At 54.3% G+C, this 55805-nt stretch overlaps 3 protein-coding genes across 5 annotated transcripts; all 3 read right to left on the reverse strand.

The window, feature by feature from the left end:
- Window positions 1-9180: 9180 nt before the first annotated feature.
- Window positions 9181-16119, reverse strand: LOC136329424 (cytochrome P450 11B1, mitochondrial-like). Of its 3 annotated transcripts, none has more exons than XR_010730185.1 (10): window positions 15863-16119; window positions 15306-15461; window positions 13622-13821; window positions 13305-13508; window positions 12658-12812; window positions 10981-11147; window positions 10576-10654; window positions 10286-10480; window positions 9758-10020; window positions 9181-9553 (listed from the first exon to the last, which is right to left on the reverse strand). XR_010730185.1 is itself a non-coding variant. In XM_066265544.1 (9 exons), exons 1-9 carry the CDS (start codon window positions 16096-16098, stop codon window positions 9907-9909), a joined length of 1506 nt encoding a protein of 501 aa, XP_066121641.1. In that variant the 5' UTR covers window positions 16099-16119; the 3' UTR covers window positions 9181-9906. The 3 variants fall into 3 exon arrangements, 1 of the variants encoding a protein (XP_066121641.1); XR_010730184.1 differs by having other exon boundaries at window positions 9730-10020; XM_066265544.1 differs by having other exon boundaries at window positions 9181-10020.
- A 5076-nt stretch (window positions 16120-21195) lies between these two features.
- Window positions 21196-27878, reverse strand: GML (glycosylphosphatidylinositol anchored molecule like). Its single transcript, XM_066264606.1, has 4 exons — window positions 27789-27878; window positions 27004-27104; window positions 26323-26430; window positions 21196-21761 (listed from the first exon to the last, which is right to left on the reverse strand). Exons 1-4 carry the CDS (start codon window positions 27872-27874, stop codon window positions 21469-21471), a joined length of 588 nt encoding a protein of 195 aa, XP_066120703.1. The 5' UTR covers window positions 27875-27878; the 3' UTR covers window positions 21196-21468.
- Window positions 27879-36848: 8970 nt separating this feature from the next.
- Window positions 36849-39642, reverse strand: LOC136328933 (lymphocyte antigen 6K-like). The gene is made up of 4 exons (XM_066264916.1): window positions 39564-39642; window positions 39232-39430; window positions 37416-37504; window positions 36849-37132 (listed from the first exon to the last, which is right to left on the reverse strand). Exons 1-4 carry the CDS (start codon window positions 39640-39642, stop codon window positions 36849-36851), a joined length of 651 nt encoding a protein of 216 aa, XP_066121013.1.
- Between the last annotated feature and the right edge of the window lie 16163 nt (window positions 39643-55805).

The raw sequence follows: 55805 nt of genomic DNA on the forward strand, positions 1-55805 counted from the left end.
TATTTTATTTTTTTGGTTGCAATAGTGAAGGGGATTGCTTCCGTAATTTCTCTTTCTGACAGTTTATTGTTGGTGTATAAAAATGCCTCTGATTTCTGAGTATTAATTTTATATCCTGCCACCTTGATGAATTCATTTATCAGGTCCAGTAGTTTTTTTGACTGAGACTAGGGTTTTCTATATACAAGATCATATCATCTGCAAATAATGATAGTTTTACTTCTTCTTTTCCAACTTGAATGCCTTTTATTTCTTTTTCTTGTCTGATTGCTGTGGCTAGCACTTCCAGGACTATGTTGAATAAGAGTGGTGAAAGGGGGCACTCCTTCCTTGTTTCTGATCTTAAGGGGATTGCTTTTAATTTTTGCCCATTGAGTATGATGCTGGCTGTGAGTTTGTCATAGATGGTCTTTATCATGTTGAGGTATGTTTCCTGTATTCCCACTTTGCTGAGAGTTTTGAACATGAATGGGTGCTGGATTTTTATCAAGTGCTTTTTCTGCATTTATTGAAATTATCATGTGGTTTTTCTTCTTCCTTTTATGTGATGAATCACATTGATTAATTTGCAAATATTGTACCAGCCTTGCTTCCCCAGAATAAATCCCACCTGATCATGGTGTATGATTTTTTTCATATATTGCTGGATCCGGTTTGATAATATTTTGTTGAAAATTTTAGCATCTATATTCATCAGGGATATTGCCTATAATTTTCTTTCTTTGTGTTGTCTTTGCCTGGTTTTGGAATCAGAATTGTGCTCGCCTCATAAAAGGAACTTGGAAGTGTTCCTTCTTTTTGAATTTCTAAAAATAGCTTTTGAACAATAGGAGTTAGTTCTTCTTTGAATATTTGGTAGAATTCACTTGTGAAGTCATCAGGCCCAGGACTTTTCCGTGTTGGGAGTTTTTTGATAACTGTTTTAATCTCATTTGTTGTAATCAGTCTGTTTAGATTTTCTGATTCTTCCAGATTAATTTTTGGAAGATTGTATGTTTCAAGGAATTTGTTCATTTTATCTAGGTTGTCTAGTTTTTTGGCATACAGTTCTTCATAGTATTTTCTTACAATATTTTGTATTTCTGTTATGTCAGTTGTTATTTCTCCACTCTCATTTCTAATTTTATTTATCTGAGTCCTCTTTCTCTTTTTCTTGGTGAGTCTAGTTAAAGGTTTATCGATCTTGTTTACCTTTTCAAAGAACCAGCTCCTGATTTCATTGATCCTCTGTATTGTTTCTTTAGCCTCTATGTCATTTATTTCCACTCTGATCTTTATTATTTCCTTCCTTCTACTACCCCTGGGCTTTACTTACTGTTCTTTTTCTAGTTCTTTTAGATGCAGGGTCAAGGTGTTTATTTGAGCTTTTTCTAACTTCTTAAGGTATGCCTGTAATGCTATGAACTTCCCTTTCAGACTGCTTTTGCTGTGTTCCATAACTTTTGAGTTGATGTATGCTCATTATCGTTTGTTTCTAGGAATTTTTTTTATTTCTTCTTTGATCTCATTGTTAACCCATTCATTATTTAATAACATGCTATTTAGTTTCCAAGTGTTTGAGTATTTTTTCAGTTTTTCTGTTGTGGTTGATTTCTAGTTTTATGCCATTGTAATCAGAGAAAATGCTTGATATAATTTCAATCTTTTTAAATTTGTTGAGACCACTTCGTGCCCTAACGTGCAGTCTATCCTAGAGAATGTAATATGGGCACTTGAAAAGAATGTATATTCTGCTGCTTTAGGGTGAAAGGTTCTGAAGATATCTATTAAATCAAGTTGATCTAGTGTGTCCTTTAAGTCTGTTTCTTTGTTAATTTTCTTTCTTGAGGATCTATCTAGTGATGTTAGTGAGTATTGAAATCTTCTACTATTATAGTATTGCTGTTGATCTCGCTCTTTATATCCATCAAAGTCTACTTTATATATTTAGGTGCTCCTATATTAGGTGCGTAGATATTTATAATGGTTATATCTTCCTGTTGGATTGCTCCCTTTATCATTATGTAGTGTCCTTCTTTATCTCTAACTATAGCCTTTGTTTTAAAGTCCATTTAGTCTGATATAAATATTGCTACCCCAGCTTTTTTTTCATTTCCATTTGCATGAAATATTTTTTTCCATCCTTTTACCTTCGGTCTATGTGCATCTTTTCTTTTAAGGTGTGTTTCTTGTAGACAGCATATGTAAAGGTCCTGTTTTCTTTTCTTTTCTTTTCTTTTTTTTTTTTTTTGTATTTTTCTGAAGTTGGAAATGGGGAGGCAGTCAGACAGACTCCCGCATGCGTCTGACCGGGATCCACCCGGGATGCCCACCAGCGGCGATGCTCTGCCCATCTGGGACATTGCTCCATTGCAACCAGAGCCATTCTAGTACCTGAGGCAGAGGCCATAGAGCCATCCTCAGCACCCGGGCCAACTTTGCTCCAATGGAGCCTTGGCTGTGGGAGGGGAAGAGAGAGACAGAGAGCAAGGAGAGGGGAAGGGGTGGAGAAGCAGATGGGCGCTTCTCCTGTGTGCATTGGCCGGGAAAAGAACCCAGACTACTGCACGCCAGGCCAATGCTCTACCACTGAGCCAACCAGCCATGGCAGTGTCCTGTTTTCTTATCCATGCAGCTACCCTATGTCTTTTGATTGGATCATTTAATCCATTTACATTTAAGGTTATTATTGATATACAGTTGTTTATTGCCATTTTATTCTTTAAAGCTGTATTTCTCTTTTGCTATATTCTTTTCCCCCTTTCATCTGTTTACAACAGGCCCCTTAGCATTTCTTGAAGCATTGGTTTGGTTGTAGTGAATTCCTTGAGTTTTTTTGTCTGGGAAGCTTTTTATTTCTCCTTCAATTTTAAATGATAGCCTTGCTGGATAAAGTAGTCTTGGTTGTAGGTTCTTGTTCTGTATTACTTTGAATATTTCTTGCCATTCCCTTCTGGCCTCAAGTGTTTCTGTTGAGAAGTCAGATGTCATCCTTATAGGGGATCCTTTGTAGGTGTTAGCTTTTTTTCTCTAGCAGCTTTTAATATTTTCTCTTTATCACTTAGTTTTGATATTTTAATTATGATGTGTCTTGGCGTAGATTTCTTTGGGTTTCTCTTTAATGGAGTTCTCTGTGCTCTTTTAATGTGTGAAAATTTTTCTTGCCTCAATTTAAGGAAGTGTTTAGCCATGAGTTGATCGAACAAATCCCTTGTTCATTCTCTTCCTCTTCAGGAAGCCCTATGATGCAGATGTTATTTCTCTTTATGTTGTCACAGAGCTGTCTTAGCATTTCATCAGACTTGGGTCTCTTTTCTTTTCTCTGCTCTGCTTCCATGCCTTCATTTATCTTGTCCTCTAACTCGCTGATTCGATCCTCAGCTTCATCCATCCTGCTTTTAATTCCTTCCACTGTGGTCTTCAATTCTGATATTGTATTTGTCATTTCTGACTGATTCTTTTTTATTATTTCAATTTCCTTTTTATATTTGCTATCTCTTTAGGTGTTCGTAATGACCATCTATTGTTGTTCTAAGCTCTTTGAGCATCCTAACAATAATTATTTTAAACTCTGCCTCCAGTAATTTGGTTATACCTGGCTCATTCAGGTCCTTCTCTGGGGATTTCTCTTGATTCATTTGGGTTGCATTTCTCTTCCTGCCCATTTTGTCTGTGTATAAGAAGGGTTTGGCCACTGTAGTCCAATGGGTGTGGCCTCTGTGTTCCCTAGATGTGGTCTGTCTGCAGGCCCTCTACCCCCTCTGCCACTGCTTAGGGCTTTTGGGTATGGGTGTTGCTGGTGCCAGCCTGCGGCCTGCTGCAGCTGTGGCTGTGGTTTCTGTCTCTCCTCCATGGGAGGGGCTGTGTTCATGTGCCTGGGTCTACAAGCCTCAGCCAATCTCAGCCTTTGCCCCACCCCTGTGGGAGGGGTTGCATTCCACCCATGGGCCACAAGCCTCATCACCAAGGGCTGGGATGAGCACCTTTGCTCAGTCGCAGGTCTCTGCCTTTTCCAGGACTTTTGCCCCGCCCCCATGGGTGGAGCCGGCTCCTGTGTAGGGCTGCAAGCCTGGCTCCACAGGTCACAGGTTGAGTGAACCTGTGCCTGCACGTGCCCTTGCTCAGCAGTGGGTCTCTGCCCCTTTCGGGACTCCCGCCTTACCCCCGCTGGTGGGATTGCAGGCGGCCCAGACCACTTTCACTAATCCCCTCTGCCCCCACTGGGCGAGAGTGAGCCTATGCCTGGGCCTCAGTCATGGCTGGCTGGCTTCCACCCCCACCGCCGGAACCACGCTTCCGGATCCCGCCACCTCCTCCCCTCCAGCAGTGTGAGTGGGGGCACTGCAGCTCAGACTCTAAGACTCCATACTGTAGTCCTGAAAGCTCCCTCCTTCTAAGCGGCTCTGCTCTGAGTGCCGCAGGAGAGCTTGTTTGACTGGTGTCCTGCTTCCCTTTGCTGGTATTGCTGTTTCCAGGAGAAATATTCTCTTCAGATTTGGCGAGTGACTCAGCCCAGGGGTTAGGGTGGCTGTCCCTCAAAGTGTTTCTCCCTGTGCCTCCTAGATTACACTTTCTTCCCACTGCTCCGGTCCTCTCCTCTCTCCCTGTCCCCTGGAGCCCCGGGTGAGTGGTTGTGAGAGAGGTTTACTGCATGGTCCCTTTAAGAAGAATCCTGGGTCTGAGAAAACTGTTTCTTTCTTACAAACAGTATCCTGACTTGTTTCACAGCTAAATATTGTCCATACGCGTCTTCTAGGCTCTGGAGCTGCAGGCTGGGGCTTTGTTCCTGGGACTCAGGACTCTCCCCTCTCTGCTAAACTCACTTCCCACCACGCAAGTCTCTCCTGGCTGCCATTCGCTCCGGGGAGCTGGGCAGCCCTCTCCGCATTTCCACTTTTCCTACCAGTCTAGTGTGCCTTCTTCAGTGTTCCTTGGTTGAAGAGTCCTCTTAGTTTAGTTCAAAGTTGGTTTTTCCAGATGATGGTTCTTAAAATTAAGTTGTAATCCACTTTGGTTCTGGGAGTTGGAAGCCCATTGTATTCTGACATCTATGTTGTCATGACAACTTTATTGGGTATTTGTCTTTGATTTCTAGAGGCTTTAACATTTTTTCTCTTTAATATTAATGTTCTGCTTAAAATACAGTAGAATATATATTTACATTATGGTTGTGTGTATGTATGTGAGGTGTGGCTGTATTTTCAAGAGTGTGTGAACCCAGCTGACCAGTTGGTGGTGCAGTGGAGAGCGGTGGCTTGGGAAACTGAGGATCAGGTTAAAAACCCTGAGGTCACTGGCTTGAGCATGAGCTCACCAGCTCAAAAGTGCAAGGTTGCTGGCTTGAGCGTGGGATCACAGACATGACCCCATGGTCACTGGCTTAAGCCCAAGGGTCACTGGCTTGAAGCCCCAGGTCACTGGCTTGAGCTCAAGGTTGCTAGCCTGAGCAAGGGGTAACCGGCCCCCAGTCAAGGCACATATGAGAAAGCAATCAATGAATAACTAAGGTTCCGCAACTATGAATTGATGTTTCTCATCCCTCTCCCTTCTTGTCTGTCTATACCTGTCTATTACCCATCTTCTATCACTAAAAAAAAGGGGGGGAAAAGCCTGACCAGGCAGTGGCGCAGTGAATAAAGCATCGGACTGAGACATGGAAGACACAGGTTCAAAACCCTGAGGTTGCCAGCTTGAGCGTGGGCTTATCTGGTTTGGGCAAGGCTCACCAACTTGAGTCTAAGGTCACAAGGAGTCACTCGCTCTGCTGTAGCCCCCCAGTCAAGGCATGTATGATAAAGCAAGCAGTGAACAACTAAGTTGCTGCAAGAAAGAATTGATGCTTCTCATCTCTCTCCCTTCCTGTCTGTCTGTCCCTATCTGTCTCTCTGTCACACACACAAAAGAAAAAGAATGTGTGAGCCCATATAAATACTGGCATAACTCAGTGACTTGCCGTTTTAGTTACTGTGGGGTGAACATCATTCTGTATGAATACTTACAGATGTACCTCATTGTTTTTTGCTAATGCCTATTGATCCCCAAATTAAGGATCCTTTGACTGAAAGAAAATTATGTTGTGATTGTTTTTGACATTACCCAAATTATCAAAATAAATATGTTAGCACTTTTATTTCTTTTATTCTTTTTCAAGTGAGAGTAAGGGAGGCAGAGAGACAGATTCTCGCATGCGCCTTGACCAAGATCCACCGGCAACCGCTGTCTGGGGTCAATGCTTTGCCCATCTGGGGCCATGCTTACAACCAAGCTTTTTTTTTTTCAGTGCCTGAGGTGGAGGCTCCATGGAGCCATCCTTAGCGTCTGGGGTCGATGTACTTGAACCAAATGAGCCATGATAGTGGGAGAGAGAGAGAGAAAGAGAGAGAGAGAAGGGGGAGGGGTGGAGAAGCAGATGGTGTGCCCTGATCAAGAATCAAACCCGGGACATCCACAAATGGGGAGATGCTCTACCACTGAGCCAAACAGCCAGGGGCAACACTTTATTTCAATAGTTTGAATTTACAAAATAGAGTCCCACTGAGGGCGAGGACCTGTCTTTATTAGTACCATGCAGCATACTGCTTGACATGAAGAAAGTTCCAATAAATGTGTGTTTAACAATGAATGAAAGGGTATACTTGGCCATGTAAAATTTTGGTAGGCACTTCCAGCATTCTACCAGGTGCAGAAGACAAACAGCCAATCATTTTAGGACCTCTATTGCAAGGTAGGCAAATATATATATATATATATTTTGTAAGAAAGCTGAAAAAATTGCAAACAGAGTGAGACTTCGCGCTGACAATGATGAGGATGCCCCACACATGCAGTCATCCCTGCCCCCTCCACAGCCTTCGGACACTTCTAGCCACCAACTCCTCTTAAATGCTACAGTGAACGCCTTCAGGCTCTGGCAAAATTATGGAGCGGACACTCGGAAAAATCCTTCCACTTCTAGCAACTCTAACTAAAACAAAGCATGTACAAAATGTACTTCTGGGCTGGCAAAGAGGACAGGCCATCTTCGAGAGCCTGATACAGGTAGGACTCCGCCCAGGGAGCTGGCCAGTACAACAGCTGCCAGAGGAGGGGTGGGTACAAGTTGCCATGTTGTTTAATCTGCTGGTCAGAGTTCCACAGTGGAAAGGATTCAAGGCATAGGACATGTGGGAGTTTAGAAATGGTGATTACAACCCCACAGAAAGCAGTACTTTAAAAAGACGACGTCACTGAAGACACGGTACAGAAGTATTCTGTGCAGCGCAACTGGGATGAGCAGACAGGTTGGCTTCCTAAGACAGGGCTAGAGCGGGAGCCACATTCCTTTCTAAGAATCAGGGTAAAACCCCACATCAGTTCAGGATTAATATTCCACCTGGGGGAAGCCTCAGGCTAAGTAATTACTACCCACGTGGCCCTGAGAAGGTGATTACCCTTCGACAATCATAAAAAAACAACAGAAACGCCCAGGAGTACCACAGGCTCATAGCGGACCCCCCCCCCCCCCCGCACATGTCATCACAGATATTCTAGGTCTTGACGTATCATAAAGGCCATACTATTGCTACATTGAAAGACAGGAAGAGCCTGACCAGGCGGTGGCGCAGTGGATAGAGCGTCGGACTGGGATGCAGAGGACCCGGGTTCGAGACCCCGAGGTCGCCAGCTTGAGTGTGGGCTCATCTAATTTAAGGAAAAGCCCACCAGCTTGAACCCACGGTTGCTGGCTCCAGCAAGGGGTTACTCGGTCTGCTGAAGGCCCACGGTCAAGGCACATATGAGAAAGCAATCAATGAACAACTAAGGTGTTGCAACGCGCAATGAAAAACTAATGATTGATGCTTCTCATCTCCCTCTGTTCCTGTCTGTCTCTGACTCACTCTCTGTCTCTGTAAAAATAAATAAATAAATAAATAAATAAATAAATAAAAAGAAAGACAGGAAGAGTTATGACTATTGAATGAATAAGACTATTGGAATAAATGGTGGATTTTAAAACAGAGCCAAATGGATGCTCACAGTCAAAAGGCACAAAGGGAATTCTAAACAGAATAAAGACAGAGGGACTCCTCTGTGGAGTGCATACAGTGAAAGTAAAGGATCATGAAGAACCAAGAGAATGCCTTTAAAAGTATCCAGAGATGCTTTAAATTGGATGTTGTTTCTGAAGTGTGCACGCTCACTCCCAACGCTACATCCTTCAATGGGGAGGAGAGGTGGTGAGGGCCCTAGGGACGGGAGTGGCATCTGGGCTCAGTGGTGCAGTGCATGAGCTGTGAGGCTCTGAGCAGCTACCTGAACTCCCTGCGCCTCGATTTCCTCATCTGTAAAGTGCTTCCGATTTAGGGCTGCCACGAACGTCAACTGCACACGTGTGCCAAGCTTTGCAGAACGACACATTTTAATTGCACTCCTGCCACCACACATCACCTGGTCACCACAGAGCAAGGCCACAAGTCATGAAGTGGCTTTTGAGAGGCGGGAGAAGAAATTCCCGTTATTGAGTGCCCGCAGAAGTAGCGAGCTGGGAGCTTTCCAATTAACCATCTTGTGGTGTGTGTCTCCGCTGGTGAAATGGGAGTTATTCCACAGAATTCCCCTGTGAAGAGCTGGGGCTCGGAGGGACTAAGGGCTGGCCCATGTGGTGAGCTGAGGCTCCAGCGTGTGTGTGTGTGTGTGTGTGTGTGTGTGTGTGTGTGTGTGTGGAGAGTCCAGAACTTCTCCTCCCTTGGATTTCCCAAGTCCTCTGCAACAGAGCCTGACCAGGGCAGGGTAGAGACTATGGCCCTGGCAGCAAGCCTCTTTGCTGTGGTGGGAGTACTGTGGTGAAGTGTGTGCAGACTCTTGTGCATAAGGGGATCTGGAGACCACCCAGGTTGTCATCAGGGTGGCTTGGCGCTGGCTAGGCTGTGTAGCCAGAGGTGTGAGCCCTCCTCCCTTACTGTCTCGGTGTGATTCAAGTGCCTGGTTCTCACTGGATGAGATGGGGGTGGGAAGGGAGAGGGGAGCAACCCCTCTCCCAGCCTCGCTTCCAAGACCCCTTTCTATGTGGAGGGTGTCACCTGGCCCAAATGGCATGGGGCAGACTGCTCGCTCCTGCCATTTCAGAGATCCCAGCTGGCTCCCAGCTATTTAAAGCCTCTTCCACCCAGTGGGTCAGGGTGACCTCTATCCCGGGGGTCAGTGTGAAGGAGCAGGCAGCACTTCAAACAGAGGGCTTTATTAGAGGGAACACATGGTTACACTTGGCTGGGATGGGTCCACCTCCTTCTTCCAGAGGCTTCTCTGTAGCCACCCTGATGCCCACCAGTGGGGTTCACCACTTTCCTGATTGCTCAGGGGTCCAAGTCAGCTCCTTGGTAACCATTCTTCTAGCTACTGGTGACCTGTCTATCCAGGCCCTTGGCCAGGGGAACCAGCCACACGGCAGAGGACTGGGCTGAGCAGAACAGACTGTGGACAAATACCAAGCCCGCTTGAAGGTTTGCTGTAGGCAGGATCATTGCAGACGGGAAGCATGGCATCTGAAATGGCGACGCTGTCAGCTCTTGCAGGGAGGAACACTGCGTACGTGAGACTGGAGAGAGAGGCAAAGGACAGGGTCAGAGACCCCCTGGATGAATCTATGAGGAACCTGGAGCCAGTGCTGGGGTGATGGGGTTGGGGAGTCAACGATCAGAGGGTGTTCCTTGTAGGAGAAGGCGCTGGTGAGACGGGGCATATAACCAGGACTTGTCCCAGCTCTGCCCTGACCTTACTGCACCGCCTGGCAGGGCCTGACCTCAGAGGGCCTGGGTTGTTCCATTTGTGCGAGGTGCTGGCTGGACAGTGGTGTGGCTCCGGAAGCAAGGCCCAGGGGAGAAACAGGGATGGCCGGGGTCAGACGGAGGGGCACTGGTGGCGTGGCCGGCGGGCGGTGCACGGCTGTGACTAGTTGATGGCTCGGAAGGTAAGGAGCGGCAGGGTGGAGGGCATCAGGACGAACCGGTAGACCATATTTATATCCTCTTGTGTTAGCGTGTCCACCTGGAAGTGTTTGAGCACCTAGGACAGAGGCGCGGTCCAACGGGCCAACCGGTCGTCAGATCCATGGTCCTAGCCCCGCCTGCTCCGCCCTCCGGGCCGCCCACCGCCCTGCCCGCTCCAGCCCCGCCTGCTCCGCCCTCCGGGCCGCCCACCGCCCTGCCCACGCCAGCCCCGCCCGCTCCGCCCTCCGGGCCGCCCACCGCCCTGCCCGCTCCAGCCCCGCCCGCTCCGCCCTCCGGGCCGCCCACCGCCCTGCCCACGCCAGCCCCGCCCCGCAGCTCACGTGGTGCAGCAGAAACAACATCTCGGTCTCCGCCACGCGCCTCCCCAGGCACTGGCGCGGTCCGAAGCCGAAGGCCAGGTGGGGGAGCCTGGTGGTGGAGGTGCTGTTCAACCAGCGCTGGGGCTGATAGAGCTCGGGCCTCGGGAACACGGATGGGTTTCGACCCAGGGAGTAGAGTTGCACGATGACCAGGGTCTGCAGGCAGGTGGGGAGGGGCGGGGTCAGCTGGCCTGTGGGCGCATGTCCCCTGGGTTTGGTGTCTGCTGGACGGGCCGTGGGGCCTCACTCACCCCGGCCGGGATGTGGTAGTTCTGCAGGACCAAGTCCGAGCTCACCTGTCGCTCCACAGTTATACCCACCGGGTACAGCCTGCGGACAGGGGCCAAGGATCCTCAGCTGGGACAGGGCCCGTCACCTCTCTAGTCCAGGTCAAGGGCCCTCTGGCACTGGGGAGCTGTGTCCACGCCCCTCCTAAGCTCAGCCAAAGCGTCCCCAGCCTGAGCTGCCTCCCAGCTCAGGTGGACATGGTGGAGGACGGTGTCCAGGACATTGAAGGGACAGGAAGAGGAGGTGCAGGGAGCGTGTCCTTGCGCCAAGCTGTGGTTAGCCCTCGGTCCTGTGTGTGGACCCCGGTGAGCACCGCTTTCTAGACTGTAGTGCAGGGTGGCTGGGACAGCCTGGTGAGCCACACCTACCTCAGGGTCTCCTTCAGGGCGGCCCGCAGCAGGGGCAGCTCCGTGTTTGCTCTCTGGGGGTTTTCAGAGATCTTGGCCTCGGCCTGCAGGCTCTCCTGACGCAGGGCCTGCTGCACTTCAGGGTTCCGCGCCAGCTCGAAAAGGGTCATCAGCAACGGGAAAGCTGTCTGCAGGAGCCACGGGGCAGGGCTCAGACCTTCCCTAGCACAGCTGTGCACCTCAGCCCCGGGGCCCCACTCCCTGGGCAGGTACTCTCAGACCCTTGGTGATGGCATGCCCAGAGCTGGACAGAGCCCAGGGAGCTGACACCTCGAGATCCTAAACCCCCCTCTTCTACTTTTCCTGAGTCCCTCGGAGAAGGTGTCCCCAATCTCAGGGAAGACCCAGGCCCTGCCACTGCAGGCCTGGTTCTCACCTTCCTCGGGGCTCCAGGAGGGGCACACCCTAGCCTTCTACTTGGGGTGGGGTCTGGAACCCTGGGTCCATCTTCTCCCAATCTGTTATATCCCCTAGACATTTACAGCCACTCAGACCTCAACCAGTTCCTCCTCCTGGGCCATTTCCATGTGCAGGAAGAGACATCCCCCAGCCCAGCCTCAGACCTGGGAAACGGATCATCTCCTAAGTCCCGTTCCCATGACAACGTGCCCCTGGTATCTCGAGACACGGGGCAATGACCTGCCTACTGACCCCTTTGCTTCAGCCCTTGCTGCACCCTGTGGCACATGAGGGACCCTTAGGGAGCAGAAGCATGACCCAGACGCTCCCCTCACTGGCTTCCTCTAGCCTTGGGTACAGGCCTGGTGCCTGAGGCCCTGCCTTCCAGGGGTCTTGACCTCTCTGCCCTCACTTGCCCTCCACTCAGCCTCACTGCCTTCCTCTGCTGTCCGCTATTGTCCCCCTGGACTGCTGCCTTCTGTGCCAACTCTTCATGGCCTCTCTAACTTCTCTGTGGTTCTTCCACATTTGGCTAGAAGTCTCTGCCTCCAGGAAGCCTGCCTAGAACTGCCCCCTGAGGCATATGCCCTCCCGTGGACCCTCTTGCCTCATGACAGCTTCTTAGCCTCTGCTCGGGGAGCTTGTTGCCACTAGTCTGAGCCTTAGCATCCTGGGTGCCAGGCCCAAGGCAGCCCTGAGATGTTGGCAGGTGAGAAGGTTGGGTCTAGAGGCAGGCAGCTTGAGCGGCACTCCTCACACACCAGGACCTGCCCTCCCCATCACGCTGGGTTGCCGTCTGCTCTCTCCTCCACGAGCTGGAGCCCTGTGCTACCCTTCCTGTCACCAGCCTGTTACTTCCTGTTACAGGATCTTTAAAAAAAGCTAAATGTAATCTGTCCTCAGGCAAGGTCCCCTGTGCCGCTGGGGTGCCAGAGGTCCCCCCACCTCCAGGGACCCTGCTGGTCCAGATGGGGCCTGTGTTGTGTGTCCCAGGTCGCGTCATTCTGCAGGTTGCCTGGAGCATGGGTTCTCACCACTAATGCCAAACTGTCCTCTTTCAGGTGGTCCCGTGTGCCCTCCCCCCAGAGCCATCTGTCAGTTCAGAGGCTGATGTCCAAGACGGGAAGTCTTGGTGGCAGAGACTGGCAGGGGATATGCAGGAGACACTTGGCTCGGAAGGACGCTGCCTGGTGTCCCTTGGGTTACATATTCTACGGCAGGGCTGGTGGGTGGCCTGACCGTGTCCACGCTCCCGGCCGTGAGGTCGATGGAGCTGGCCTTGATGGCATCCAGGGTCATGTCTGCATGTATGAGCAGCTCCGACACAATGCCGCTGTAGTGCTGTGGGCGGCCCAGGGCCAGCTCCTGGTAGATTTTCTGGATGGAATTGTTGGCTGTGGGCACAGAGACAGAGCCTCTGCCTCCTGTCGTCCTGTGCGTTAGCCCTTAGCGCCCGTCTCCCTCTCCTGCCCAAGTCTTTGGGTCAGCCCGGGCCAACCCCATCTCATCGCCGACTCTCGGGGACTGAGAAGAAGCCACGGCCCTCTGTGTGGCTTCAGTTCTCCCCCTGACAGTGGACCCCGGTGTCCCTGTCACAGCACCATCCGGCCCCTGGCCGTGGACCCCGGTGTCCCTGTCACAGCACCATCCGGCCCCTGGCCGTGGACCCCGGTGTCCCTGTCACAGCACCATCCGGCCCCCGACCGTGGACCCCGGTGTCCCTGTCACAGCACCATCCGGCCCCTGGCCGTGGACCCCGGTGTCCCTGTCACAGCACCATCCGGCCCCTGGCCGTGGACCCCGGTGTCCCTGTCACAGCACCATCCGGCCCCCGACCGTGGACCCCGGTGTCCCTGTCACAGCACCATCCGGTCCCCGGCCCTCACCATACTGGAAGATGTAGTCCCAGGCCTCAAAGTGCTGCTTCCACACCCGGGGGCTTGTCCAGCGAGACAGGCTCCTAGGCATGAACATGAGCTGCATGGTGGACTTGAGCATGGTCTGCAGAGCGTGGATGAAATTCAGGCTGGCTGGACTCGGGCTCTGGCTAAGAAGGCCCAGCCGCTCTCCAAACAGGACCAAGTTGCTGGCTGTGGGAGGATGGGGCAGCTGAGCGCACGGCAGCCCAGGGCCTCACCGCCGCCTCCTGCCAGCCCTCTCTGCGCCTGGTCCTTGGCCGGCGCCAGCCCCGGGGACCCCACACCTTCCAGGGTGTAGTAGAAGATGCTGGGCTGGATGTCCACGGTCAGACTCCCCCGGGCGTTCTGCATCACCCTTGCCATCAGGGCCTTGGAGAAGTCCCTGGCCACCCTGTCCACCATGGGGACGAACTTCTGCACAGCCTGTGGTGACATCACGTCTGGGTTCAGCCGGAGTCGGTCCGAGCGCCATGTGGGCCCGTTTCTGTAGGTCAGAGCGTGAACTTCAGGGCACCCCGAGTCAGCCACAGGTCCCCAGCCCTGCATGCGATCTTTCTCACCCCCAAAGGGACATGGGACGGCAGGGAGCTGCCTGCTGGTTCTGGGGGCAGGCTGCTCCTGTTTTTACCCCTGCCTCACGCCTCCTTTTCGGGAGGCTCCGTGGGCTATGGCCAGGGTGCTCAGGTCTACAGCGGAGCTGAGACCGTGCTCCTGTGGTCTCACTGTTCACTGAGTCTGTTTGTGTCAACTTGTCATCCCATGGTTGGCACTCACATCACCTATCTGGACCCTTTGTGGGTATGGAGTCCTTTTCTGTGAGGAGGAGGCTGGCCTCCTGTCAATCTATGCCCAGCCTTCTCACACCATAGCCCAGAGGGCGTCAAGCTCCAAGCCCGGGCGACTCACCCCTCCACCCTCCCTGTGCCCGACAGTGCTGCCTCTGTGCAGCCATATCTACTCAGGTCCCTGTGGGGTCTCTACCTCCTCTATGTGCAAACCGGGACACGTCTCTCATGATATCCTCCAAGAGGAACCCAGGTTCCCCGGGGGTCCCGTGGGTGCCCCAGGGAACGAGGGGAGATTTGCATTCTTAGCCACGTTGCGTGTAAACACCTTGTTTCCTAAGGTCAGCCATCCACAGGGGTTGAGAACGATCACGCGCACATAGGATGTGGGTGAACACATGCGCACAGAAGGATGCACACAGCACACGTAGGCAGGCACATGTGTGTAGGCTCACACAGAGAACACATGTGGGAAGCACACAAAGACACAATACACTCAAAATCATGCACACACAAGCAGACAGACACACACACACATGCACACTCTATGATCAGAAATATGTACCTTTGCAAATAGGTGGCGACCCGTGCACAAACACAGTGGCATGAACCCACGCAGCACAAACAGGAGCACACACGCTAGCACACCAGCACCCAGTCACACACGCAGACAGGCACTCAGACGTCCGTCCAGCAGACGTCTGTCCCTCCCCCGTGCTCACACAGTCCCCTGTGGTAGTATTCGAGCTCAGAGGTGCCACCCACCTCTGAGCTGCTGCCCGCTCTCCGAAGCCCAGTACCCCCGTCTAAGTGAAGCTCGCCTCTCTCAAGACCCACAGGGGCCCACACGGAGGCTGCAGCCTGCTGCGCTCTCGGGCGCCGGCGTCTGCTGACACGGCCCTCTGGCCAGTGAATGCCCTTCTCCGGGCCGGCGGGAGGACAGACGTCCCAGCTGCCCGAGTGCCCCACGTGGCCTGCTCGGACTGGGCGCTCCTTACCGGCCCTGCTCTTCCTCGCGCGTGGACAGACGGCCGTGCCCGGTCCCAGCACAGCCCTGCAGTCCCAGCCTCTCCACTCACCCAGCTGGGCCCCGGGGGAGGCCCGCTCTGGGTCTTCCCCGTCCTGTGTCTTCTCCGCGCCCAGGCTGCCCCGGCCCGCCCTCTTCCTCCAGACTCCCCCTCACAGCAAGAACACGCCACACTTCTGCCCACGGTGCTGTCGGTGGGCCAGCCAGGGCTCCAGGACCATCCGATGGGGTTGAGAGCCCTCCGCCTGCTTCAGCTTCTCCACGTCCTCGGGCAGCATCACGTGGACCATGTACCTCCCTCCCACGTCATACCTGTGGGACACAGGCAGAGCCCTGCGGTGGGGCCGTGTCCTCTCTGGGCCCCACTTGCGGATGCGACCCTGGCTGTCTCCTATTGGCCTCTCCCTTCTCCCGGCCGGGCTCTGAGCAGGCGGTTCTTCCCGTGGTCTAACTGGAGCCTCTCCTGCTCCTGTGTCTGTGTTCTGTCCGTCAGCAGTGAGCCGTGGAGCGCTCCGACCTCGTGACCGGCTGCGGTGCCCGTCGTCTCAGGGCCACCGGCACTCCCCCGCGGAGCGCCCACCCCCACCTCCCTCAGGGTGCAGAGCACTGACACCCGGCTGGGGCGTGGCGGTGCAGGGCACCCAGCAAGGGCTCAGAGGCGAGTGGGGACCGAGGGTCAGGGTGAGTGAGCGAGGCGGGCAGGGAGGCTTCACCTGAAAATGGGCCCCAGCTCCTGGAAGGTCCGCTGCATCTGCAGGTGCAGGTCCTCCGCGCCCTCCCTCCAGATCTTCAGCACCCTCAGCCACTTGTTGCCGGGACACTGGGGGATGGCTTCAAAGGGCAGCACTGCCTTGGGGGCCAAACCGGCACTGGCGGCCAGGGCGTGCGCCCGGCGCAGGGACCCCCGGGGCCCCGCCATCCACATGTCTGCCCTGGCCCGGAATGCCATGCCGGGGCTCTCTCCACCCCCTCGGCCGGATCCTTTTATCTTGCCCGAGTGATCACGTCATGGGAGAAAGCGTCCCTGGACCCGACCAGGATGCCCAGGGAAGGGGTCAAGGCTGGAGGGATGAGGGCCGGAAGGGTCTAGCCGGAAGGAGAGGAAAGAGCTGGCTGGGTGCCTCACTCCGCAATTCCACGGTCCCTCTGCAGGCTGGGCGGAATGTCCCGGGCAGGTGCGAGTTCAGGACCGGGGGCTGAGTCTGGCTGGGATGGACAGAAAGCCTGTCTGTCCTCCCCCATGGGTGAGGGAGCAAGATAGATGAGCCCCTTATCTTGTAAAGAGATGAGAGGGAGCCCTGGGTATTTTTACCTCCTTGTCACAAGGCCCAGAGCAGGAAGAGGGGGAGGGCTGCGTATTCGTCATGCTCATGCACGTGTATCTTGTTGACGGCGTCCCAGACCTCACGCTGGCTGCAGGGAGTGGAGGCTGCAGCCACCGAGGGTCCCCTCCCAGGGAGAACTTCCAGTCCCTTGGGGACAGGGGAATCCAAAGACAGAACTGGGGGGTGGCCCTGAGGTGGCCACAGACCTATCTGTCTGTCTGATCCAGCTAAGGGGCAGTGAGTGCCCAGGAGGTGAGGGTCACTCCACAGGCTGAAAGGTGAGAGATGGAGCTCGCTTTGGTCCGTGCTGGCCGCGGGCCTGTGCCCACGACCCTCACCCTCTGTGCTCGGCTTGAAGCGGGGTCTCAGGGGCCCGTCCAAGGGGGAGGATGAAGCCTCTGACTGGGGCTGTGGTCGTGGGCTCCCCACTCTTCTGGGACTCTTCCCAGCAGGCACACAGCAGAGCTGTCCCTGGGAGGGTGGACTCGTGATCGGGGTCCCCTGTTTCACCAACACCTGGCAACATTCCCATGAGGTGGATCTCGCTGTCATTGCTCTCATTTTCGGACAAGGAGAATGAGGCCCCAGGGCTCTGTGACCTCCCACGGTGCCTGGTGTGTCGCAGGGTGCGGGTCACCCCTGAGGATGAGGGGATGGGGGTCCATGGCTCAGGCTCTAGTCAGCACACGGGGTGTGTGTGAGCTTTAGCATGTGGGGCCTTGATCTGTTGCTTCTTATTTTACCATATTTCCCCACGTATAAGATGCACCTGTTTATCCCGAAAAATTTTGTGTCTAAAAACTGGGTGCATCTTGTACAGTGGTTGTAGATTTTTTTACTTGCATTTCCCACTTTTTTCACGCAGATGAGAAGTTGTATGGCTTTTATGACGAATAAAACTTGAGTTCAACAACTTTATGTAATTTATTATTTTTTTCAAATTTTGGGCCCCCAAATTAAGGTGCATCTTGTACGTGGGAGCGTCCTATACATGGGAGCATCTTCTATATGGGGAAATACAGTATTTTAATCCGTCCCCTGCTCCTGAGCCTGCCTTGGCGACAACCCAGCTGGGGCAATGAGTCAGACCCCGCCAAGGACCCTTCAGACAGTTGAGATGTATGATGTGCCTCAACGCCAAATGGTGTCACAGCTGTCCTTGGCCAGGGACACAAGCCGAGTGCAGCCTGACCTTGGTCTGCAGGTGGAACAGCCCAGCCCTTGCTGGGTGACTCTCCTGTGGTCCGCCCTGCTGTGTACCCGTTACCCCACCTTCCTGGTCTCCTGGTCTGCTTGGAGTTCTTGGGGATGTAGACAGGTGCCAGCTTTCAGTGTTCCCACACAGCGAGCCCCAGTGAAGTTAGGGTCTGACGCTGGTCTCTCCTGCCCAGAGGAGCTGTGGTGACAGCTGTGACACGAAGGTGGCAGCCCCGAAGCCCAACCCCAGCCTTGTAAGCTAGGGCTAGGTCCTAGAGCAGCTTCCTTGCAATGCCTCATCACTGATGAACGTAGGTGAGGGCTCAGTGCTCTTGGAGCTGGGATGTCCCCTAACCCAGAGCTGCGGCCAGGGTCCTACCCATTCTCTGAATGTGCAGAGAGGGGCGTCCCCAGCCCTGATGTGGCCAGGGTCCTACCCGTTCTCTGAATGTGCAGAGAGGGGCGTCCCCAGCCCTGATGTGGCCAGGGTCCTACCCATTCTCTGAATGTGCAGAGAGGGGCATCCCAGCCCTGATGTGGCCAGGGTCCTACCCGTTCTCTGAATGTGCAGAGAGGGGCGTCCCCAGCCCTGATGTGGCCAGGGTCCTACCCGTTCTCTGGATGTGCAGAGAGGGGCGTCCCCAGCCCTGATGTGGCCAGGGTCCTACCCGTTCTCTGAATGTGCAGAGAGGGGCGTCCCCAGCCCTGATGTGGCCAGGGCCCTACCCGTTCTCTGAATGTGCAGAGAGGGGCGTCCCCAGCCCTGATGTGGCCAGGGCCCTACCCGTTCTCTGAATGTGCAGAGAGGGGCCAGAGAGGGGCGTCCCCAGCCCTGATGTTCTTGGAGTGTGTGTAGGCATGTGTGCTCACGCCTGCTCATGTGCCTGTGAGTACATGTGTGTGTGCGTATGTGCTTGTGGGGGGGGCATGTCATTGCCTCCTACTACTCTCCTGCCACCTCGTTCGCTAGCCAATGTGAGATGGGCGGAGCGTAGAAGGATAAACACCTGTCAGTCAATGCTACTGTCATAAGCGGAATTCACACTCTCTAAGCCAGGCAGGGGTTGAGAGCCGACACTTTCTCTGGAGGTGCTTCTTCTGTGGAGGTCTCTCTAGCAGTATCCTTGACCTTGCCCCACTTGTCATTGCAAGTGGTCACTTGAGAAGCCTCTGACGGCCCAAGGACTTGTGAGCTGCATTCACCTGCCTGTGGCTGTCTGCTTCCTCCACCCCTCTAAGCAGCCATATTGAACAGGTGACAGGAGGAACCCAGGCTGGCTCTCTGTCCCAGGGGCCTAATCTTTTCCACTGAAAACCCCTGTAGGTCCCTACCCAACATCATGGTGCAGCTCTTTCTTTTTGGTCAGTATATACCTGGGACCTGTTTTTCAATCCAGTGACTTTCAACCTCTGCATAACTTGTACTTCAGCTGTGTTAACCTAAAAATAAAAGGATGTGGAGAAAAGGGAACCCTCATGCACTGTTGACGGTGACGCAACTTGGGGAAGCCGCTATGGAAACCAGTATGGAGTTTCTTCAAAAATTTTAAACAGAGCTACCATGTGATCTAGAAATCCCACATCTGGGCATTTACCCAAGGAAATAAAAAAGGAGATTTAAAAAAGTGCGGGCACCCCCAGGTTCATGGTAATATTATTCACAAGAGCCAAGACATAGAAGCCACCTAAGGGTCCGTCAGTGAATGAATGGATGATGACGATAACGACGTGTGTATGTAACAGTGGAATATTACTCAGCCAGGAGACGGAAATCCTGCCATCTGTGACAACAGGGAGGTCCTTGAGGGCACTGTGCTATCAGAAACAAGTCAGACAAGAAAGACAAACAGTGCATTTTATCACTGACATGTGGAGTCCAAAAAAAGCTCAACTCAGAGGAACAGAACAGACTGAAGGTTAGCAGGGTATGAAGTCCTGGTTGTAAGAAGAAAAGCTTTGCAGATCATAAGATTGTGAGTACAGTTAACAATATTGAACTATATATACACTTGCAAGTTGCTAAAACAGTAGATATTAAATGTTCTCACCACAAAAAGGAAATAGTAATTATGTCATGGGTTCGAGGCATCAGCCAGTGCTATGGTGTTGTACACTTTTACATGTTTATGATAATTATATCTCAGGAAAGCTGGAAAAAGTTTCCTGCAGCAGTGAGAAAAGAAAAAGAATTCTTATTTCAGATGTTATGTGAGAAAAACATTTCATCGTGTTGGAGTCTGCACTTTCGGGGGTTGAGTCACAGCCGGAAGCAGGAACTGACAATGTCACTGTCACCTGGCCTGCATGGACCCTGGAAGGGTGGCCATGAGTGTCACTGCCCACCCCCTTCACTCAGTGTGGTGCTTACAGACCCGTCTTGACTCTTCGGTCCTTCAGGGTTCTTCTGTGACGTCTACATGGGCGTCCTTTTTTGTTAGTCCTGCTTGGAATTATGTTTCCTCTCCCCTTTCTCTCCTCACCCCGCCCTCTCACTACAGATATTTATAGCTCCTGAGAACCCTGCAGAGAGCCCTGGCACAGGCAGCCCCACTAACCAAGGGCACATCTGTGGTGTCCAGGTGGGGGCCCCAGTGCAGGGTGACTGTTTGGGGTGAAAATGTCTGGCGTTAGATACTGGTGGTGGCTGCACTCCGTTGTGAACACACTAAAACACACTGAAGTACAGCCTTCTAAATGATACATTTTATGTTACGCCAATTTTATCATAGTAACTTAAGCTCAGGTATTGATTTAAGGAAAATGGAGGAAGACAGAAGAGGGCTGATCCTGTCCCCTCAGTGCCTTCTTCCTGACATGCCCACGAGCAGCAGCCCCTGGACTCTCCCTGCCACTCTGGGGCCATCCCAGCCAGCTTCGGGGTCCCGCACCCTGCTTGGATGTCAGTTCTGGGGACACATGCTGTCACTGCGTGAAGACACCGCGTTCTGGCAGAGCCTGTCTGCCCCACACAGGGACGGGGACAGTCGCCAATGGCAGAGCCTCCTCATCACCAAGCACAGGTTCTGCTTGTGGTGCACCAGCCGGAGCTGCTGGGATGGTCTGGGGGCTCAGGGCCCTGTGGCCTGGGTACCTTTTTGCAGCTGACATGTAAACTGCCCCTTGTAATTTACATTAAAAATATATTATTTTATTCATTGATTTTAAAGAGAGGGGAGGAAGAGAAAGAGAAAAGGGGGGAAGAGCAGGACACATCCACATAAGTTGCTTGTCATATATGCCTTGACCAGGCAAGCCCAGCGTTTCGAACCGGCGACCTCAGCATTTCCAGGTTGACGCTTTATCCACTGCACCACCACAGGTCAGGCTGGTTTGCTTTTGATGGAGTACATCTCTGATGCTGAAGTAGCCAGAAGTTTTTGGACTATGTGTGAGATGACGTTAGAAAAAAATCATCAAATACAAAATCCACAAAATCTGAGTACACAGCACCCAAATAATGTTATTTCTCATTTTAAATTATTTTAAAAATTTTAAGAAGTTTTTATTGGTTTGAAAGACAGAAATACTGATTTGTTCAGTTTATTTGTACATTTATTGGTTAACTCTCGTACGTGCCCTCACCCAGGTTCAAACCTACAACCTTGGTGTATCTGGACAACGCTCTAACCAACTGGCTCTTCGGCCAGGGCTCGTTTGCTCTTGAGATACGCTGTAAACGGGTTAACTCACCAACAGGGGCTTGGGGGTCAGTGTCGGGTTCACAAGACAGCAAAGGGGAGTGAGCTTGCCCTGAGGAGTGGGGGTAGGTGGGACCCCGTCACTGGGCTGAGGGCCTCTCACGTCAGTGTCCTGCTGACCAAGACGGAGGCCGAGCTCAGGAAGAAGGCCGAGCCCGGCAGGCGCACAGCCCGTGCTTCTAAGTTCTCCTCGAATGTCTGGTCGCCTGGGATGTCCTTCTCTAGATTGGTGGGTCCTCCCTCATTGCAGTTCATGCCACCACAACAAAGAACCCAGTAGAAACTGTTTGTCCTCAGGGTTTTGGGGGCTGGTGGAGACATTAGGGCCTCATAGACAAACGTGCAGTTGTTTGTACAATTCTTGTAAACCAGTAGTTCACGAGAGTTCAGACCTAAAACAGAGTAGAGATGAGAATCACCAATTTCACGATTTCTGCTTCCAAATACCAGAGCACATACATGACAAGGTAACTAGTTCCATCGCACATCCTACATACCAAAATGTTGCTGCGTTGCTAGAGTTTTCTTTTTATTTTAAAATGTATTATGTTGACATGGTTTCGAGTGTTCAGCTCAGTATGACACCTTCTACATACTGCATCCTGCCTCCCACTTCCCTTCTTCCCCTCTGGCTACTGCTCCTCTGCTGTCTTCTGTGTGTTATGTATGCATGCTTTTGTTTGTTGTTCTTGTTTTTTCTGTTTGTTTTTTGCTAGTCCCTTGACCCTATGCTGCTAGAATCCTTGACTGAGGAAGAATATCCAAGTCTACCACAGGGTCGGGTTACTCCATGGGCAACGTGTCCTGGAGATGTTCTCTGCACCGCCACCTCGTCTCTGCTCTGCCCTCCCCCGGTAGTGGTAGTGTACGGGACCTTGTCACATAGCTACACTAATGAAATTTCCTGTTCACCATTTGTCAACAATCTCAGGATTCTAGAGAAGAGATGGAAACCAGTAATCAGGCGTTGCTTCTGTCCCAAAGGTCACACAAACCCCCGAGGAATGCCCATCTCAGTGTGCCTTCAGCTGACTTTCTGCAGTTGGCGTGGCCCTTCCAGGGTGAGCTCTGGCCAGCGCCCCTCTGCCTGGAGTCCCAGCCACTGGCCCTTCATGTCAACCTGCTCCCCAGTGCAGACTTGAGGCATCCCAAAAAGGGTGCTACAACTACTGTCATGACCTTCCGTGGTGAGACAGCTCCGTGACCGTGGCCAACCAATGCGACCTGACCAAGGGTTCCTCTCAGGCCTCCTTCAAGGGTTAATTCATGAGTTACGTTCCCCTTGAAGCCGCACGGTGTTCACAAAAACTGTCTCCTGGAACTCAGCACCGGTCCCCACTCCTGGCTCTGGGGTTGCCTCCTCAACACTAGAAGGAACTTCTGACTAACCACCAGTTCCTTATTTTCCTTTTGTTTGCACGTCGAGTTTCTGAAGTTGACAGCTTGGTGGATTTGCACAAAGCACACCCAACCATGTACCAGTGTCCTGTTCAGCACAGGCCCAGACGAGCCTCGGAAGGCATGATGGGCAGCCGAGGCCAGAGACAGGTGTTCCTCCCTTCAGGCATGATGGGCAGCCGAGGCCAGAGACAGGTGTTCCTCCCTTCAGGCATGACGGGCAGCCGAGGCCAGAGACAGGTGTCTGCCTTTCCAGCCGATACAGTAGTTTTGCCTGTTTTTGAACTTTATGAAAAAGAAACCCTACACTGTGTCTGAGTCAGGCTTCTCTTCTCCACCTCACGGGGTGAAATCCGTCCGGCTGCTGCATGGCATTGTGTGCTGTTCCCTCTCAGAGCTGTGTGCTTTTCTGTTGATGAATAGTTGTCCCTCGCCATTTCGCGGTTCCCTTTTCGCGATCTCTCTGCATTGCGGGATTTTGTGGTATATAGGCATTTTTATATATTTATTATTTTAATTATTTTTGCAGTAAAATAAGCATTTTCAAGCCTAAAAAATTGAAAACATAAAAACTGAAAATATAAAAAAAAGTACCCATATAGAACTTTGTATGTTGTTAAATTATGTTGGTCTAAGAGTGTAGAAAGTGTTTAAGAGCATAGGAAGGGCCCTGACCGGTTGGCTCAGTGGTAGAGCACTGGCCCGACATATGGAAGTCCTGGGTTTGATTCCGGCCAGGGCACATAGGAGAAGCACCCATCTGCTTCTCCACACTTCCTCCTTTCCTTCCTCTCTCTCTCTTACCCTCCCGCAGCCAAGGCTCCATTGGAGCAATGTTGGCCCAGGCGCTGAGGACGGCTCCATGGCCTCTGCCTCAGGCACTAGAATGGCTCCGGCCACATCGGAGCAGCTGCCCAGATGGGTAGAGCATCACCCCCTGGTGGGCATGCCGGGTGGATCCCGGATGGGCACATGCGTGAGTCTGTCTGACTGCCTCCCCATTTCTAACTTCGGAGGGGAGGGTGGAGGAAAAAAGCACAGGGAGTATTTATAAGAGTGTGGGAAAGGTTAATAATAGTGTGGGAAAGGTTTATAAGAGTGTGGGGAGGGTTTATAAAGCCTTAAGATATATATAAATAATAAGTTAAATATAAGGTTGCTACTTTGCAGGTTTTCGTCTATCACGGGGGTTCTGGAACCCAACTCCCGCGACAGATGAGGGACCTCTGTGCAGCTGTTTATGGTTGGTGGACATGCAGGTTGTTTCTCATTTCTGTAGCGGATACCCTCGTCCTGTCCTGGGAAAGCCTGCGTGAGTTCCTCTGAGGAGCCTCCCAGGGAAGGTCATGGAGTCCTGAAGACGCACACACGGCCTCAGCACACACCGCCAGGCACTCTCAGGCTGGCTGACTGTCCTCCAAAGGGTCCTGTGCAACCTTACCTGTGCTGTGGTTATTCTGAACACTGGCCATCCTTCTGGGGTCACTGTATTATGGTTTTAAGTTGCATTTCCACCAAGAAGACCGATGTTGAATAGGTTTTCCTATATTTATTAGCCATTTGGATATCAATATAAATTGCCTTTGACCCCTTTGCTCAAATTTCTATTGGCTGGCCTGCTTCTTCATTATTGATCTATAGGAAGTTCACTCTGTCTTCTGAAGGGAAGCCCTTTAGCAGGGATGTGTTTAGAAGAGGTTCTTCCTCATCTGTGGCTGGCAGCTGTCGGTCAATGTCTTCTCAGGATAGAAGTCATGAATTTTTATGTAATCCCATCTATCCTAATCTTTACGTATCCAGCACTATTTTGTTAGCTTTTAAAAATTCTTATTCTCTAAAGGACAAAGATATTCTTCTACACTTTCTTTGAAAAATGTTTTTTTCTTTTTGAAAGAGAGACAGACAAAAGGGAGAGAGCTGAGAAAGACTGGCTCACAGTCACATCACTTTAGTTATTCATTGATTGCTTCTCATGTGTGTCCGCTTTCAGAGGAAACGCTCTGCAGAGATGATGGGATGGAGTGAAGCAGGATAAGAGGGAGAACAGGATGGGTCCCCTGGTGTCCGACACTGTGTAAGACTAGCACGACTGTGTCAAATCAGTGTAAACCTCAAGATGAATGGTTTCTGCTTCACCTCTGCCTTGCAAAACTCACACAGGTTCTCTCTTAGCTGCGTAGACTCTAGAGCCCCGCAAGGATCAGACTCTGGGAAACACAGTTCCCAGCTCTCTTCAGAAGCACTGATCCCAGAGTGGCAACAAACGACTCACCCATGGCTCCCACAGGCACCACACCGTGGCCTTGACAGCTGATCTTCTTCAAGGATCCACTTCAAAGAAGCAACCACTTCAAAGGGGATGATCACGAACAAACACGATGCCAGCCAGAGACCAGGTTGAAAGGCCCTATGCCAGGCTCCTTTGTTTTACAGATCTTGCTTGGTATCCAATACTGACCTATTGGGTCTCCTGCTTTTTCTCTCCCTTTCCTTTAAATTCTGGTGTTATATTTTAAATTTACCAATAAACAATGAGTCCTAGAAACCTTAGGTGCCCACCCTCAACCCCAATAAAAGCAGAACCCCGGGCCTGTATCTTGCAAAGTCTCTAACCGTGACCTCAACCTCACTGTGTGCCCCCAGACCTGCCCTAGAAGTTCCAGGACTTGGGACTTGTAAGTAATAAGCCCCCCTGTTTGAGTCTTCTCGTGGTTACGTGAAGCGAGTCCTGCTGTCATGAGAACCATGGGGCTGGTCCAGCCACACAGGCTGTTGCTAGGCTGAAACTTGCACAGAAAAAGGTGTCTACGCGGGAACAAAGCACATGCCCTCCACTCCTGCCTGCGTCCCAAATAGGCAGATGGCCAACAGGGTGGCGCGGTTAGTATAAGGACGAGGTGGCAATCAGACGATTGTTCTACAGGGTCTTTGAACACAGACTGGCATGTGGAGGAACAAAGAACTCCTAGACAATGGGGAGAATGGGCTCACAGAGAAGCTGGGCGCATGCGCTAGACCAGGCTCCCTGGCAGCTTAATGAGATACTTAGCAGCCTCTGACTGCATGTGCTTTAGGTTAGGGCCCTGGGGAAAGGACTCCTTTCTCAGAGTACGAGAGCCTCCAGTAAAAGCAAAAGCACCTTGTAAAATTAGGTTCTGCGCTGACCCCACACTTGGCCCTGCCACTTGTGTGGCAGACATTGCCCCAAATGTCCAAGGTGTGTGCACTTCTTGGGCTGGAAGCCCTTCCAGAGACCAGAATCAACGGGCCATGAGGCACCACCTGGTGAGGAGGTGAGGAGGTGAGGAGGCCTTGAGGCTGGGCCACGCTCCCAGCCCCTGGAGACCCTGCTGAGCCCTGTCCACAGTACACCTCGCAAGCACATGGCTCTGCAAGGAAGCCCACTGCTCTTTCCTGGGCTGAGCCTGACAACATGCTCTCAGGATGAGCACAAAGCAGGCAAGGAACATGAGCTGTGTGCAGACACCAGTCCCCCGTAAGTGCTCAGGCAGGTGACTGATGCACAAGGTCTCAGACAGACACACAGGTACTTACGAATGGAGACTACCATACAGCGTCTAGTTTCATACAGACAGGTCCTTATATTTGAACAAGAGAAACTGTTCACGACAGCACACTCATGGCACTTCAAATTATAGGTCCCTGAGAGAAAAGAAAGGAGTGTTGAGCTCCTGTCCACATAGGCACTGTCACGCTGGTACCAGCCCACTGTGTCCTTCCCTCACCTTCTGAGGACTTCCTGAGGCCTGCACGCCTCAGCCCTCAGTGGGCTATGAGTTTGGGCAGGACTAGTGCTTGGACAGAAGCCAACCACAGCAGGAGTTGTGGTCCCAGAGACAGGCTCTATGTAACACCCCGGCCGGGGGTGGGGGAGGCCTGGGAGCCCGATGCTCTGTGGATGTGGCCCTCCTGAGCAAGACAGCCTCAGTCCTACAAGACCAGCACCCTCCGAAATCTCCCTGGACTCGGCCTCTCCTGCCTGACTATAGCTAGAGGCTCCCCACGGGCCTCTGGGTCTGCTGCCTTGGAGAAAGACCTCCCCCCTCCTGACCTTCCTTTCTCAGGGACACGCTCACACCCCCACTGTGCCCAAGCCCCTTTAACTGACAACAGAGCTCTAAGCTGGCTGAGACGTTAGAAATTCCGTTCCAGTCCTTCCAATGACGCCAGATCACCTGGTGAAGTCTCATCTCCTCCAGACCGAGAGGTACTTACACGCCCGCTCCGTTAAGTTGGTCTCCACCACTGCGAACCCCATGGCTTGCCCCACGGCTAGGAGCAAGGCACAAAGGAGCATCATTTTGCGGTGTCTGACCCTGTTGGTGAGGAGACCCAGGGTGTAGACCAGCAAGTGCACGGCTCCTTGCTCAGGGCTCTGGCCTCCCAGTATCCACCAGCCCTGCCCCTCTGATGCTACGCGCTTGTGGGGTCCCGGGACCCAGGACCCCTGGAGAGGAGACGCCAGGTGGGTGTGGGAACCGCAGGACCCCCGAGGAAGCGGCGGATTTGCATGCTGCGGTGCCAGAGGGACCCGGGCGTCCCGCTGTGGGGCCTGGGCTGACTCCGCCCGGACACGTCCCAGGCCTGCCCCCCAAGTCCCGCACAGCAAGCCCCAAGGCTGCCCGCCGAGCCTGCAGGGCCACCCGCCCTGCCGTTGGCCCCGGCCTCCCGGAACCGTCTGCGTCAGTTACTCCAAGCACCTGACCTTCCGGACCCTTCCCCTCCCCGCCCCCAGCGCCCTGACCTTCCGGACCCTTCCCCTCCCCGCCCCCAGCGCCCTGACCTTCCGGACCCTTCCCCTCCCCGCCCCCAGCGCCCTGACCTTCCGGAATTCCCTGCCCCTCAAGCTTCTTGACCTTCTGGAACCTTCCTCTCTCCCAAAGCCTCTGGAACTTCCAGAATGTTCTGCAGTGCCCTAAGCGCCCAGAACTTCCAAAATCTTCTACCCCACCCCCGGAAGCTCTCTGAACTTCTGGAACGTCCCCACCAAACGCTCCAACCTTCTAGAACCTTCCTCCACGCCACTCAAGCTCCCAGACCTCTGGGACCTTCCACGTCGGCCAGTACTCAGAGGGCAGTTGAACATTCCAGAACGCTGCACAAAGAAGCCTGAAGCGCCTGCGCCCTCGAGGCCCCGCCCCTCGAGGCCCCGCCCCCAGGACGCCTTGGATCCCAGAAGTCCCTGTGCTCCCAGCCCAGCCCTGCAATGCCCCTCGGCGGGTTCTGATGGGACCTCCGCCCAGGCCCAGCCAGTAATGACCCTGGGCATCAGAGTTTCTCAGGGCCAGAAAGTCTAAGCTGTCACCTGCTAACAACAGCCCAGGGTGGCAGCAGCCTCGTCACACTGTGTTGTCTGACTCAGGGTTGGCAATGAATGCACGGCCCCAGGGCCACTCCATGCTGTGGTCACAGGACCTGGGAACCAAGCATGGCCCTGCATGCATTTATATGTTAAAGGGGAAGAGACCCTTTCCTGAGAGGTCTAGTACCTGTGTTTCATTGTCCATCAATAAAGATTTGGGGTAGCCTGGCCTGTGGTGGCGCAGTAGATAGTCGGCCTGGAACACTGAGGTCGCCAGTTTGAAACCCTGGGCCTGCCTGGTCAAGGCACATATGGGAGTTGATGCTTCCTGCCCCTTCTCTCCCTCTCTCTCTCTTCTCTCTAAAATTAATAAATAAATAGAATAAAAAATAAATATTTGGGGCAACACTTAGACCTTCTGCACTAGAACTGCTCTCTGGCACCATCTGTGCTCCCCCCACCCCAGGGGATTCCGCAAAGGTGTGTCGTCTTCACATGCTCTGTGATTCCTGAATTCCGTGTAGCAGAACCCAAGGCCTCATCTCTGCTGTTTCCACACTTGCTCCCTGCGTCCACGGACTCGCCCTCATTCTTCCGTTCCCTTGCTTTTCACTGCTTTTCCTTCGTTACGTCTGAGGTCTTTTTTCCTGCCTTTTCTATTTTCCTGGAGCGGTCCAAGGTGTTGTTTTCTCTGAGATTCTGTTTCTCTGAATCTGTCTTCACCTTTGACTTTTGAAGGGTGTGTCTGCCTCATATAAAGTCCTAGGTTAGTCGTTATTTCCTTCCAGGGGCTTGACATCACCTCTTTGTCTTCTGTCTCGCGTGGTTTCGTTTTCTCTCTTTGAATCTCGGTTATTAGTCTTCTTGTTGCCCCATGGGGACTGTGCTCATTTTCTCTGGCTGCCTTGAAGGTTTTCTCTTTATTTCTGGTGTTCTGCAGGTTGACAACTATGTGCTGGGGTATCACGTTTTTCCACCCTGCTTCTAATAATTCTCAAGACTTTCTTCCTTGGTGGGTTGGTATCGTGACTTGGTTTTGGAGACCTTGAAGTGCTGTGTCTGTCCGTCCCTTTCTCTCCCTCTTGGTAGATGTGCAACATTATTAGCTTCTGCTGCCCATCCCGCTGCCCCAAAGCCCTCCCGGGGAATGCGTTGGTCATTGTCACCCATGTGTCTGTGGGGAAACTGGGTTCAGCTGGGCAGATCTGCTTCTCGCCATAGGTTTTATGTCAGGTGGGATGGCTCCACGATTCGTGGGCCTCTTCCTCCTCCTGCTGCCAGTGCATGAATGAGCACTGCCTTCTCAAGACGGTGGTAGAGGCACATGAAGGTGACCGTTGCCACAGAAGCTCATGTCATGGCTTTGCTGGGTCACATCTGCTAACCTCTCATTGCCCACAGCAAGTCACATGATGGAGCCCAAAGTCAAGAGCAGGGAATAAATCCAGTTTTTGGTTGGAGAGCCTGCAAAGTTATTTGGCAAAGGGCGTAGATAGGGTTGGGGAAGAAACAGTGTCAGGGATGACACCAGCACATATCTGTCGGCCCTTCGCCTGTGCTCATCCCCGAGAGGAGCTTGTTTCTGTATTTTCCGTTCTTTTAAAAATGACCTTGCTCCAGCCTGATGATTCTGTGTTCTGCTCTTTTTGTGGACTGAATCCCTTTCTTGGGTTGTGTCTTATCTGCTGTTTGTCCAGCCCTTATTCCTTTCATCATGTCCTTGAGTTTTATTTCATTAATTTCTGCTATCTCCTAATTTTCTTTACTGATTTCTTTACTGGGTTTTCCCCCCAGCATGTTTTGCTGGAGGGTGCAGAGGAGAGAGAGAGAGAGAGGGAGGGAGAGAACTGAGGGGCTTGGGAGCCACGCCTGTTTGCTCATTCGCCTTTACAAGACTAATAAACAGAATGGTTCACCATTTTCTGGCTCCACAGTTCCTTTACCATCTGCCTGAATCCAATGGGAACCTGCATGACAACAATGGCCACAGCCACAGGCCTTACATCTGTCGTAGTCGGCAGGATTCGGATCAGCTTGGTATGGAGCCACAGCCACCCTTGAGAGGTGGGGTAGAGGACTGGTTGTTGTTCTCCAGTGTATGGTTCCCCATGGCTCTCCTTCCGGGGGCTGTCTCTGGCTGCGTTTTACAGCCCTGCGAGAGGAAAACGAGAGCTCTGAGCCCTGTGTGAGGGGCTGCCTGAGGTCAAAGCCTCCATGAAGAGCTGCAGATCTGAGAACTGCAGGTTCCGGCTAACGACTGAGAACCAGCGACAGATTGAGCTGGAGTGAGTGTTGGAAAAGGAGGCCGACTGGGTTCGAGAGCCACTGAGCCCCCATGGCGCCTGGAATGGGAGCGACCTACAGGTTCATGAGTTGCAGTTTGCCCTGGAAGTTGAATGTTGGCGGCAGCAGTTGTTGGAGGAACAACTGTGGGTTTAGCTTCAGGCTGAGAGCCGGCAGCCACAGGAGCTGAAGATGGAGCCGTGCCAGCGGAGTGGCTCTGAGTCAGTGGGGAACAGGCATTTCCAGCTCCTCTTCTGAGAATGAGGAGGCTCGGGCTGAAGCTGCCATCTGCACACTCAGAGCTTGGCCAGTGGTCACCCAGAGGGTAAAAATCCGGCAGCAAAGAGTACCTACTAAGCCCCTGGTAGGCTTGCTGCAATTGTGGGACATAAGGATGGGTGACATCATGCTCTTCGGAGAAGAAATGGACAGCTGGCCACCGTTGCCATGTGCTCCTCCTTGGGGCAGTGTCTTCAGAGCTGCCATGATGGCAGGGATGAGGGGGGAGGCCTGAGGCCCTATGTGAACCTAGTTGTTGCCTATAGTGGACCTTTATCTTAGTGATTTGTACTAAGTGTTGGACAGTGTTGTGGACTGATCATGGAGCAGTGCAATGGACTCTTAGATTGCAACCAAAGGGGGACACTGGCCCTCTTGTTCGATGGACATGCCACCTTTGGACAGTATGAAAGACCCTGATGTCGGGGGCAGCTCCAGTGGAGACCGTTCTACACCAGGCAGCTGCTCTTATCCAGGTGGAGAGACGCACCAAAGACACTTTAAGGTTTTCATGGACACAACCTCAGACTACACAGGCCCTCCCACTTACCGTGGAGTGGAGTAGGGGGCTAGAGAAGGGCCTCCAGTTTACGCCTTGGGCAGAGTGCTCAGGGAGACATTGTGAAGGGCACCTTTGTAATTATTATAATTGTATGACTTGTGCTATTGTTTGTTGCGAGCCAGTGGTGTGGCTCCTAATTTTGCAGGTCTTGAGTGGGAACAGTGAAGGATTAGAAAATAAACACAGAAAGAAAAAGGATGGGATTGGGAGGCCTCCTACAAGCTGAATACCTACAAGAGTGAGACTGCACCCCCAAAACACTTTATTTATAGGGCAGAGAGCAGAGCCATTTGCAAAACAAAGAGAGCTCAGATGCAAGGTCACATTAGTGAGGCAAATCAAGAATTCTCGCAAGTGCAGAAAACCCCCCACCATGCATAACATCTGAACTTCACAAGACAAAGGGTAAAAAGAAAACTGCCTTCAGTCTCTTGGAGGGACATGAGGGATGGAAGGAGTAGAAACCATCAGCATCACAGCTGACATGGAGGTGTGGGGAAGAGCTTAGCCCTCCGGCTTAAGCCTTAAACTGCCAGGATTTTTGGCAGCTTGCAGTCTCCCACAATTGCTATAGTTTGTTTATGTTGTAGTAAGGTACCAAAAAGCTGCAGTTAATATTGATATTCTAGGAGGAAAGGTCAGGCTTTCCTGCCCCGTCCTTCCTTTGGGGAAGAGAGGGAGAAGAATGTAGAAGTTTCTGGCTTGCAAGAACAATGGGTTATTTAGTTTTAAATCTAAAATAAAGGTTAACCGAGAAACTTCTTCTCTTTCAATGGGAGACAAAATTTACCTACCAGCTTGCATTGACTGTAGTTCCTCCCCCTCCCTGGAATCTTGAGAGTAACATACCTCTAGGCAAAGCAGGGAAGATGAACCCTAAAAGATCTGTAAACATCTTGGATTGTGTTACCTTGAAAGTCTTAATGTTTCTATGTATCCCCTAAACAAATGTTGTCAACCTGTGCCATGATGTCACACTCTCCCCCGCACGTTTGTGATCAAGGGTATATAAACAGCCCTGAAATGTTTTGGGGGCACATGATTTGGGTTTGCAACTGCCTCATGTCAGCCATATGTGCCGGCATCTTTAATAAATCTCCTCCTTTAATAAAACTCTTCAAAATTCATCTGGCCTGGATGTCTGTACGTAAAACCCGCAGAACTGAGGTACGGTACTTTACAACAATGTAACGTACCTCTTTCCTTGCACAGGGGCACCTGTGGTGTAGATCGTGAAGAAGCGAGTGAAAGGGGAGAATGTTGGGTAAACAAATGTTTTCAGGTTTACTCTCTTGTATTGGGGCAGCGCTGTGTGTGTGTGTGTGTGTGTGTGTGTGCAGGGCAGCAGCTTGCAAATTGTGGACTGCCTGCTGCCTAGGGAAGGGGCGATTGTTTGCTGGAGAAGGTTTTTCCCCCACCTTGTTTTCCTGGAGAGCAGAGAGAGACAGAGAGATAGAGAGACAGACAGAGGGAGAATGAGCTGAGGGGCTTGGGAGCTCTGAGATCTTGGCGGGGCCTGTTTGGCTGAGCCCTGCTGAGGCTGGTGGGGGCTGTGAGTCTGGGTGAGTCCGGGATGCTGAGGGGCTTGGGAGCTCTGAGATCTTGGCGGGGCCTGTTTGGCTGAGCCCTGCTGAGGCTGGTGGGGGCTGTGAGTCTGGGTGAGTCCGGAATGCTGAGGGGCTTGGGAGCCCCGTCTGTTTGCTCATCCGCCATTATGAAACTCCAATAAATGGAATGGCCCAGCATCTTCCGGCTCCACCGTTCCTTTACCTTCTCCCGAACCCATTGGGAGCCTGCATGGCCATGGCAGTGGCCACTGCCCTTACACAGGCTAATTTCTGGTAAAGTTTTTCTACAACTTTTTATATTAATGTGTTGTCAAGTAACATTCCACCGGGTTTACGTAGAGACACCAAGTCCAAATGAATTTTTAAGGAGCTTTATTAAAAGGAGGAAATTTAAGACGCCAGCCGCATATGGCTAACACGGGGCATAGCTGACCCAGATCATGCACGTGGACTATAGACCTGAGGCAGGCTATATCTTTGATCACACACAGGTTGGGAAAAGGGGGAGGAGGGGGAAATGACACAATTCATTAGCAAGCTTATAACACTCCTCTATAGGATTTATAAAAGAACATTTCTATATGTTAAAACTTATAAGGTAATACAATAGTGAAAAAAATGTTGCTCTTCATATTATAAGACATTTCCAAATCTTTCAGTGTTTGTTTGCTATTCCTTTGTCTAGAGGTATATGCATTAACTATACGCTTTCAGGAGGGCGGGAAGCCTACATGGGGCCTAATGGATAAGCACCTGTGAATGGCCCATTAAAGAAGAAAGAAAGAGAAAGGAAAGGCTTAGCTTAATCTCTCCCTCCCATCCCCCCCTCCCACCTGGCTAGGTGTTTACCTGGTTTCTCACAGGGGTGGGGGAGGGGAATCTAAGTCTCCCCAGCACAAAATCTCTTTAAAATACAATGTTGTTGTCTATCCTGAGTTGGTGCAAAATCACACACAAGTATAAATATATTCACAAAATCTCTCTGTATGCTTAGTCCAAATTATAAAATGCCCTTTAAGCTTCCTAGTAAAAGGGGGTTTCCTACACAGTACTGTATGTCTCTGCAAACTTGCACATTTCTTTCTCTTCATTCTCTACAGGAAGGAGAGGACAAGAAACCCGACTTTTTCTCCTAAAACATCAATATTAATTTTTTCAATTCTTTGGTACCTTACTACAAATGGTTGTTTTTCATATCTAGAAGTTCTCTTGAGTTTTGTGTATATGTGTGTGTGTGTGTGTGTGTGCGTGAAGTTTCTGCCTTTTTTTTTCTTTGAGAATATTTATTTCTCAACTTTTGCATGCTGTTTTATTTCGTGGACGAAAAAGGGGCCACAGTCTGAACCTGACAAGCTCAGGGGAAGCCTGCATGGTGTCCTTACAGACGCAGGGACCTAAAGTAGACACACAGGATGGTCTAAAATCTAAACTTTTAACTAAAAGCAGTTTATGGTGGGTAGTCACGTCCTAGGGAGGTATTCTTGATCTGAAAAAGGTAATGTTAGCTTTGAAGTGTGTCTGCTGTCTTTTGCACCTACAATAATGCACCTACAATCACATGCCTGTGAAATGCAGGGGTCTTCTTTTCTACCCCCTCAGGGCAGAAATCCCACTGGAGCAGGAACCAGCAAACCTTTCATTGTTATTATCATGTCAACTACACTTAACCAGGCTTGTGCCTCCCTGTGTAAGAGAGGTTTCAGTGTATATATTGAATATTTTCACTTTTGCCCAATCCCAGAGATTTTTCCACTTTGCTTTCTCCTGCCTCCCTAATCTATCACTGTTGGGCAAATAAAATGTATTATGCTCACTTTGTTAAAGATGATGCCGCCCACATGGAGGCCGTCGCCCAGGTGATATTAATGTGTGTTGGGGATCATTGTAGCCTGGGGCTTGGTTTTGGGATTAAGCCTCTCCCACCCCTTTTGATGTGGGGTGGTACAATCCAATCATGCCTCAGAGAAGTGACTTTGTATTACCGACTGTCCGAATCCAATGCGAACCTGCATGGGCCGGCTGCTCTGATGGTGGCCCTGGCCGTGGCTTCTGGCTTTACATTTGGCATAGTCGGCAGGATTCGGAGATGGGTATGGAGCTGCCATCTTTGAGTGGTGGAGTAGAGGACTGGCTGCTGTTATCGTTCCCCATGGCTGTCCTTTTGGGGATCGTAGGCTGGTTGACTTTTACAGTCATGCGTGAGGAAACTGAGAGCTCTGTGGAAGAGGCTGCCCGGGACCTGCAAACCGAGCAGTGGAAGGAGCTGGAGCAAACACCCGAGAAACAGATGCTGACCCTGGAGCTGGAGGAAGTGCTGGAGGAGGAGGCCGACCAGGTTTGCGAGATTCGCCTGGAAATGGAGCAGCTACTGGAGGAGGAATCACAGGTTCGTGAGTTGCAGCTTGCCCTGGACGTTGCGGAGAGCCAGCAGCGGCAGGAGGCCAGGGCTGAGGCTGAAGCTGAGGCCGAGGCCGGGTCCGGAGCTGCAAGGTCTGCAGAGCAGAAGGTGGCAGCGGCCCGGGGTTCGAGCCCGGCGGTGGGAGCTGGGGTTTTCAGTTCCTCTTTGGAGGATGAGGAGAATCGGGCTGGAGTTGTGATCCGCAGTCTCCAGAAGGTGAAAGCACAGCTGGAAGGAGCACCTACTATGGCCCCGGTAGGTCTGCAATTTTGGGACATAGGGCTGGACATGCTTGCCAGAGCAGGGATGGAAATGCTGACTGCCATTGCCATGTGCTCCTCTTTGGGAGAATGTAAGACCTGCCAGGACAGCAGGAATGAGGGGGTGGCTGAGGTCTCATGTGCATGGACTGATTTCCTGGACTATGACCGGAGTGGGCACTGGCTCCTTTGTTGGATGGACTTACGGATTACGGATTTTGGACAATGTGAAATACCCTGATGGGGGTGGGGGGCGGCTTTGCTGGAAGCACTCCCCTGCCCCAGGAAGCTTTTCCCATGTCTAGAAAGAAGGCCGAGGACATTTTGCACTTTGGGCTAAGTGCTCAGAGACTGGTGAAGTGTACCTTTGTGATTGTTGAAACTGTATGATTTGTGCTGTTGTAATTTGTGTAATGTGCCTAATTTCCTTGCACGGGGATGCTGGTGATGTAAATTGTGGGTAGCAAAGTGAGCATGGGGTGGATTGTTGGGCAGATAAAATATATTATGCTCACTTTGTTAAAGATGGCGGAGTGCTGAGTGAGATGCCAGTTTGTGCAGAGTTTGTATCTGGGATAAGGAAGGAGATGGGGAACTGAGGAGAATAAGGCTGGTAAGCTAGAAACCTTTGATTCTAGGAAACTCGGATAAGTCAGTGGCTTTGTGAGCACTGAATGTGAGTGGGTTTTGGAGCCCAGTGTGTGTTTTTACTTGCCCGCCGGGTGCAGGCTAGGATTAAAGACTATGGCCCACCAGTTTGTGGCTCCATTGTTTCTTTACCGACTGTCCGAACCCAATGCGAACCTGCATGGGCCGGGCTGCTCTGATGGTGGCCCTGGCCGTGGCTTCTGGCTTTATAACACCCAATTCATTGTCTCCTCCCCTGACCCTGTGTCCCCAAAGGTGCAAGGCTCTGGACATACTCTTCGTGCGTGGTGCTCAGTCCCCACCCCCACGCTGCAGCCCTGGGAGGGAAGAGGACCAGAGGAAAGAGGGGTTGTCAGCCATAAGCATTTACAAGGCTCGATTTCAGAGACACAGCCGTGAACAGAATTGCTCCCAGGACAGCGTGGACTTGCTCTGAACGCAAGCCGAGAACAGAATTGCTCCAGGACAGCGTGGACTTGCTCTGAACGCAAGCCGAGAACAGAATTGCTCCAGGACAGCGTGGACTTGCTCTGAATGCAAGCCGAGAACAGAATTGCTCCAGGACAGCGTGGACTTGCTCTGAATGCAAGCCGAGACACAGCCCGGGATCTGGCCCCACCTCCAATTTCAAAGCCCCTCAGAAGTCAGACCATGAGTCAATCGAGTGAAAATAAGTTTAATGCTACAGCCTCTCGCCATCTGTGGGAGTTGGCTTCATTAGCACAGTGCCAGAGGCCTGGCCCGCAGTCCAGTGGGCAGCTCAGGACCATCTGAGGCCCAGGGACACAGAGGTGAGTGTCAGGACCAGCCCAGCACTGCCGCTCCGCCTGTCCCAGGCTCCTCCGTACTGTTTGCCGTATTTCCATTCCGTGTCAGTGATGACTGGCTGTTGCGAGTTGCATAGTGGTTTTCGACAGCAGGCCGCATAGAGGAAGGGCATGGGCTTCACGAGTATGAAAGACTTCAACACCATGTCGTTTGGCCTAATTAATGGACAAAACCTGGTACACTGCCTTGACACGTAGAAGAAACGCACAAGTACTCCTGACAGGAAACAGAGACAGAGAGGAAGGGGCCACGTGAACTGAGAGCAGCAACCCCAGCGCTGTTTCTGTCTGTATCCTCCGTCTGCATGCACCCCGCCCTAACCCTCTGGTGCGCCACATCCCCCCAGAGGCCCACAGGAGCGAGGCCACCGAGGGGGCAGGCAGGAGCCATTCCCCAGGAGGAAGAGGGTCAGACCTCAGTGTTCACAGATGCTCTGGGGGCTTCCGGCTTGTGTGCACTGTGGCGGCCAGCAGGCCTGGCCTGGCCTGGCCGTGCACACTGGGCACCAGGTCTGGGCTCTCCGTGTGCGAACGTACAGGAGGGTTGGGCCTCACATTCTCACACATGGGGCTGCTCAGGCCTAGGTAACTGCACACAGACGCAGGGAAACCAGGGACTCCTGGCCATCCTGGCCATCACTCAGGGCCCAGAGCTGGCCCCTCACTGACCGGCTGCCCAGGGCCTGAGCATGAGCGCTGTGACCATGAGCCTGTTGTGGGCCCAGCTCAGTGCTGGCCTACCAGTCAGTCTATGACTCTGCCTCATCTTGTATTTCACCACGCAAATCGTTTCTCCACATTAAGTTATAACACAACGCAGTTCCCGCCCCCCGCCCCCCTCCCCCACCCCCCCCCCCCTCCCCCCCCCCCCCCCCCCCCCCCCCCCCCCCCCCCCCCCGTTTCCAGGAGCATGGAAGCCTGCTCTTCCCCAAGCCGCTCGCTCAGGAATCCAGCTGCACTCTCCAGCCCTGACACTGCGATGGTGGGGAGACGGGCAGAACAGGCCTTCTCAGAGTTCTCGGGGGAGCACAGAGGACCCACAGGGCTCTACAGGCTTTTCCAAGGGGCACACCCCCCGCACAACATACTGTGTGCCCTCGCCGCTCTCTACGACTGTCTCCTGTAAATGCTGCTCTCAGTGGGACACCTGAAAACACTAACACTTAATTTTCCATTAATGATGAATAAACAGAATCTCTATTTTCTTCCTACTCCCCCTATTCCATCCTGACCAACAGGTGATGAGTGCCCCTAAGTTGCCACTGCCCTACAGAAGCTGGCACCCCCTCATCCCTGCTTCCACTCCTGGTTTCTCAGGACTTGGTTTTTCAAATTCAAATGGAAGGTCATTTTCATGTTAGTTATTCTCTACTGAGTAAAACAAGACAGTCCCTAGTTCCTAGAAGTATGCCATGGGCCAGCCTCTGAAACCCAGGTTCACTGAGACAGCTGACCCTTAAAACGACTCAGGGGTTAGGGGCACAGACTTACCATGGAGTCAAAATCTGTGTATAACTCCAGTCGTCCCCTTGCACACCGAGCCCTCAAAGTGCTGTCCACCCTTGACCAGTCTGGGTTTGAACTGCACAGTCAGTTGAAAAACCCCTATGGAAGTGGACCACGCAGTTCAAACCTGTGTTGTTCGGGGTAAACACTACTTACTTACAATAACGGTAGCACAATATACATCACTCTGGTCACACTGTCTTGGATTTGTGCAATTTAAAGAACTGATTTCCTCACAAACATGACAATAAAGTTCACCTGAAAGGAGGAATAAAACGGGAAGTGGAGTGTTACAGTTCTCCAGACCTGCCCAGGAACACCGCCACACTCTCCTTCCTAGTGGACCCCACTTTCCCACGGGCCACAGCCCACCCCAGTCCCCGAGTTCTTAGTCTTCTCTCCCCAGCCTTCCTCGTGCACCCACGGGGTAGATCTGACTCACACACCCACACCCACACCCATGGCAGGGACACAAACCACAGACACGCACACCCACACCTTATACTGGCTGCTGTGTATGCGCGCGTGCACACACCCCCCCCCCCCCCCCCCCGGCATCTCACATCCTTCCCCCCCAGGAACAGAGACCCCAGGGCTTTGCTGTCTGCTCCCACGTGCCCTTCACCCCACCAGCGCCATCCTGGCCCACAGAACCTTCTCCCTCTCCAGGTCTCCCGGGCCCTGTGTCCTGACTCCTGCTCTGTAGCCTAGTGTTGGGTCCTGTGTTAGGGGGAGACCTCACTCCCGGGAGGAGCAGGTCCAGCCTCTAGCTGCTCTCCCTGTGCTCAGAGGCGGCCCCGGAAGACCCACCCAGGGCCCCGAGGCTTGGCTTTCAGCTCCACGTCTCCCGGGAAGGGGGGGCCGCTGAGGGACAGCAGGCTGCTGGGGACACACCAGGGTCCCCGCCACCGTGCCTGCACTCGACGTGGGGAGCCCCAGATCAGGAGGCTCCCCCACTCGGGGTCCTGTCGCTGGGCCACGCCCCTGAGGCTCTCTTGTTCACTGATTCCTGTGTCACACAATGGCCCAGGCCCACCCGGGCCCATGGCTGTGTCCAGACGCAAGGGTCCACCTCGCTGTCTCCACAGGTATCCCAGCCTACCTCCTTCTCCAGCCCAGGAGCCCAAAGGGCCCGGACTCACCCACTCTTCCAGTCAGGGTGACGTTGGTCTCCACCCATGGCAGGCCCATGACCAGGAGAAAAGCAAGGAGGAACGTCATGTCCAGCGGTGCCTGGCCCGGGACGTGAAGAGCAGGGCCACTAGGTGAGTTCTAGAGCCTGTATGTCGGGCACCACTCAAAGCCCTTTGCCGCTGCACACCGGGCAGCCCACCGGCTCCTCACCCATGGGCCCCAGCTGGGTGTGCCCTGCTGGTGCCGGGGGCCGGTCCACTACCACGGCCCCTCCACCCTCAAGAACCCCGCCCCCCCCCCCCCCGGGACTGCGCATTCACTCACCCATCCCCCAGCACACCTTCTTGGCACCTGTCCCTGCTGCCCCTCCCTGCAGGCTGCTGCAGGTGCCCCCACCCCTGCCCTGAGCTCCTGCTCTCTCAGGACCCCGCATGGGCCCCCCGCCATCCAGCAGCTCTCCCGCCCTCCGTCCCCCACCATTGGCTCCCTGTCCATCCACAGGGCATCCTGCCCTAGCGCTCAGCTCAGCACAGCCTGGCTGTCCCTGCAGCGCCCGGAGGCCGAGGCTCGCTCTCTGCTCGGGCAGGAGGCCCACTGGCCTCACAGCCCATGGGTCCCCTGCACTCCAACCCTCCTGGTAGGGTCCCTGGCTTCTTTCTAGAATGTTCCTCATTGCGCGCCCCCATGTCTCTGCTGTCTGGCACGCTGCGGCCTACAGGGACAGGCCCAGGGCCCCGAGGCCTGGGAGAGGCAGGGCAGCTGTGCCCCACCGGCGGCCCGAGCCCCACCCGGGTCCCGCCAGCACCACCCGCTCTCCCTCTGGCGCGGGTCGCAAGGTCCCGCGTGCTCCGATCACGGCCCCATTCTCCACCTGGGGCCCTCGCTGCGGTGCGCCCGAGCCTGGGGGGAAGCCCGACCTCCCAGAAACCGTGCAATGCCCACGCGTGACCCCGCCCCCAGGACGCCTCTGATCCCAGAAGTCCCCGCGCTCCCCCTGCAACGGCCGGGCTCCCAAACGGCCAGATCGGAAGCTTCCAGAAGGTCTAAATGCTTGTGGGAGGGGTTGGGCTGAAGGTTCGAGAAGGCCTGAGCACAGTGGAGAACCGCAGCCCTCCAGGCCGGGACCTGAGCCCTGGGTCCCGTTGTGCGGCACCTGAAGGGCCCCCTGGGACGTGCCTGTGCGGAGTCAGCCAGGCGTCCTTAGCGGGGGTCTCCGTCCTGCTGGCAGCGCAGGCTGCAGACCCGCCCAGCCTCGTTCCCCTCCCCTGGGTCCCGGGGCCCCACGCACCCACGTGGCGGCTTCTCCCCGGGTCCCCTCCCCTGGGTCCTCAGGCCCAACGCATCCACGTGGCGGCCTCTCCCCTGGGTCCGGATCTCCTCCGCTCATACCCATGCCTCCTACATTCCAGGTGCAATTTAAAAAAAAAGCAACCTGAGCAGATCAGGTATGTCTCATTCAAAGCAATACAGGGATGAGGCTTTTTGTCCTCATTCAGTTAGTAAATACCGTCCCCAAAGAAGTCACTAGCCCTGGCCGGTTGGCTCAGCGGTAGAGCATCGGCCTAGCGTGCGGAGGACCCGGGTTCAATTCCCGGCCAGGGCACACAGGAGAAGCGCCCATTTGCTTCTCCACCCCTCCGCCGCGCCTTCCTCTCTGTTTCTCTCTTCCCCTCCCGCAGCCAAGGCTCCATTGGAGCAAAGATGGCCCGGGCGCTGGGGATGGCTCTGTGGCCTCTGCCCCAGGCGCTAGAGTGGCTCTGGTCGCAACATGGCGACGCCCAGGATGGGCAGAGCACCGCCCCCTGGTGGGCGTGCCGGGTGGATCCCGGTCGGGCGCATGCGGGAGTCTGTCTGACTGTCTCTCCCTGTTTCCAGCTTCAGAAAAATGCAAAAAAAAAAAAAAGAAGTCACTGGACCTGATGTGACTGTGGTAAGCAATCCTAAATCGTTTTAAATGCCCCCCGCCCCCCCCCCCCCCCCCCCCCCCCCCCCCTGCCAGTTACCCCTGCAAAAGCCTTAGACTGCCATACTCAGGGTTTCACAGCATGTGGGCATCTGGACTCCAGTCTTGAATGGAGAACGTGATCCAGTCCCTTGTTCAGATATTTTCTGCGCTGTGTTCGGGTTCTCAGAATGGCGTCGATCCAGGCTAGAGTGTATGGAGCACACTTTAAATCCCTGCATTTTATTTAAAATTCTTTTCTAACAGTTAAGTTGGAAGGACACCTACCACCGAGAGGCCACCATGAACCAATTATTATTTTTCACGTATCTATCCATCTGTACTTCCATTTGCCTTATTATTTGATTCATTTCTTAAGTCACTATACTGGCCCTGCCCAGTTGGCTCAGTGGTAGAGCATCGGCCCAGCATTTGGAAGTCCTGGGTTTGATTCCTGGTCAGGGCACACAAGAGAAGTGCCCATTTACTTCTCCACTCCTCTCCTTGCTTCTCTTTCTCTCTCTCTTCTCATCCTGCAGCCATGGCTAGATTGGAGCTAGTTGGACCCATGTGCTGAGGATGGCTCCCCGGCCTTGCCTCAGGCGCTAAGAAGAGCTCAGTTGCTGAGCAATGGAGCAAAGCCCCAGATAGAGCATTGCCCCTTAGTGGGCTTGTCAGTTGAATCCTGGTGGGGGGCACTACAGGAGTCTGTCTCTGCCTCCCCTCCTCTCACTGAATAATAAAAAAAAAAATCACTATACTTTCTCCTATAGACGGTAGCAATTTTGCCTCATATAATTCACGATTTATGTGTTTTATCTAAAAATTCTTTGACTAACCCAAGATCACCAAAATTTTTTTTTGTTTCCTTCAGGATGTTTTATGGCTTTGTAGTAACATAAGTTCTCTAGCTTATAATTGGATCTCTGGTCTATTTCAAATTGATTTATGCATATGATGGGAAGTAAGGGAAAAGTCAAGGTTTGTTTTTTTTTAAAATTATTTTTATTTATTCATTTTAGAGGGGAGAGAGGGAGAGAAGGGGGGAGGAGCAGGAAGCTTCAACTCCCATATGTGCCTTGACTGGGCAAGCCCAGGGTTTTGAACCGGCAACCTCAGCATTTCCAGGTCGAGCGAGGCTTTATCCACTACGCCACCACAGGTCAGGCAAGGTTTTTGCTTCTTAAAACTTTTCCTTGCATAGTTTGCATACGGCTGCTCATTTGCTGCAGAGGAGATCCTTTGTTCATTGCGCCGTCTTGGCACCTTTGTCAAAAGTCAGGCGATCGCATCTGTGTAGGTTGGTTTCTCCACTTTGTTCAGCTCTGTGGGCCGGCAAGTCTGAGCTTTCGGCAGGTTCTCGTGGGGTACTGCAGCCTTCCGTCGAGTCTTTTTTTTTTTTTTTTTTTTTTTTTTTGGCAGAGACAGAGAGAGGGACAGATAGGAACAGACAGACAGGAAGGGAGAGAGATGAGAAGCATCAATTCTTCGTTGCGGTTCCTTAGTTCATTGATTGCTTTCTCATATGTGCCTTGACCACCGGGGCTACAGCAGACCGAGTGACCCCTTGCTCAAGCCAGCGACCTTGGGCTCAAGCTGGTGAGCCTTGCTCAAACCAGATGAGTCCGCACTCAAGCTGGAGAGCTCGGGGTCTCGAACCTGGGTCCTTCCGCATCCCAGTCCGATGCTCTATCCACCGCGCCACCGCCTGGTCAGGCCCGTCAAGTCTTAAGTCAGGGAGCACAAGTCCTCCACTGGCTCTCCTCCCCCCAAATTATTCTAGCCCTTCTAGGTCCTTCACTTTTCTCCCTGAATTTTCAAATCACTCGTTAGTTTCCACATGAAGACACACCCGCTGGGATTTTGATTGGTGTTGTCATCTCCCAGGAGGAAGCCTTCCTCACAGCTCTTCAGCGACCTTTGGGGTTCTCAGCGCTCCAGTCTTGGAAGTATTTTGTTCGATGTATCCCGAAGTATTTCTTGTGTTTTGAGGCCACTGCAGATGCATGTGGGTTTTGTTGTTACTATGTTTTGTTCAGGGAACTACAGACTCCCAGTGATCCCAGGAGTATGGGGTGGGGGCGTTTCTGCCTCTGCCTTCTGCGTGATGTGTGGTCTCGGTGGAAGGTTGCCCCTCAGAGCTCACCCACCCTTAGGCTCATTTATGGTGCATGAAGGGGCTGGCATTTCACCTGGTGTGGCCTCGGTCACAGGCTCTTGGGGTCCGTGCCCCCTGGGCCTTAGGGGAGCGGCTCTCTGGGTGTTCCTGATCCTCCCCTTGAAAGTCAGATTCTGCCTCATACATCTGGGGGTTCCTCTGTAGGAAAGAGCTCCTTGCTCCTGCCCCCGATGTGCAGACCTCCGTTGTGTATCCAGGTGGGATTCTGAGCTGCGTGGGCTCCTCCTGTGGACTAGGGTCAGATGACTCCGCTGCACCACCTCCCCCAGTTGCTGTGGGTCTTTGCCTAGGAGCATAAGACCTTTGTTTAGAATCAGAGAAGGGGGTTCTGGGGTTCTGTTCACAACCTCAGCTCTCTGGTGGGCCAAGAAGATAAACAGCCACGGGTGACCCGGCTTTCGCTTATTGTGGTGAGAGTGGGAGAAACACTCTCTTGTGGCTTTCTACTTCCTGACCAGAAAAGCTGAAAACGAACCAAGCAGCAGTAAGTTCTGAAAAGCACGGTGCGGCCTCCACACCAGAAGGGCGCTCTGCGGAGCTGTCAGAGAACTGGGCCGTGCGGACCTGTGAACCGCAGATGCACGACCAAGGAGCTCTGCTGCGGGCAGGACAGCGGCCCTGGGAAGTCACTGGGTGACAGGTGGACAGCAGAAAGAACAGGCACTATGTGGGTGGTGTGGACAGAACTGACTAGTCATCTGAAAAAATCCAACACTGATGGATGATCTGCATATGAACTAGAGACTTATTTATTAATGTTTATTTTCTTGATTTTAGAGAGAGTAGAGGGAGAGAGAAAAAGAGAGAGAGAGAGAGAGAGAGAGAGAGAGAGAGAGGGAACATTGATCTGCTTCCATATGTGCCCCAACCGGGATCGAACCGGACACCTCTGTGCTTCAGAACAATGCTCCAACCAACTGAGCTAGCTGGCCAGGGCTGGACTAAAGATTTAAACGTGAAAAGAAAAAGAAAGAAAACTTTGGGAAAGGAACTGGCAGAGCGTGTGGCAGGATTCGTTTGTAACCTTGCTTTGGGGAAGGTTTTTCTAACTCTGACTCAAGATCCGGACCCATAAAACCAATGGTGGTGACAGAGACCCCCTCGTGACCACACTCCAGCCGGGCCCCTCTGAGCCCTGTCTTGGCGGGGCCTCAGCTTGCTTGGCCCATAAAGACTTGAGCAAACACTAAGATGGCTTGGGCCATCTCAAGACCACATCCCGAGGATGACCCTAGCACCTCTGGAGGTACCTGCCTAAGAAAACTGAGGTCTGCCAGGAGGGAGGGACTGTGAGTTTCAGTCCATCCTGAAGACAGCCTGGTCTCCCAGGCCCCGGGAGGGCAGGGCAGGGGCTGCAGGGCAGTCACCTTCGGACAACCCGGGTGGGACTCCCTGCCGGCCAGGGTGCCTTCCGCGTTTCCAGTGTCTCACTCCCTGGACCGCTCACCCTGCCCCCCACCCCACACTCTCCCTCTGAAAGGCTCTGTCAGCCCTGTACAAATGCAAGTACGGGTCAGTTCCCGTGGGCTTCCTCCCTGGCGCAACACTACGTTACTCTTCACAGAGTGTCCAGCTTGGTTCATCTTTGACAATGAAGAAATACAAACACTTGTGCTTGGCAAGAATACCAAGACCCTTAGAAAGCGGGAGAAAACTTTTTGGATTTTTAACACAGGCGAGAGACTGATCTCCCAGGTCGTAAAGAGATCAGCAGGAACATGGACACCAGACTTGAACAGGAAAAGAATACAAATGCAGAAACTTGCTCACCTCTACCCTAATTACAGACGTGCAGACTGACAAACAGTACGGGATGCTATATTGACCTCGCTGATTGGTGAACACCCAAAGGATGGATGAGAGGGCACTCTGAGTGCAGTGGGGTAGGCACGCACACTTCTCAACGGTGGGAGGACAAGGTTGCCCAGCGACCAGGTGTAGTGATTGGGCAAGCCTCATCCAGATTGCAAATATATACATGGAACCTTTGACCATCGGTCTCATTGCTGGGAAATTATCCTACAGAGTCCTGCATGTGTAAGAACGTTATGGACGATCGCAGCTTTATTTATAAAATGAAACCAATGTAAACAACTCCATTATACTTTATTGTTTTTAACTTAAAAAATTTTTTATTGGCCCTGGCCGGTTGGCTCAGCGGTAGAGCGTCGGCCTGGCGTGCGGGGGACCCGGGTTCGATTCCCGGCCAGGGCACATGGCAGGAGCGCCCATTTGCTTCTCCACCCCCCCTCCTTCCTCTCTGTCTCTCTCTTCCCCTCCCGCAGCCAAGGCTCCATTGGAGCAAGGATGGCCCGGGCGCTGGGGATGGCTCCTTGGCCTCTGCCCCAGGCGCTAGAGTGGCTCTGGTCGCGGCAGAGCGACGCCCCGGAGGGGCAGAGCATTGCCCCCTGGTGGGCACAGCATAGCCCCTGGTGGGCGTGCCGGGTGGATGCCGGTCGGGCGCATGCGGGAGTCTGTCTGACTGTCTCTCCCCGTTTCCAGCTTCAGAAAAATACAAAAAAAAAAAAAAAAAAAAATTTTTTTTTATTGATTTTAGTGAGAGAAGAAGGGAAACAGAGATGGGAACATCAACCTGCTCCTGTGTGTGCCCTGACCAGGACTCGAACCAGCAACCTCTGCACTTCAGGGCAGTGCTCCAACCAACTGAGTTCAACTGTTCTCTAAAGGAGGCTCTGCAAATGCACTAACCTGTAACCTGGCCACAGCTGCCACGCATTTGTAAAACAACAACAAAAGGGACTCTGGAAGTTCTGCCTGTGCTAACAGAGGGCTGTCTCCAGGGTCCGGTGGTGGGGGGCATCACCAGGGGAGGGCTGTCTCCAGGGTCGGGTGGGGGGGCATCACCAGGGGAGGGCTGTCTCCGGGGTGGGGGGGGCATCACCAGGGGAGGGCTGTCTCCAGGGTCTGGTGGTGGGGGCATCACCAGGGGAGGGCTGTCTCCAGGGTCGGGCAGGGGGAGGGGCATCACCAGGGGAGGGCTGTCTCCAGGGTGGGGGGGCATCACCGGGGGAGGGCTGTCTCCAGGGTGGGGGGGCATCACCAGGGGAGGGCTGTCTCCAGGGTCTGGTGGTGGGGGCATCAGCAGGGGAGGGCTGTCTCCGGGGTGGGGGGCATCACCAGGGGAGGGCTGTCTCCAGGGTCTGGTGGGGGGGGCATCACCAGGGGAGAGCTGTCTCCAGGGTCTGGTGGGGGCAGCACCAGGGGAGGGCTGTCTCTGGGGTCGGGTAGGGGGGGGCATCACCAGGGGAGGGCTGTCTCCGGGGTGGGGGGGGCATCACCAGGGGAGGGCTGTCTCCAGGGTGGGGGGGCATCACCAGGGGAGGGCTGTCTCCGGGGTGGGGGGGGCATCACCAGGGGAGGGCTGTCTCCAGGGTCTGGTGGTGGGGGCATCAGCAGGGGAGGGCTGTCTCCGGGGTGGGGGGCATCACCAGGGGAGGGCTGTCTCCAGGGTCTGGTGGTGGGGGCATCACCAGGGGAGAGCTGTCTCCAGGGTCTGGTGGGGGCAGCACCAGGGGAGGGCTGTCTCTGGGGTCGGGTAGGGGGGGGCATCACCAGGGGAGGGCTGTCTCTGGGGGAGGGCGGAACATCAGCGAAGAGTAGGGCTGTGCCTGCCCTTTAGGGCCCTGATGGGAGAACTCAGGACACACGTGCAGATGGGCGCCCGAGAGGTCAGCCAGGAGGATAAGGAGGGCCAGAGACCCTCCCGTCTCAGCCGGGGACAAAGAACAGACTCGGTGCTGGAACCCCACCACATGGGCAGGGCCACACATGCCTTGTGGTGCATAGTGTCAGAATGAGGAACATTCTAGAAGGAAGCCAGGAACCCTCCAGGAGGAGGTGGTGCAGGGGAACCCCTGGGCTGTGAGGCCAGTGGGCCTCCCGCCCGAGCAGAGAGCGAGCCTCAGCCTCCGGGCGCTGCAGGGACAGCCAGGCTGTGCTGAGCTGAGCGCTAGGGCAGGATGCCCTGTGGGGACGACCTGGGCTGTGGGTGGACAAGGAGCCAGTGGTGGGGACGGAAGGCGGGAGAGCTGCTGGATGGCGGGGGGCCCATGCGGGGTCCTGAGAGAGCAGGAGCTCAGGGCAGGGGTGGGGGACCTGCCGCAGCCTGCAGGGAGGGGCAGCAGGGACAGGTGCCAAGAAGGTGTGCTGGGGGTGGGTGAGTGAATGCGCAGTCCGGGGGTGGGGTTCTTGAGGAGGGGCGGTGGTAGTGGGCTGGCCCCCGACACCAGCTGGGGCCCATGGGTGAGGAGCCGGTGGGCTGCCCAGTGTGCAGCACAAAGGGCTTTGAGTGGTGCCCGACATACAGGCTCCAGAGCTCACCTAGTGGCCCTGCTCTTCACCTCCCGGGCCAGGCACCGCTGGACATGACGTTCCTCCTTGCTTTTCTCCTGGTCATGGGCCTGCCATGGGTGGAGACCAACGTCACCCTGACTGGAAGAGTGGGTGAGTCCGGGCCCTTTGGGCTCCTGGGCTGGAGAAGGAGGTAGGCTGGGATACCTGTGGAGACAGCGAGGTGGACCCTTGCGTCTGGACACAGCCATGGGCCCAGGTGGGCCTGGGCCATTGTGTGACACAGGAATCAGTGAACAAGAGAGCCTCAGGGGCGTGGCCCAGCGACAGGACCCCGAGTGGGGGAGCCTCCTGATCTGGGGCTCCCCACGTCGAGTGCAGGCACGGTGGCGGGGACCCTGGTGTGTCCCCAGCAGCCTGCTGTCCCTCAGCGGCCCCCCCTTCCCGGGAGACGTGGAGCTGAAAGCCAAGCCTCGGGGCCCTGGGTGGGTCTTCCGGGGCCGCCTCTGAGCACAGGGAGAGCAGCTAGAGGCTGACCTGCTCCTCCCGGGAGTGAGTCTCCCCTAACACAGACCCAACACTAGGCTACAGAGCAGGAGTCAGGACACAGGGCCCGGGAGACCTGGAGAGGGAGAAGGTTCTGTGGGCCAGGATGGCGCTGGTGGGGTGAAGGGCACGTGGGAGCAGACAGCAAAGCCCTGGGGTCTCTGTTCCTGGGGGGGAAGGATATGAGATGCTGGGGGGGGGGGTGTGCACGCGCGCATACACAGCAGCCAGTATAAGGTGTGGGTGTGCGTGTCTGTGGTTTGTGTCCCTGCCATGGGTGTGGGTGTGGGTGTGTGAGTCAGACCTACCCCGTGGGTGCACGAGGAAGGCTGGGGAGAGAAGACTAAGAACTCGGGGGCTGGGGTGGGCTGTGGGCCGTGGGAAAGTGGGGTCCACTAGGAGGGAGAGTGGCGGTGTTCCTGGGCGGGTCTGGAGAACTGTAACACTCCACTTCCCGCTTTATTCCTCCTTTCAGAGGCGCTTCAGTGTCGTGTTTGCGAGAAAGAGAATCGTCTTTGATGTTCAAGACCAGAAGTTGTCTTGCAGACAGTCCATTTTGTTCCCCTGCAGCCGTGTCTCAGGCGAGCTGGGTCCAGAGGCTGGTCCGCGGAGCTCTTTTAGGACTTCAGTAGAATTCCTTCTCTTCTGCCTCCTGAGAGCAATTTTGTTCATGAGCGTGTCTCTGAAATCGAGCCTTGTGCATGCTTATGGCTGGCAACCCCTCTTTCCTCTGGTCCTCTTCCCTCCCAGGGCTGCAGCGTGGGGGGCTGAGTACCACGCACGAAGAGTTTGTCCAGAGCCTTGCACCTTTGGGGACACAGGGTCAGTGGAGGAGACAATGAATTGGGTGTGAAGGACCCCTCAGCATGAGGTGTGGTGGGACATTGTAGGGCACCCATTCTGAAAGGGAGGCCACATGGCTGCTCCTCCTCTGCTCATCCTATCAGGATCCAGGAAACAGAAGAGAAGGAATTCTATTGAATGAATTTGGACCTCACCCACCAATGGCACAGGTGTGTGGACTCACAATCCCTCCCACATGCCTTTTCCTGCATCTGAACCTTGTCCCACGTTGATGGCAGCAGAGTCTCAGCGTTCTGGGGAACATGGGAACGCTCCTGGAGCTAGGCTTTGGGGCTCCCCTCTGTTCCCAAGTCCATGCTTGTCTCCTTGGGTCCTATGACCACAGCACGGAGTGACCCCGGACTGTGCTTTTGCCAACCCTGCGTCAGGCGACACAGCGCCGTGAGGCTGCTGCCACCCTGGGGCTCGAGTTAGCAGGGGACAGCTTGGACTTTCTGGCCCTGAGAAGCTCCGAGGCTGGAGGTGGGGGTCCCCACGGGGCCGCTGCGGACCCCGCGGAGGGGCGTCTCGGGGTGGGCTTGAGGGGTACGACGGGAGTGGTGGCGACGCTGGGAAAACCGCAGCCCGCGCAGCTGTGGGAGGTGGGGCGTGGGTTAGGATCGGCGAAGTGCGGGCGGACGGACCGCAAGTCGAGCAGGGCAAACCCGGGGCGCCCCTGGATCTGCCCGGCCGCCGCCCCTGCTCCTCTGGCGCCGCCTAGCGGCCGAGCCTGGCACACGCAGCCGGGTCGGGGACGTGAGGACGGCTGGGCGGCGGGTGGAGCTGAGTCTACTGCTATTGCAAACAGTAGACACAGAAGGTCTGGCAGAGCCTCCAAAGCCAGGTGCGACAATGAAGAAAGGAAACTTCATTTAACATGCATCCAGAGCCCTGGCCGGACAGCTCGGTCCGTTAGAGCATCTTGGGGAAGCCCAGAGGTTGCCAGTTGGATCTCAGGTCAGGGCACAGGAACAGGTCAATGTTTTTCTCCATCTCTCTCTCTCTCTCTCTCTCTCTCTCTCTCTCTCTCTCTCTCTCTCTCTCTCGAGCATGTGCAGGGCGTCCAATCAGAAGGAGCAGCACAGAGCACGTGGGACAGAGATGAAAAGTCCTGGGCTGGTCAGTGCTGCCTCCTACTTCACCATGAGTGCCCCAGTGGAAGCTGGGATTCTGGTCACCTCCACGGGGTCACTCACACAAGTGGAACTTAACAGACGTGTTTGTTTTTCAAGCAAAGAACCATTTCCCTTGGAATGTTCAAATAACCCAAAATGTCGTGCTGGTTTGTGCGGAGCTGGGCAGTGGGAAGCTGGGGGAACGCTTTTGTGACCCATGGCTCTACTTTGTGGACTTTGCTCAGGACCACACATCACCTGGGGTGGAGAAGAGGCACTTGCCACCGGCCACCTGTGGCTGTTGAGGGCTTGAGAGGTTGCTCGTGTGACAGGAGAGCAGAATTTTAGATCTCATTTAATTTAAATCAACTTTAATTTAAATAGTGACACTGGGTTCTAGGTGATGTCAGAGCACAACTCTAATAGACCTTAAATGCCCATGTCCTGCTTTTCCTTGTATTTTAAATTTTTTAACCAAAAAAATACATTCCTTCTGTCCTAATAGCTTGAACCAGCTGAGTTCACTACCCAGCTTTCCCTGCTCTTTGTGCACATGGTCTTGGCAGCCTCGCTGTGGTCTGGAGAACTTCTGGTCAGGAGCCCCAGGCTCCTGGCTGTGGCCCTGGTGACAGCCGGCCCGCACTTTCCAGGTGGACAAAAGGGCTAACAGGTGCCCTCGGTAAGGCAAGAGGCTGTCCATTCTCACAGCCACCCTCCTCGCATCTGTGACAGTGCCACCAGGTCCCAGAGGACGTCCACCAGGGAGGATCTGGCTGGCTCGCTGCCAGCTGACCCGACCCCCTGCTCTGCTCGACCTTCTCCCTCCGTTTTCTCTTGCCTCACTTTCCCACTGAGCTCTGCCCTTCCCACAGATCTTCCTGCCTTTGCCCACGTCCCTCTCACTGTCTGTCTGTCCTCCTGCCCCCCACTGGAGTGACGGCAGCAGGGTGCTGGCAGGAGCCAGTTGGCCTGTTTGGGGGAAGTTAGGGAACCTGTTAAAGACAGTCCTGAAAGTTAGATTACATCAATTTACAATGAAATAAATTCGTTAGAAGAAAGGCAACACTCAGTGCTTACCACTTCTGATTATTTTACAACATTTCACAGTCCTCTGTCCTCCTAAGGTTATGTTGTGCGCCGTGTCTGCGTGGTGGAAACGCTGTATAATGCTGAGTGTGCGTCCTCCCTGCCCTGTGCTCGGCCGTGTCCCAGTGGCCAGGGGAAGTCAGCGCCGGGCGGAGGCTCTGCACAGAAGCTGGCGAACGCTGAAAGCAGGGTTTGCCTTACTGTCTGTGGATTGCTCAGACCTGAGACAGTGGTGAGGGAAACACTGACACCAAGGTGTGTATTGTCTGCTACATTGTGAATAGCACAGAACTTTGAGAAAGTATTCTTCCAGAATTTGGAGACATTATCTAATTCCACAAGGAATTCACTTACATCATTGTTGAAAGAGTTCCAACATATGTTATCTTTATTGTTTCCCTGTCCTCTGAATCGTTAATATAAACAAATATCAGGCAGCACTCACGTTAGAGTGGACGCCTCACCGTGGAGACAGGACAGATCAGTGAAGACCTCTGGGAGAGTCAGTTGTCTGTGTGGAAATTACAGTAAAGAGCATTGTGTGAGGCCCTGGCCGGCTGGCTCAGTAGATGGAGTGTCAGCCCAGCGTATGCACGTCCTGGGTTCAGTTCCCGGTCAGGGCACACAGAGAAGCAGCCATCTGCTTCTAGCCTCCCCTTGACCTTCTCGCCCTCTCTTCCTCCCGCAGCCAGTGACTCAGTTGGTCCGAGCGTGCAGGGACGGGAGGGAGACACTCCCAGGCCACACAGGGCCATTCTGAGAAGTTGGCAGGGCCTCAGCTGCCCCTCAGGGGAGTGCCCCTCAGGGGAGTGCCCCTCAGGGGAGTTGTCCAGCCTGTCGCTGGAGCATCAGTGCACTTCGCTCCCAACAGCTGGAGGGAGCCCCGAGAGGTGCATCTGCGTCCCTCTGTGCTGGCGGTGGAGTTATGGGCTCAGGTGCCCCCCCATCTCCGGTGCCTGGCTCCCAGCAGCTCCTCCACTTTGCCGGCCCACGGTGCTGGAGGAGCAGGAGGCCTGAGGGCAGGGGCTGTGCCTGTGACATGGTCGTCCACTGGCACTTCAGCCCGCGGGGTAAGGGGGCACAAAGCCCCACAGCCAGGACCTGCCCAGGACGGTCCACAGCTCCTGTGATATGTTGCTGGAACAGAATTCAGGGGTACCACGGCCAGAGAGGGAGCCACTCTTACGCAGGTGTTCCCTGCGGTGGCTTGCCTGCTCACCTGGGCCCCTGCTCTGGCTGGTGAGCTCCTGTCCTGGCCCCTGGCTCAGCTCCAGCTTGTAGGGGAGGGCGGGCTGGACCGTCCCAGCTTCGCCCTCAGGATGCTGGCCACGGGGAAACCCTGGTTGATCCAGTTTGCCACCTCCTCAGTCCCGGAAAAGACCAGCTGCCCACGCTCAGAAACATGGGCATCCCTGCAGCCTGGTTCCTTGCTGCCCAGACAGACCGGAACTGGAGACGCCACCGCCCAGGGGCCCTGAGGAAATGATCCCAGCTCTCCTCCCCTCCCCAGTCCCCTGTCTCTCGAAGGAGCCAGGGCGGCCGGAGGGAAGCCAGGCCACGCCCAGACCACGCCCAGGCTGAGTGCTGCTGTGTGTGCACTCAGAGACCCCGTGCCGGAGGCTGGGGACGAGACTGGGGGCGGAGAAGCTGGCTCTCCCCCTGCCACAGGGGCCGGAAGGCAGCAGGCCCAGGCAGGGGCCAGGATGACTCAGAACAGCACTTCCTGCCCGTGCCATTGGGTCCCACCAGCCCGGCCCCTGCAGCTGCTGTGTGAGCCCCTCTGTGAGGTGCCCTGTCCCCAACCAGCAGGCCTTTCTGTGCTTCCCTCGCACCCTAGCCACAGCTCTGAAGAGTAGAAAAACTGCTTATGGCCAAGGCTTGGGCTCCACATGTGACCATGGTCAAGGCCCAGCGTGTGACCAGGGTCAGGGCTCAGGGTCCTTCTTGTTGTGCGTAGGCACGAGGGCACCCCTTTTCCAGCTGCTCCTGACAGCAAGGGGCCTGAGCGCACACTCCGGGTCCCCCGTCGCTGTCTCCAGCCCAGGAGGGAAGATGGGTAAGAAGCAGGGAGGAAAGGAAGGGAGGCAGGAGCAGGACTTGGGGCTCCAAACTGGGGTTAGGGTCCCTCACGGAGGATGGGACTGAGCTCCTCTGGCTGCCAGGGTCTTTGCGGGGTGTGCAGCCCCCCGGCCTCACCGCTGCCCCAGCTCCCTCAGCTGCCCTGCGCACCTGTGGGACGGACCCCTGGCCTTCCTCCCAGCCACTCGGGGGAGTGGAGTCCTGTGCCAGGCTGGAGGCCACAGTTAATTGTGGCTTAGGACCAGAGTCTGGGCCTTAATTGGAGAGCACCCAGCGTGTAAGATGCCCCGTGATCTTAAAGGGGGCAGCCCACCCCTCCCCCAGCCCTGGGCACCGGCACTTGGGCAGCATTCCTCCGCTGTGCCCACCCCCACCCAGGGACCCTGCCCCATCCCCCCCCAGGGACCCTGCCCCCACCCCCCCAGGGACCCTGCCCCCCCCCAGGGACCCTGTCCCATCCCCCCCAGGGACCCTGCCCCACCCCCCCAGGGACCCTGCCCCATCCCCCCCCAGGGACCCTGCCCCATCCCCCCCCCAGGGACCCTGCCCTACCCCCCCCTAGGGACCCTGCCCCCCCCCAGGGACCCTGCCCCATCCCCCCCCAGGGACCCTGCCCCCACCCCCCCAGGGACCCTGCCCCTTGCTTTTGTAGAATCTTTGTTTTTAAAAGCCTCTTTGAGATTCATGTGGTTCGACATTTCTCAGATTGCTATTCGAGGGTAAAAAGCTCTCACAGACCCCCAAGAATAGACCCCGATTTGAGAAGTGCTGTACCCCCCAGGGAAAATCCAGCTCACTGCCTGTGGGAGAGTCTGGGGAGCCCATCTCCCGGCTCCGGGTGTCCCACTCCCTTCCCTGGCTCCTCCTCTGCCCTCAGGGGTCTCCCCCTACGCACCCCGACTTCAAAATGCAGGCCACCTGGGGCGTCCTGCAGGCGGAGGTGCTGTCCCCACGCACGTGGGGCCCGTGGGCGTCACCCGACCACACCCAGCCTTTCACCCTGCACCCCGGCATGAGGGCCCCAGCTGGCACGGCACAGGGGTCAGCAACGCCTGACAGGAGTCAGCTTGTTCGTGCCCTGGGGCAGGGGGAGCCCGGAACCTCAGGCCTTCCCCACCCCTCCCCGCTGCACACTCAGTCACAGAGGCCGGGCCGGCCACCCGGGTGCTGAGGGTGGGGCTGGTCACAGTCAGAGCCACCCGGGATGGACATAGCAGCTTACATGTGCAGGGTGGGCTCCCTTCAGGGCTCCCCAGGAAGGCTGGGGAATGCTCCTGGCCCCGGGCACCCACCTGGCCTCTTGCTGGTGGCCTCTGGGCTGGGTCTAGGGCAAGCCCGCGCCCAGCACTCCGAGCACATGGCCCCAGTCTCACGGCACCAGCTGGAGTGCCATCGCGCCCTTCCCAGCCACGGGCTCCTCCCAGCAGAGCCGGGAGCACTCTCAGGCCCGGGCTGACGGCTGCGGCTTTGTCCGGGAAGACATCCCGGCCTCGGAGTCCCGTCCCTGTCCCAGAACAGCTCCAGGCAGGGCTGGGCTTCTGGCCAGGGAAGTCAGGGGCTCCTGGGCAAGGCTCCGCTGGCGGTCATGGCCCACGGCTCCAGGAGGTCACCCAGAAGGGCACCCAGCTGGGAGGGGTGGGGCTGATGGAGTGGAGTGGATGGAGTGGAGTGGAGTGGAAGAGAGGCCATGGAGTGGACACGGGTTGCTCAGCCAGCCCCCACCTTCTCAGCACAGACTAATTCCGGGGGGTGGCCAGGCTCTGGTTTCCTGCTGTCCTTTGTAGTGCCTGCAAGTGGGCTCCTGAGAAGGTCACACACACCCCTCCCCCATCTTTGAGGAACTAGAGCAAATGGAAGCTCACACAGACCTTTTGGCCAAACATATATAAATTTTAAAAGAAGCTAAAAACCCATAAAAACAAAATATCAACAAATATACCATCTAAACAGCTAGAGGGCGAGTGTGCCCTTGGAGCCCCGGCTCCAAGCCGCTGTGCTGGGGCTGGCTGCACACAGAGAGCCCGTCCCCAGCCCGAGACCTGGCCCCCTACACTGCCAGGGCCCCCCTGCTCGCAGTGCTCCAGCCCCACCTGCCGCCCCCACCCACCGCCTGTGCTGGGCCACCCACGGGCCTGAGGATGGGCACCGA

The sequence above is a fragment of the Saccopteryx bilineata genome, chromosome 3 (genome assembly GCF_036850765.1).
Source record: "Saccopteryx bilineata isolate mSacBil1 chromosome 3, mSacBil1_pri_phased_curated, whole genome shotgun sequence".
NCBI lineage: Eukaryota > Metazoa > Chordata > Mammalia > Chiroptera > Emballonuridae > Saccopteryx > Saccopteryx bilineata.

Coding starts and splice junctions, on each gene's coding strand:
- LOC136329424 (XM_066265544.1), bottom strand. CDS start 16,098: ATGGCATTCCGGGCCAGGGCAGACATGTGGATGGCGGGGCCCCGGGGG. Junction 15,462..15,862: donor GAGCTGGGGCCCATTTTCAG/GTGAAGCCTCCC, acceptor TGTGTCCCACAG/GTATGACGTGGGAGGGAGGT. Junction 10,021..10,285: donor TGTTGTTTCTGCTGCACCAC/GTGAGCTGCGGG, acceptor CCTCTGTCCTAG/GTGCTCAAACACTTCCAGGT.
- GML (XM_066264606.1), bottom strand. CDS start 27,874: ATGTTCAACTGCCCTCTGAGTACTGGCCGACGTGGAAGGTCCCAGAGG. Junction 26,431..27,003: donor CAACTTAACGGAGCGGGCGT/GTAAGTACCTCT, acceptor CTTTTCTCTCAG/GGACCTATAATTTGAAGTGC. Junction 21,762..26,322: donor CTGTATGGTAGTCTCCATTC/GTAAGTACCTGT, acceptor ACTCTGTTTTAG/GTCTGAACTCTCGTGAACTA.
- LOC136328933 (XM_066264916.1), bottom strand. CDS start 39,642: ATGACGTTCCTCCTTGCTTTTCTCCTGGTCATGGGCCTGCCATGGGTG. Junction 39,431..39,563: donor CACCCTGACTGGAAGAGTGG/GTGAGTCCGGGC, acceptor TGTGTGACACAG/GAATCAGTGAACAAGAGAGC. Junction 37,505..39,231: donor GCCAAGCCTCGGGGCCCTGG/GTGGGTCTTCCG, acceptor GTCTGTGTGCAG/TTACCTAGGCCTGAGCAGCC.